Consider the following 72,089-nt stretch of genomic DNA (forward strand, 5'->3'; position numbering starts at 1 on the left):
ACTGCAAGGTCTAAAGTACCTAAATATCATTCTTTTGATATTAGTCTTCTGATCATGCAGATTTGGTAAACGTTGCCATATCTCTTGTGTCACCAAGGCAGGGGGTTAAGTATTTGGCTGAAAACCCCAAGGTCAGGGGTCTAAACCCATCTGCTTAGGTACTGCTCACTCTACGGTCCTACCACTTGTCTTTCAGTTTGTCATACATGGTGGCTTCTGAGCTGCTGTGATGCTAGAACCTATGTCGTTGGTTTTCCAAATATCAGCCGGGGCACCCCAGATTTACAGGTTTCAGCAGGGTTTCAAGACTATGAAGAATGAGTCAGCTATGTACTTCAGAAAAGCCTTCTGGATAGCATTGAAACATTGTCGATTATTGACAATCTAATGAGTAGAAGCAGAACACTGTTAGAGATAATGCCAGAATACAAGCTTGCCAGATCAGAAGGCACTCAAACTGACTGAGGCGCTGCCGTCTCACAGTAGAGTTCACTGTCATGGCACCGATGGAGTAAAGCCTCTGGGAGTACAGCCTTCAGGAGCCCTCCTCTGCTGAGGGGGCACAAGTCAAAATAAGAAGAAGCAGCTGCAAATGTCAGTTAATAAGTGGAACTTGAAGTGTCCAAAGTATAAATCTAGGAAAATTGGGAATCATTGAAAATGAAGTGGAACACACACAAAAAGACTGAAGTGCCAGTGAGCTGAAATTGATTGGCAATGGTCACTTTGAATCAGAAAATCATATGGTCTATTATGCTGACAAAACAAATAAATATTGGAAACCATACAAAATGGAAAATAGAAATTCAAAAGATGAAAACTAATGTCTCAGATACAGATAATACATTACAGGGCAGAATAGTGAGCCTGAAAACACAGCTTTCAAAAGAGAAAGATGAGGTGTCTGCTCCCGTAAGAAGTGATTGTCTCCGTAGCTCCTGCACCCGTTCTACTTTGTTGTGTGGATTACTATGAATTGAGTCTTTAAGAGTGAGTTTGGTTTTGGTTTGCTTGTAACAAATAGGAGTTAACTCCAAAAAGTTGTTGAAAAAAAATGGAGTTAAAGAAAAAAAAATTTCGACCATAAACTTGACTTCTATGAATCTGGTAGATATTTTTGCCTTAAACAATCATAAAATATGTACACGTTTAGAACAATGACCATTTACATAGTGCCTGTCATGGATTGAATTGTGTGCCCCCCAAAATTGGGCTGTAAATACCAATCCTTATAACTATGAAGATATTCATATTTTGGAACAGAATATTCTTTGATTTGTTAATAATCCATGTCGATGTAGGATTGTTTTAAACCAATTATTTTGGAGGTATAAAAGAGCAGATAAACCCCAGGGCAGAGCAAGCACAAATGGGGCAAAATCAATGCCACTTGAAAATCTCCAAAGAATGCCGAGAATAACACTAAAGAAGCTTAAATGAAAATTTTCTCCAAGCAGAGAGCTTTTCCACGTAAAAATTCTAGCCTCCTACATTGTTGAACAAGGGAAACCAAAGAAAAAGAGATGAATTTGAACTATGATGTTTACAAAGAAGATTGAAAGTACCATGGACTGCCAAAAGAACCCATCTATCTTAGAAGAAGTTCATCAAGAATGCTTCTTAGAGACAAGGATGGTGAGACTGATCCCACATACTTTGGACATGTTGTCAGGAGAGACCAGTCTCTGGATAAGGACATCATGCTTCCTTGAATAGAGGGATAGAGAAAAGGGGAAGGCCTTCAGCAAGAAGGACCAATATAGTGGTTGCAACAATGGCTCAAACATAAGAATAATTAGGAAGATGGCACAGGACTTAGGGGGCATTTTGTTGATTTGTACACAGGGCTTCAGGAGTCCGGACGGACTTGATGGCATCTGACAACAACCACCTCTGAGAGAATAAATTTCTTTTGTTAAAACCATCTGTTTGTGGTATGTGCTAGTGACAAAGGACAGTCATTAAGACATGAATCTTTGCAGGTTTGCTACTCTGAGCCAAATACTAGCAATTGACTAACACAGTGGAAAATACTATTATTGAATTTCAAACTTGAGTTAGACTTCAAAGATCTCTTGGTGAGAGTTTCTTAGTTTATTAGTGAAGAAACTGAGACTCTAAGAGGTTTAGTGATTTGTAGAAAGTCGGCCATTTTCAACCTAGATTTATATGACAGGAGATTAACCCAAGAAGCATAACCACGCTAAATATAGTTCAGTTTTTGAAATATAGTAGAAGAAAGTGTTCAGAAACTCCTCATGAGCAAGAAAAGGGTGCTTCAGAGTTTAGAAAAGTGGTTCTGCGGGGCTGGGGTGTTAGGCTCTGCTTTGTAAACCTCTTCCAAATAATTTCTCAGTATTGTTAGTAAACTCAAATTCTATAGATCTTTGTACGTAACCCGAGGCTTCTGGCTTAAATTGCCAAGTTTCTCTGAATTCTCTTTAAAATCCATGCACCCAATCACAAATATCACTTTGGATGAATCTATTTCTGTGCCCCCTCCCCAAATTTTATGACACATTTACTGTGAAGGAAGATGGACACTGCCCCCAGTACTTCCGAATGTGTCTTGGTGGATGGTCTTTTATGATCCTGACTGTTGCTGGAAAACCACACTAGATCAATGTGGTAAAGTCAACCAACCGACCAACCAACGACCAATCACCCAACCGACCGACCAACCGACCAACCACCCAACTGACTGACCAACCAACCAACCAACCAACCAACCTCCCACCCACCCAACCAACCAACCACCCGACCGACCGACTGACCGACCAACCGACCACCCACACAACCAACCACCCAACCAACCAATCGACCAACCAACCAACCAACCTCCCAAGTGACCGACCAACTGACCCACTGACCGATGGACAGACAGATGGACCGATGGACCGACTGATTGACCGACCAACCAACCAACCCCCCAATCAACCAACCATCTATCCCCAAGCTAAAGAGGAAACAGTGGAAGTTTACGAGGGCTCCGGTTATCTCTGTTGGCGGTGAGTCTTCCCACGCCTTAAGTATTTCTTGAACATCTATGTTACAGGTGTAGAAGTAGATAAAAACAAACTCTGCTCTCAAGGAGTATATTAAATTTGTATTGCTCCTGTAGCAAATCGGGACACATTTAGTAGCTTAAAACAACACAAATTCCTTCTCTTGTTGCTTTGGAAGTAGGAACATATAAATGAATCTGCAGGGATGGTTCCTTCTGGATCCTCTAGGGAAGAATCCATTTCCTTATCTTGTTAGCATCTAGAAGCTGCCTATATTCCTTGGCCCATGGTCTTTACCTCCACCTTCAAAGCCAGCAGTGTTATATCTTGATACCTCTGCTTCTGTCTTCACATCTTCTCTCTCGTAGGAGGACCTTTGTGATTACAGAGTTCACTCAAATGGTCCAGGATACTATTTTGTCAAGATGCTTAGATCATCAACTTACATCTACAAATCTTTTTAAAAAAACCTTTCATTGTGTATGGTAATATAGTCACAGGTTTGGAAGGTTTAGTATGGGTATTTAGGGGGCATTATTTAATCTGTAATAAGGTGTTTACATTATTGCAAGAATCTCTTTTTATATTAAAAAAACAAACAAAAAACCTTTATTGCTCTTGATAGAATGCAGTACCACTGTAAAGAATATAGTTAGATTTGTCTATGTTTAGCCACCAATATGCATTTATAAAAGAAGTGCTTAAAGTAGTAGTATTGGAAAAAAGAGACATTTGAGAAAAATATCTGTACCATTTTGATGTATTTTAATTATTGCCCACTTTCATTACACAGATAATGAACAGTCTATTTTAGCAAACTAAAATCAGATTTTCTACTGTCAGTACATTAGTAATCAACTATTGAGGGGCAGAAAATTCTTCAAACTTATTTTGTAAAAGATAAGAATCATTTTTATAGAATAAAATCCAAGTTCCTGAGCATGACTTAGATACAATTTTATGATATTCTATTTAGCCTTGTCTCCTTTAACTTTCTTCCTTAACACTTCAGCTGCACAATTATGACTTATGTTCATCACCCCTTATGTTAGTCTGGGTTGACTAGAGAAACAAATCCAGGGAGACTCATATGTGTATAAAAAAAAGCTTTATATAAAAAAGTAAATGTATATTAAGAAAACAACCCAGCCCAGTCCAGATCCAGTATTTGTCCATATATCCATTACTAGTCTATAAATTCTTCTTCAGACTCACACAGCACATGTAATGACGCTGAATACAGGAAGAAGGATTACAGGCCAGTGAATAGAAAGTCTTATGGATCCAGTGGTGATAGAAGTAGCTCAATTCTGGCATGGGTCTCCACATGGCTTCTCCAGCTCCAGGGCTCTGGTTCCATCAGGGGTCTCCATGTGGCTTGTCAGCAGGAACACAAGCAGAGAAAATGTGTCTGCCCTCCAGTGAGCTATTTATCTCCTTTGAGCCTCCAAATGAGGTCATGACGCTGCAACCTGATTGACAGGCTAGACTCCACCCCTTTGCAAGTTGACAGGAGATCATGTAACTGTCACACCTCTCCTTCTAGATCATACCTGTCCTTGTTCATCCCTGTGCTTTTCTCACATCTTGAGAAACTCTTTTCCGCCCACATTTCTGTTCCTCACAATCCTGTTGCGGCATTACGTCATTTGAGAAATGGTGCTCCTCGTGGTTACTGCCAAAGACCTGGCATGACCCTACCAGGGACTTTTCACACAAAATTAAAAGAATTAAAACAGTTGCTGTCCGTTTAATTCTGACTCGTAGCTGTGGCCATGGAATGATTTATTTGTGTGTTTCCTGTCTTGTTCCATGAAGAGGGCTCTATCCTTCACTTTTCTAGCTCCATCACTTAGCACAGGACCTGGCACATTAGGGGCTTAGAAAATGTTCAGTGGATGCACGAGATTCAGCGAGACCGTTGATTCATTGAGTAACTGTGAGCAAAGCAAGGCGGAAAGGGAAATTGAAAGAGTTTTTATCTTGCATAGTTAAGAAAATTTGGTAAAGCAGGCCCTATTTCTCAGCTGCGCCTGGAGGAGGAAGAGCAGCCAGGGGAAAGACAGATGAGATATTCAGGACTCACAGGCTGTGATGAGAATGAGCCAGAGGCACTGAGACTTCTGGCAGCTCCTCGCAGTGGGGGTGCTTTTGAAGTGAGCCTGCTTTGATCCCTGCTGTGCAGCTGTGGTCCAGGATGTTCTGGAATGAAGAAAAGGCGACTTACTGTTTCCTGTTCCTGGGATACAGGGTGTGTTCGAGAAGATGCACATGGGGAGGGGCTTGATTTTTCCCTTGGCAAAATGGAAGCATCTCACAAGTGAGAGCCGAAGCAGAAGAAACAAAGGTGTAGAGAGGAGGCACTACAATACACAGGAGAAACAAGATGAAAGACAAGACCAAGTCCAAAAGTATTGTTACAAAATCATAAACATATTATTAAATTAAAACATCAAACATGGGAAACTATTGATTCTCAACCTATCTTCCACCTCGCTCTGTATTCTCAGGGGGCAGCATTTCCATCTCGCTAGCCCTTCGCCCACAAAATTCTTTGCTGTTCAGTTTGCACACCACTCCCAAACAACTGGATTGACGTTTTCAATGGACTTGAATTGCATTATTAAAGATTTGAGTGTGAGAAACAAAAAGATATCTAATGGGAAGAGATATCTAATGGGAAGAGATATCTAATGGGAAGAGATGTCTAATGGGAAGAGATATCTAATGGGAAGAGATATCTAATGGGCTGGGCGATGGATGGGGTAAGAATTCCCAGTGTAACTCTCGTAGGACAGCACTCAAAGATGTGCTGTGATGGGAAACAAACAAACAAACAAACAAACAAACAAACTCCAGCACAACTTTCCAGGCCTTTTCCACAACAATACAGTTTTCAATTTTATTAAAATTTTTTCATCACAAGCCCTCTTGATTGTCGTATGGCCTCTGACTCAATCTATTAAGAAGACCTGTTAGGTTTCTGGAGTGGGATCCACCTCTGTTCTTTGCTTCTCATGCTGGAAAAATTCAGCCCAAGCACATTTTATAATCCACGTGAGTTTTTATGAAGGTCAGGACAGGTTTCAGGTTTTACAGTCTCAAAGAGTACACACTATTTCTGGAAGGCATATGAAGCCACGCAGAAGCCTGCAGTGGGATTCACAACTGGGCATGAAGAACTACCTGAAAAGAACACCCACACGTGGAGAACTGGGCGGTGGGGGGTGGTGGCCCTAGGAGGCCAGAAGCCCAAGAACCCTAGAGGCTAAGAGAATGGGGGCCCAGAGACTAAGAGCATATGGGCCAAGAGGTTGTGGCCCTGACTGGGCCTGGAGCAAGCATGCATGCACCTGTGCGGGGGAGGAAGACCCTCAACCTCACCTATCGCTGACCAGGAGCAGGGTAAAGGAGAGAAATTGGCTTTCCCACAACTGGCTGTTAACACCTCTGGCTGGGGAGGCATTATTGATGGTATTGGTTGAAGTTATTGGCCTAGTTAGGCCCACCTGGGTAATATCATGAGCCTGGGCCTAGTTTGGGTACCCAGGTAGGTGTGCCTCCCACATGGCTGAAGGCTTGTGTATGAGCATGCTCAGTCTGTGATCTTCCCATACGTGTCCAATGATTGCCTGATTCCTTTCTAATCTTCTCTATGGGGCCTCCTTTATGGGGGCCTTCCCCACCCCAAGTTAGCTACCTACAGACCCTTTAAAATCCCCAGAAAACTGTCATATAACCTTAGTTGGCCTTTCTGTCTTAAGTGCAACCAGCCCAGTAGATCCCTTCAGAAACTACTTTAATATATATGTATATATTTTTCATTTATTTCATACATATTCATTCCATAGTTCAATCACATCAAGCAGTATTGTACAGTAGCTACCACAATCAGCTTCCAAACATTCTATTTCTTCTCGAACTCCTTGATATCGTCTCCCTTTTACCCTTCACCCTCATCCTACTACTACCACCACTGTACCCCAGCCACTACCCCCCCACAAATCCCTTATGCTACTTGCTATCTCTACAGGTTCATCGTTCCAGGGTTTCATATTCCAAAAAACATATAACACAACTTCAAGAGGGTGACCCCCTAATGACATAACACATCTGAGATAAACCGTAATATGAATAGGCAACAAACCAACAAAAAAAATTTCAGAAAATGTTGAAAACCCAGATCAGGTCCAGTGTGCATCAAAGCAGGGGGAACAACTGACAAGGTTGTAACTGTTCAAGTCAGGTTTGTCCCTTTGATCTTCTATCCTCATCTCTCCAATGCACTCTCCTCCCACCCCTCCATTATGGATAGAGGGGCTTCACTGGAGGCTGATTTCCTATGTAGTTCCCACAAATGTATCCCGGGCTCCCACTGCCCTCCACGGCCTTCTGCAAACCAGATTCTCACACTTCAGTTTTTGATACTAATCCCTCCTTCAACTTTGAATTATAGGATTTACTATCCTTTGGTAAAGCACACTGATGATTGTGTGCTTCTTCCATGTGGACTTAGTTGACATCTCACTGCTTGCTTGGAGTCCCTAAGAACCCAGAGGCTATTTTATCTGATAGCCGGGCACCATCTGATTTCTGGACCACATTTTGCTACAGCACCCATGTCTTCAGTGTTTTTCCTGAGTTTGTTTTAAGGCACTCTGGCAACGAAGCTAAGTGTCTTACTGAGAGCATTTACTGGCAGCCATCCCTTCATCGTCACGTAGAGGCATGTTTGAATGCATTTTAACTGGGACAAACCTGCACAGGTACGATGGGGGCCCTGGTAGAAAAGTGCAGCAACACACAGCAAAGGTGTTGATATTCACAGTAGCAAAGGAACACAGTTTCATGTGTGGAGGGAATCTGTCTGAGTCTTAAGTAATATGTGGGCACATGACATGGACATTTCAAAGGTCTTTTCATTGAAGAACAGAGCAACAGAGGCTGAGAGATCCTGGCTGTGAAAAAGGCGAGACGGAAACACACTGCTATCACTCCCTGTACCCTCCCTTGGGGCATTTTAATTTTAGCCACATGAATTTGTTCAAGTTAAGTCACCTTTACAAATTGTATCTGAGTTGTAGGTTCACTTATTTTCAGAAGTTTTTTTAAATTAAAGTTTTCATTTTAGAGCGTTTTCTAAATTCGAGCTGCCGTCCATTTGACTATCTTTAAGACTGCTAGTGTAAATGCACTGCTACTTTGGCAGAAAGAAAGGAGAAGATTTTGAACTCTTCAAAGAGCAAGTCTGGACAGTTAGTATTAGAAGGAACCCCAAGCAGGATGATGCCACGCTATTAAGGAGATTGTAGACAAACAACTTGGGCTGAATATGAGCAAATAAGTATGGGACTTAATTCCATAAGGAACAAGTTTGTAGCTCATTGTGTATTTTAAGATGAATTGTCCTGGGATTTAGGAATCTAAGCCAAGGCTCTAAGTCTCTTTGTAAAAGACCTAAATCCTAATCTTTAGTGCATCCAAGGAAAGAAACAAACCTTGTTTTTTCAGTCATCCCTAGAACATTCCTGCGTCATGGTCACTCAATAAATTTTTTTGAGTGCCCTCCAACCCGAGGGCTCACCTTCAGTGTCTAAGTCCGAGAATGTTCTCCTGCTAGTCATTAATTTTTCAGTGACCTATCCTTCAGCAGTAGACAGCCTCTTCTTTCTTGTGAGTCTGTTCTTAGTCTGGCAGCCTCACTGAAATCTCTTTCTCACGGGTAACCCTGCTGGTATTTGCAATATCACTGATATAGCTTCTGGACATTACAGCAACAAGCAAGTCACCACAGCATGACAAACTGACAGATAATTGGGGAGACAAGCAATTGTTTTTATTGTTAGGTCCCATAGAGTTGGTTCAGACCCATAGCGACCCCATGCACAGCAGAACGCAACACGGCCCTCGTCTCAGTTGTTCCTGGGCCTGTGTCCATCATTGCAGTCACTGTGTCCATCCGTCTCCTTGAGGACCTTCTTCTTTTTCACTGCCCCTCCACTGTACCCAGCAAGATGTTCTTCTCCAGGGACTGGTCTCTTCAGAAAACATTTCCAAACTATGTAAGATGAAGCATGTACGATGAAGCATGTAAGATGAAGTGTAGCCATCGTGCCTCGAAGGACCATGCTGGTCACACTTCTTCCAAGACAGACCGATTTGTCTTTAGCAGTCTGTGGCACTGTCAGTATTTGTCTCCAGTACAATTCAAGTGCACTGTTGATTCTTTGGTCCTCCTTATTCAGTGTCCCACTTTCAAATGCACATAAGGCCCTGGAGAATACCATGGCTTGGGTCAGACCTACGTTGGTCCTCAAAGTAACATCCTGACTTTTCAATAGTCTAAATAGGTCTTGTGCAACAGATTTACCTAATGCAATATAGCATTTGATCGCTTGACTGTTGCTTTCATGAGCCTTGAATATGAAACCAAGCAAGATGAAAACCCTGCCAATTTCAAACTTTCCCCCATTTATCATGATGTTACCTATTGTAAGGGACAGTTATAAGGATTTTGATTTTCTTGGCTACACATGATCTTCATCAGCAATGCTTCCATGCCTCCTCATTTTCAACAAGCAAGGTTGTCTCATCTGGATATCATAGGTAGTTAGTAAGTCTTCCTCCAATCCTGATTTAGCTTTCCTTTTCATTTAATCCAGTTTTTCTGACACATAGCTTTCCTGATTTAAAACAATGCAATATTCACTTGTTCTGTTCCAACAACTTCCTCTTGATCCATGTGCAGGTTTTGCATAAGTCTAATGAAGTATTTTGGAATTCTCCTTGTTCTCAAAGGTATCCATACTTTGTTAGTATCCGCTGAGTTGAATGCTTTGGCATTGTCAATGAAACACAGGTAAATATCTTTCTGTTATTTATTGTGTTCAGCCAAGATCTGTCTGATAACCAGCAATGATGTCCTTTGTATCACATCCTCTTCTGAATCCGGCCTCAACCTCTAGCAGTCCTGTCGGTGCACTACTGCAATCATTGTTGAATGCTCTTCCGAACAATAGACAGGTCTCTAAGGCATGCAGTAACTTTAAGGAGGCATGCATTCCTAAGAACAACCAGCCATTTGAAATCAGTAAGTATTTTCTCTAGAATAAAGTTCAGAAAACAGAAAGTGATAGGAGAGACAGAGGAATGGAAACAGGGGGAAAGTGGGTTGAATGATGTTACACTCTTTGGATTGCAATCAAGGGCATGAAACTAAATGAGTCTGAATTGTTGAATGGAAAAGGGATGTGTTCCATAAATGTTCTTGTAAATCACAATAAAAGTTAAAAACAACCATATAAAATGTTCATCAATGGAGAGAACTAGACAAGAATCACACTTTTCCAGAGTGACAATCAGCCTTCAATATAGAAAGATCTGTATGATGCATGTCTATACATTGTTTCTAACCCTCACAATTGCTCCCCAAGGTACATATAGCATAATGGTAATAGTATTATCCTTATTTTATTTATGGGGAGGTAGTCTCTAAAAGGTGGTCTAATTTACCCAAGTAGCTAGGTTCTCCAGAGAAGAAAAACCAGGGGCATTTTTTTTTAACAATTTATTGGGGCTGATACAATTCTTTTCACAGTTCATACATATACATACATCAATTGTATAAAGCACATCTGTACAGTCTTTGCCCTAATCATTTTTTTCTCTTTTCTTCTTTTACATTTTATTAGGGACTCAAACAACTCTTACCACAATCCATACATATACATACATCAATTGTATAAAGCACATCCATACATTCCCTGCCCCAATCATTCTCAAGGCATTTGCTCTCCACTTAAGCCCCTTGCATCAGGTCCTCTTTTTTTTTCCTCCCCCTCCCTCCCCTTTCCCCCCTCCCTCATATGCCCTTGGTAATTTATACCTCGTTATTTTGTCATATCTTGCCCTATCCGGGGTCTCCCTTCCCCCCTTCTCTGCTGTCCCTCTCCCAGGGAAGAGGTCACATGTGGCTCCTTGTAATCAGTTCCCCCTTTCCAACCCACTCACCCTCCACTCTCCCAGCATCGTCCCTCACGCCCTTGGTCCTGAAGGTATCATCCACCCTGGATTTCCTGTACCTCCAGCCCTCATATGTACCAGTGTACAGCCTCTGTCCTATCCAGCCCTGCAAGGTAGAATTCGGATCATGGTAGTTGGGGGGAGGAAGCATCCAGGATCTGGGGGAAAGCTGTGTTCTTCATCGATACTACCTCACACCCTAATTAACCCATCTCCTCTCCTAAGCCCCTCTATGAGGGGATCTCCATTGGCCGACACTTGGGCCTTGGGTCTCCACTCTGCACTTCCCCCTTCATTTAATATAATATATATATATATATACACATACATATATACATATACACATATATACACATACATACACACACTTATATCTTTTTTTTTGCATGATGCCTTATATCTGGTCCCTTGGGCACCTCGTGATCGCACTGGCCGGTGTGCTTCTTCCATGTGGGCTTATTTGCTTCTGAGTGAGATGGCCGCTTGCTCACCTTCAAGCCTTTAAGACCCCAGACACTATCTCTTTTGATAGCCGGGCACCATCAGCTTTCTTCACCACATTTGCTTGTGCACCCATTTGTCTTCAGCGATCCTATCATGGAGGTGTGCAGTCAATGATATGATTTTTTGTTCTTTGATGCCTGGTAACTGATCCCTTTGGGACCACTCGATCACACAGGCTGGTGTGTTCTTCCATGTGGACTTTGTTGCTTCTGAGCTAGATGGCCGCTTGTTTATCTTCAAGCCTTTAAGACCCCAGTCACTATCTCTTTTGATAGCCGGGCACCATCAGCTTTCTTCACCACATTTACTTGTTCACCCACTTTGGCTCCAGCCGTTGTGTCGGGAGAGTGAGCATCATAGAGTTCCAATTTAATAAAAGAAGGTATTCATGCATAGAGGGAGTGTTTGAGTAGAGGCCCAAGGTCCTTCCGCCACCTTAATACTTGACCTATAAATATCGACACAAAGATCTATTTCCCCAACCTCCTATATATATTTGCATGTACATGTCTTTGTCTAGACCTCCATGAATGCCCTTTGACTCCTAGCTCTTTCCTCCATCTCCCTTGACTTTCCTCCTGCCCTACTACCATGCTTCATCGCCACCTGGGCTAGAGTATACCTCTTCTCTAAGCAACCTTACCCTTGATCATTTCCCACCAGGACCAGGGGCATTTTATAGACATATGCAGATCCTGAACATGGCTCACACAGGTGTGGTAGTTTTGCCATAGCATTGGCACAGGGAAGACAAACTTGTCTATCCAGAAGGAGCATCTATTCTAGTAAAAACAAAACGCTGTTCTTTCCATGATGGAGGTGATCTGATGTTATTAACCTGCCCCATGTTGCTGGTTGCTCTCCACTTCACAGAACAAAAAGGTTGCATAGCTAATAAATGGCAGGACAGTGACTCAAACACAAACGGGATTACGAAACCTGTGCTCTCACTCATGCCACACTATCTCCAACAAGGTACATATTTTGAAAAATGTGTTCCTCATATGTCCATGTTCATGATAGCAAATTTGGGAATTATAAAAACGGCTGAGGGAAAAAAATCAACCATGAGACCACCATTGTTCTATAAACAAATTGTCATATTTCTTTCTGAGGAGCCAAAATACTGACTAGTTTTGTGAAAATGATTATCGCCAGGAGGACAGAAAGCAGTTATGCATGAGGATCAAAAAGTATAATCTTTAGACTGGATCATATATGAAAACAAATAAGCAAAGTGAAGACAAAGTGCCTCACACCTGGACCAATAAGTAACGTCATGACAAATGAAGAAAAGAATGAAATTGTCAAGGATTTCGTTCCACTCGGATCTATAATGATGAAGATGGAAGCAGCAGTCAGGAAATCAACACAACGACTGCACCAGGCAAATCTGCTGCAAACGTGCTGCTCACAGTGTTACAAAGCAACGATTTGACTTTGAAGACTAAGGTGCCCAGACCCAAGCCGTGGTATTTTCATTGCCTCATATAAAACTGGATTGATTCCTTTACATCATGGTGTTGATTAAGAATACAGAAAATCAGCAACTCTTTCTTGGAAAATACATAGTGTGAATGCTCCTGAAAAGAGAGGATGGTGAAACTTCACTCCCTACAATTTGGAGAAAGACATCACGTTTGGTGGAGGATTAGTAAAAAAGATGGAAGTCTTTAAGAAGATGGATTGACACAGAGGCTGCAACGATCGGCTCAAACAATGGCACAGGGTGAGGGTGGCGCAGGGTCGGGCGGTGCTCTGTGGTTGCACTTGGGGTCACGATGATGTGACCGCAGCTAACAATCCCTGTTTCCCTGTGCTGTGCAGACAGTCAAGTCGTTGATGACTAGCCTAAAGGTTGGGGCTCCCCTTCACCCAGAGGCACCTTAGAAGACGCCTTGGGATCTGCCTTTAGAAGGTCACAGCCTTTACATCCCTGTAGAGCATTTCTTTTTCTTCCTTAAAAATCATTTTATTGGGGGCTCGTTCAACTCCTATCACAATCCATACAGACATACATCGTGTCAAGCACAGTTGTACATTTGTTGCCATGATCATTCTCAAAACATTTGCTCTCCACTTAAGCCCCTGGCGTCAACTCCTCATTTTCCCCCTCTGTAGAGCATTTCTGCGCAGCATATATGAGACCAATGGTTAGAGGGCAACGAAGCGCAAACATTGGAAGTAGTGTAAATGAACAAGATAGTTGGGAGCCTCCAGAAGCTCAAAGGAAACAGGCACATACATCTATTACCCTAACAATATGGCAAGCTCCGTGAAACAGATGAAGGGTCTTTTGGGTTCACAGTTAGAAGCACTACTTTGTAGAGGAAAGGATATTTTAGACAAATACTAGAGAATGAGTTTCATTTAGCTAGGTGAAGGTGGGAGTGATTAATGTCTATTGCTGTGGTATAAGTGTAATAACACAATATCCCAAACCAAACTCACTGCCATCAAATCAGAAGTGACTCATTGCGATCCTATAAGACAGAAGAGACCTGCCCCTTTAGGCTTCAGAGACTGTAACGATAGAAGTAGGACACCACATCTTTGTCCCCTGGAGAGGCTGGTAGTTTGGACCTTGAGGTTAGTAGTAGTCCACTGCAGAATCACTATCCTCTGTGGGTGTCTGATAACACAATCGAGGTTAGAAAAAATGAATTCAGAAGTTTGGATGCAACGTGTGAAAAAAAAAAAAACTCAAAACTATTCCCTACCAGTTATTCTAATCTATATCTTTCAGACAATACAGCTCAATCTGGACTTTATGGATCGTTATAATACAAAAAAGAACATAATAAGTCTTCAATGTTTTCTTCCATAAGTAAATCTTGTCTGAGTTTACTACTGATCCAGGTAATTGCACTTATGTTAGTTTTCCACATAGACAGTAATCACCCATAGGCCAAAAATGTTGCAAAATGCTTTGTGAAATGTCTGTAAATGGATATCATTTTCTACTACAAAACCACAGATCTAAAAGAGAAAATTCTAGCTAAGCCTCTGCTTCCTGAGAGAATTGGATTGTAGACATTTTATCTTACTCTTATCAATTTTGAGAAAATTGGATATAGATTCTTTTGAGAATATGTTTTATGATTTCAGAGCAAGTTTCTCCCAAATCTGAATTGCTCGCTTAAACCATCTCCTCTCTCTATTCTATTTAGAAGCAAAGCTTTGAATAACTTTTCATTTGCTCGGTAATGTAAAGGTGCTTTCATAGCTTCTCCTTTTCTAGCTTTTTAAAAACAACTTTTCATTTGTTTGGGAAATTAAGAGCTCTGTGGAAGCAGTGGTAAAGTGCTTAGCTGCTTGGCTGTTAACGGAATGTCAGTGTTTGGGATCCACAAGCCATTCTGGAGGCGAAAGATGAGCAGTCTGCTTCCTAAAGATTGATGGCCTTGGAAACTCTATGGAGGTAGTTGTTCGAGCCTCGGTCCTGTAAGGTCACTATACGTTGGAAAAGAACCAATGGCAAGGGGGGGGGGTGTATTTCTTTCTCCTGGGGGCTTATTAAAAAAAAGCAACAAGTACATGATAAAAGTTAAAATAGCATCAATGACATGCACATTAAAAGCAAAGAATACATATAAAAATCAAAAGCCAAACCTTTTGCCATCAAATAAATTCCCCGTTGTGGCACTCCCATGTGTTGCAGAGGTAGAAATAGGCCGTTAGTTTTCCTCGTGCTGTCTCCTGGTAAGCGAGGACTTTCCTCCTGGTGCCCTCAGTAAGGTGTGGCTCTCTGCTCCTGGAGAGATGTACAGCCTCTGAAACCTCCCATAAGATTGCAAAGAGCCAGAGTGGATGCAATGGCATGGCTTTAATCTTTCCAGAACTCGATGACCAGAGCTTTCTGCCACGTCATTGTTAGGTGATTTTGAAGCATCCATCTTTAGATGTTCTAATGCAGTGGTGCTCAACCTGTGGGTGATGACCCCTTTGGGGGTTGAATGATCCTTTCACAGGGGTCACCTAAGACCATTGGAAGACACACATTTCTAGTAGCCTTAGGAACCGAGATATCGCTCCTCTATGGTCTCCAGCTGGTGCGGCCACACGCAGATTCGCCCACATACGAGTACCTGGCATGAAGACTGTTATCGATGCTACACCATGCTTCAAGACAAAATTTCATTTATTTGTCATTAGAAATAAATAGTTCACAACATAGAATTACATATTGTTTTGTGATTCATCACTATGCTTTAATTATGTTCAATTTGTAACAATGAAAATACATCCTGCGTGGCAGATATTTATATGACGATTCATGAATATACATTCATGAATCATGATCATGTATGAATTCATGTAAATTCATGCATCTGTTATGATGATTCATAAAAGATTCATAATTTTGCTAAATTACATTTATAAAGTAGCAATGAGAATAATTTTGTGGTTGGGGTGTCCACAACATGAGAAACTGTATTAAGGTGTTGCGGCATTAGGAAGGTTGAGAACCACTGCTCTAGAGAGTTAGAAGCATTCATCTGGGTTTAAATGTAAACATTAACGGGAGAAGTCATGCAGCATGACAGTCTCTTCAAAACTCCAGTGTCACTGAGAAGGATATTTCACAACTCTCAGATGCATTGAGTATGCAGACAACAAATGGCCTTGACTTTTTTTATTTATTACATATCATCTGCAAATAACGATAGTTTCACCTCTTCCTTCCCCAGACGAATATCTTTGGTGTCTTTTCTATGCCTTATGCTGTTAGCTAAAACTTCCAGCACGACATTAATAAGAGTGGGGAAGAGCGGCATCCTTGTCTGGTCCCCCTTTTCAGTGGGATTGTGTTAGTCTTTTCTCCATTGATTACCATATTGGCTGTTGGTTTTTCATAGTTTGTATTGTCTTGAGAAATTTTCCTTCCACTCACCAGAGTACTGAGTACGTTGGCTGTTGGTTTTTCGTATATAGTTTGTATTGTCTTGATAAATTTTCCTTCCACTCCTTTGTAGTACTGTGTAATTATCCTTTTGATTCATTAGGGCCTGTTGTAATGTCCCCTCTGTCATCCTTTATTCTTGCTATTGAAATTTGTTCCCTCATTTCTTTGGTTAGGTTTGCCAGTGGTCTGTCGATTTTGTTTATCCTTTCAAAGAACCAACTTTTAGCAGCATTAATTTTTTCCATGGTTCTCTTATTTTCCCTCTCCTGAATCTCAGCCCCGACTTTTATAATTTATTTTGTTATTACTAGGCTTGTCCTCTGCTCTAGTTGCTGTAAATTTTGTGCGAGCACAACAATCATGAGTCATTCTTCCTTTCTCAGGTGTGCATGTATTGCGATGAAACTTCCACTGATAACTGCTTTGCTGTGTCTCATAAGTTTTGGTACATTGTGTTCTCATTCTAGTTGGTTTCTAGGAATTTCCTAATTTCATCTTTGATCTGTACTAGCATGTACTCCTGTTGCAGGAGAGAGTTATTCATCCTCCAATTGTTTGCTCTTGTTTTCTTTGTCTTCCTTTTGTTGATTTCCAGCCTTATGGTACAGTGGTCAGGGAGAAAGGCCTGTATGATATTAATGTGCTTAAATATATGTAGATTTGCCTTATGCCACCAGCATGTGGTCTGTCTTTGAATATATGCTATGCAAGCTTGAAAAGAATGTGAATTTATTTGTATTTGATGAAAAGCTCTTCAAATATCTATCAGGTCAAATTGCCTAATTGTAGTGTTTCGATCTCTAGCCTCCTTTTGAGTTTCTTTCCCTGTGATCTATCTTTCTCAGAGAGCAGTGTACTGAAGTCACCCACTATAATTGTTGAGGCTGTGGTTTCTTTTTTCATCTCTTGGAGTGTTTGGATGACGTATTCAGCAGGTCTCTCATTTGGGGAATATATGTTAACAATGCTTAGTGGTTCTTTGTCTACCATTCCCTTGAGCATTATACAGTGTCCCTCCTTAATTCTTTTTCATGTTTGCACTTTGAGGTCACTTTTATCTGAGATTAGGATTGCAACCCCTGCTTCCTTTGAATTGCTGTTTGCTTGAGATGCCTTTCTCCAGACTTTGATTCTCAGCCTACTTTTGTCTGTAGCATTGTGATGTGTCTCCTGTAGGCAGCAGATTGATGGGTGTGTTTTCTAAGCCAGTCTGCTAGCCTCAGTCTTTTAATGCCTGAATTCAGGCCATTGACATTCAGGGTTATTATCTCCATCTGCAGTCTCTGTGATGTCATCTTATACCTTATGTGTTGGGCGTTTCCCTACTTTCCTTTCTCGTTAGTAGTGTGTGTGTGTGTGTGTGTGTGTGTGTGTGTGTGTGTGTGTGTGTGATTCTTGACTTTTTTCCATCCTTAAGCTAATGCTATCTTGTTGCTCTCTGGGTGAGGTTGTTCTGTGTGGCAGTCTCTTATTTATGCTTGGTGAGTATTGTTCTTCTGCCCATACTGGGTCAGAAAGGATCTTTTGTAGGGCTGGGTTTCTTTTAATATATTCTTTGAGTTTTTCCTTGTCTGGGAAAACTCTTCTTCATCTATCTTGATCGATAATTTGGCTGGGGGAGTTTGCGGTGTTTTCCTTCAATTTTTGGAGTATGTTACTCCACTCTTTCCTCTTATCCATAGTTTCTGCTGATAGGTCTGAGCAAATTCTTATTTGGGAATCTTTCTATGTACCTCTTTATTTTTCCCTAGCTGCTCTCATGATTTCCTCCTTATCCTCAAAGTTGGATAGTTTAACTATTATATGTCTCAGTGACTTTTTCTTGGGATACAGTCTAGCCGGTGTTCTTTCAGCGTCCTGAATGGTTGCCTGGTTTTCATTCAGTAAGCTAGGGAAGTTTTCTTACAAGAATTCGCTCACTATTGTTGCAGATGACTTCTTTGTTGTGTCTTCCTCCGGTAATCCAATAATTCTAATGTTGTTCCTCTTCATAGCATCAGACATAGCTCTTAGGTTTTCTTCAACTTCTCTGATGATCTTATTAGATTTTTGTTCACATTTGTTAAAATCTGCTTGGCTGTCCTCCAAGTCACTAGTGCAGTTCTCTGCTTCCTCCAGTGGATTCTCAAGGTCTGTGTATCTGCAACTGGTTTTTGTTATTTCCTCCCTAAATTCTAGTGTTTCCCTTTGGTGTATGGACTTTATCTCCTCAATCATTTCATCCTTTTTCTTTATTGTTTCCCTCATATCCTGTATGTCTCCAAGCAGCATTCTGAAATTTTTTTCTCTGTGGCAGCTCAATGTCTGTTTCTTCTACACATGTTGTTATTTTCAGGACATCTTCTGCCATTGCCTTTTGTTTCTCCTGTTTTTTTGTTTTGTTTTGAGGTCGTTGGGGTTGATGGTTTTTTGCACTGTGTTGTTTTAGACGAGCAGGTGCTATTTTCCAGGGAGTCGAAAAGCACTGTCTCTCTTTGGGAGACTTATAGGAATGCTTTTTCGAACTGACTACAGCTAATTTCACTATGGAATTAACCTACCACTTTATCCTCCTGTGGCTTCCCTCTCAGGGGAGTGGCCCAGAAGGCTGGTGGGTTGTCTTCTTTGGTGTTGCTTAGGTTGAGCAGAGGTTCCTGCAGCAGCTTGGAACGTTGACGAGTGTTGGCGGAGCTGCCTTAGGCCTTATGAGGCACTAAGGTAGGGAGGAGGAAGTTCCCTCAGTCATGTGGGACAACAGAGGAAATATAAGAGCTCTCCCAGGCACGCAGTCAGGATTCCCTGGTAAGAAGTTGGGTGGAGTATCCCCTGGTGGAAGTTGGCAGGGCTTTTCCCAGCCTTGGGCTAGCTGAACAGGCTGGAGCTCACCTAGCTGTGTGTGGGGCAGGCATAAATGCTGTAGGCTAGGGGAGTGATCTGGAGGTCAGCAGTGGAGTGTGAGAGAACATAAACGAGATAAAGAGGAGAAAATAATTAAAAAGTAAGCCCCCTGAGACTGTGCAGCAATAGAGAGGACAGAAAACCAAAGTAACACTGTAGCTGAGCCCCAATCCCTGCCCTAGTGGAGCAGCAAGGGTTTATTCCCTGCCTGGAGGCAGGTGGTGCCAAGCTGGGGCTGTGTTGAGAAAAAGCCCCTACCCAGCCAATTGAGACTGTTGGAGGAGGGGAGATAGAAAAAAGAGAGGGAAAGAAAAGTAACAAAGTAGATGAGCCCCGATCCCAGCCTCTGGGGTTGCAAGGGTTTAGTCCCTGCCCCGAGGCAGGCGGCAACAAGCTGTGGCTGTGTTGAGATTAAGCGCCCACATGGGCTCCAAATGTTCCTGGCTCTGGCCAAGACAGTGGCGGGGCTAAGATCAAGCCCTAGCCGGCCTCCACTGTGGTATGTCAAAAGCCCCCAACCCCTGAAAACCTTGTGCGTCTGTGCCTACTTATCTTTATGATGCTCCTCCTGCAATCCAGCAGTGTTGAATTTTCCTCTAACAACTCTCCTGGGCTGATTTTGGCAGAGTCCCTCTGGTATGTGTTACTCAGTCGCCATCTTTCCAGAAGTCGCGAACTCAATTCTTCATCATTCCAATATCCATGATCATTCTACATCTATTCTAACCCAAATACCTGTTGCTGTTGACTCAATTCCAAGTCACACATGACCCTCTAGGACAGTGTAGAACTTCTTTGCCCTGGGCTTTCCAAATTGTGTATTTTTGTTGGGCCAGAATACCAATGAAACAAATCCAGCAACACTTATATTCATATGAGATTTATATCTAGAAATAATTTTATATCAAGATGGCATCCAAACCTAGTCCAACTCAAGCCCAGGAATCCAATTCTAGTCCATTAGTCCCTTTTCAGGCTCATGCAGCTGCAGGCTAATGCTGTGGACAAGTGAAGCAGGAAGCAGTGGGATTGGAGGTGGGGATCACAAAGCAGTGGATGCCAAGTGTGTGGATCCAGGATTAATGAAAACACAGCAGGGCACCGACTGCACCCAACGTCGGGTGGCCCCTGAGGGCAAAGTCCCAGACAGGCAAGGGAATGGGGCAGACAGAAGGAAGTTCCTAGCTTCTTCTTTTTAGAAGGCCCCATCCCCCAAGGAGGCAGCATCAGGATTGACAGGTTGGATTCCACCCCTCCATTTTCAAACATCTTCAAGTTGACATAAAATCTAACTGCCACAATCTTTATGGAATCAGACCACTTCCACCTTCTCCCACGGAGTAGTGGGTTCAGATTGTCAGCCTTACGGTACTCAAGTTAATCTCTGAGTGCTTCTTCGCTGCATCCACAGGGCTCCTTTAATCATTCTGGATTCTCTAAATTATGTTTACTCCTTTGATTATAAATACGAATACAACTGTTGATTCAAGAAATCTCACCAATTCAAGAACCCATATTACTTGTTTTCAGTTTGAGATTAATATTACATTGTATTTGACATTATAAGGTCATAAATATTCTGTAGAGTCAAATCTTTTATACAAGAAACTCACAAATAAAGAGTCGCCTCAGAGCAGGCCTGCAGATGGTACTGCCGACTATGATTACCCCACTTCTCAGTCCCCAACAGCTTTCTTAAAAGAACAATCATTCTTCATAACATGAATTTCAAAAGTTCCATTCCAACGAATGCTTGAGTAATTTACAAGTTGTATCATTCCCTCTTAGTCATGGGTTATGTTTAAATTTCATTTCCAATTTAGCCAACACTTATGACAATACTTTCTTTAATTGTTGCTCTAACCCAGCCTCGGGTGGAAATAAGTCTGATATGCAGTGGTGGATGGAACACATGAATATCAACTGAGCTTAGGACAGAGAAAGAGATTTGGATCATTTGCTTGGGAGTTGGGTCCTTCCTGACTAACCAGAGCTCTTCAGAGGTAGGGTACTAACTGAGATCTACAGACTGATGGATGTAGTCTTTAGAATTTCCAAGTTGTAAATCAGAATGCTAAGGAAAACTTAAATACACCAAAGTCTGAGATATAATACAGAATAATAAGGCAGATCTTATATTACCACATTTTTAGCTTTATTGCATACATTTTTAACTCTTGTGAATGTTTATAAAAGCAGACCAGCATTTTTACCACCAACAATTCATACCCATTTTGCAATTCCCCGCAAAGTAATTTATCCCACATTCGCTGTTCTCGGTTTTTATTCCTCCTTCCTTCCTAACCCTTCTGAACTTCTCTCTGGGGTAAATACTGCCTCTTTAATCTCAAATGGTTGATTGTTCTAAAGCGTGTGCACTTTGCTAGTGTCATTTTTTGCCTTATGACCTGTTGAATGTTTGGCTGAAAATTGTACCAAGTGGGTGAGTTCATTTCCAGAATTAACGGGTGATTAAGGGCCATAGTCTCAGGACTTCCATCTCTTCCCCCCACCCCCCATGAACCCTCGAAAATTTATAAATTATTTTTTCGTGTCTTACTCTGCCTGACCATTGTCTCCCTCTACCCACTTTTCAATTAGTAAGCCTGGTCTTTTATGAATTTGAGTTTGCTCTACATTTTTCTCCCACTCTATCCAGGACCTTCAAATGTGAGCTCTTAATGAGTAGTTGGTGATGGTAGCCACACACATCTAGTTCTTCTAGTCTCAGGGTCATGGAGAATTTGGTTGATGTGGTCCTTTAGTTCATTGAATTACCACAATTGTATCCATAGATCTTCCATGTTCTTTCCTTCAGACAGGGAGAAACCAATAGGTTCAATCTTAGATGGCCATTAATCAGTTTTTAAGATCCCAGTTGTTACTCACCAAAGTAAGATATACAACATTTTCATTGTGAACTGTGCGATTCCACTTAATCTTGGTGTCCCTCAATACTATGGCTCCGAACCCCCAGGATTGGCCCCTACTTGTCTCAAGATGTTTGGTTATGTCTAAAGAATTTTTCACAAATTGTCCTTTGTATGCTCCACCTCACTCATGACTATTCTTACAGAAAATACCATGTACACATGCATCCTGTAAAACCTGTGTATATTTGTGAGTAGATGTCCATTTCTCCTTCCATATCCATTCAGCCGATGTGTCTACGCATGCATGCATCTGCCCAAAAGGAAACAGTTCTGGTCATGCCTATTCTCATAATTGTTGTTTGAGTCCATTGCTGTTGAGGGCCTTGCTTTTCATTGTATTAGGGTTCAGCTCTCTCTACACCCTCATTATTTATTGTTTTCTTTTCTTCTTCTTTTTAAAAAACTCATTAAGGAGACCTGGTAGTATAAAGATTTCGAGTTGGGTTGGTAATCACAAAGTCAGTAGTTCACAACCAGCAGCCACTTCGCCTGGAGAAAGACTAGGCTTTCTACTTCCATAAAGAAAGCACAGGGGTAGTTTTATCCTGTTCTATAGGATTGCTATGAGTTGGGAATGATTTGATGGCAGTGAAAAAAAAAATCACTGCTTAAGTGAAATGAGATCTTTATTGTTGTTTTGATATAGATCTAACACTGAAGGAGAACATTTCTTCATGTTTGTTTCCCTTGTGATGTGTCCATTTATATTCTCTGCCCATCTAAAATAGGAGCCCTAATGGCGTAGTGGTTTCCCATTGGGTTGCTAACTGCAAGGTCAGCAGTTTGAAACCACTTCCCACTCTGAAGGAGAGAGATGGGGCTTTCAACTCATGTACTCTATCCTGCCCTTCGAGGTTGCTGTGTGTTGGAATTGACTTGATAGCAGTGAGTTTGGAGGGTTTTTTTGTGTGTGTGCTGATTTTGACATATGGTTATTTGTGTTTTTCTTGTAGAGGTGTTGACCTCTTCTGTAATTTCTAGATATTTGTTTCTTGTCTGGAATGTGATTGCCAAAAAGTTTTCCCAGTCTGTAGTTTCTCTTGTTATCTTTGGTGAAATCCTTTAATATTCATAAGGATTTCAGGAGGTCCCAGGCAACTAGTCTGTCTTCTGCTGTCTGTGTGTTGTCCATTATGGTGGACAGTATATTTATGCCATATATTAGGGTCTTTATCTCTATTTTCCCCCCACTGATGATCTTTATAATTTCAGGCTACATCTATCTCTTTGAGCAATGGTAGGTTCATTTTTGTACATTATAAAATTTAAAAGAAAGTTATTGTTCTATGCCTGGTCAATCAAAAAGAATATCGAGAGCTATTATCTCTTTTAATCTCCAGACTAAAGGTCTGTGGAGAATGAATATTCCAAGATTTTCATAGTTTGTATTTGGATGGCAAGAGTGTCTGTCATTGAGTCGATTCTGACTGATAGTTACCTTCCATGATAAGTTAGAACTGTGCGTTTGGGTGTTTCCAAGACTGTAACTCTTTTTGGCGTAGAAAACCTCATCTTTCTCCAAGGAACAGCTTGTGGTTTTGAACTTATAACCCTGTGGTTAGCAGTCCAAAGTGTAATCACTACACCACAGTATAAGTGATTTAAAATTTCTTTCCTTTTCAGATTATTTGATAGACATATTTTAAATAGGAAAAATTAAGTTAAAATTTTAAACTATAAAAACTACCCTCTCTATTTACTCACACACACACATCATCCTAGTGTTTTAAATGCTAAAGACCCCTGGAGATTCAGGTTTAGCCATGGTATTTCAATTGCATCATATCCATGAAAAAGGTGCTCAATGAATAAAGAAGAACGAGGAAAAATGATGTCTTTGCGAATTAGGTTGTTGTTGATGAATTTTGAATATATCATGGACTACCAGAATAAACATATTTGTCAAGGGAATAGTGCACCTGGAATGGCCCTTAGAAGTGAGAATTGTGAGACATCTTATGTACTTTGGTGACGCTCTCAGGAGGACATGATCCCTGGAGAAGGACACCATATTGGTCAATTAGAGGATCTGAGAAACAAGGAAGGTCCTCAATGAGATGGGTTGACGTGGTGGATGCAACAATGGGCTCACACACAGCAAGTATTGTGAAGGTGACACAGTGCTTCATGCTGTTGTACGTGGGGGTACTCACTGGCACCAAGAAACAAGGACTTTTTGTAGTGAACAATGAATCTTCTGAAGAGATCTTTATTTAAGCATAATCATGAATTCTTTAAAAAATCATTTGATTAGGGGCTCATACAACCCTTATCACAATCCATACATACATCAATGGTGTAAAGCACATTTGTACATTTATTGTCCTCATCATTCTCAAAACATTTGCTCTCCACTTAAGCCCTTGGTATCAGCTCACTTTTCCCCTCCCTCCCCATTGCCCCCTCCTTAATGAACCTTTGATAATTTATAAACTATTTTGTCATATCTTGCACTGTCCAATATCTCCCTTCACCCACTTTTCTGTTGTCCGTCCCCCAAGGAGGAGGTTATATGTAGACCTTGTATTCGATTACCCCTTTCCAACCTACCCTCTCTCCACCCTCCCAGTATCGCCACTCACACCACTTGTCTTGAAGCGATCATCTACCCTGGATTCCCTGTGTTTCCAGTTCCTATCTGTACCAGTGTACATCCTCTGGTCTAGCTAGATTTGTAAGCTAGAATTGGAATCATGATATTCGGGGGTGCGGGGCAGCATTTAGGAGCTAGAGGAAGTTGTAATGTTTCATCGTTGCTACATCGCACTGACTGGCTCATCACCTCCCCGAGACCCTTCTGTAAGGGGATGTCCAGTGGCCTGCAAATGGACTTTGGGTCTCCACTCCACCCTCATTCACAAAATGATTCCGTTGTTCTGATGATGCCTGATCCCTTTAACACCTCGTGATCGCACAGGCTGGTGGCTTCTTCCATGTGGGTTTTGTTGCTTCTGAACTAGATGGCCGCTGTTTTACCTACAAGCCACTAAGACCCCAGATGCTATATCTTTTGATACCTTGGCGCCATCAGCTTTCTTCGCCACATTTGCTTATGCATCCTTTTGTCTTGTTCACTCTAAAGATCGTATCAGGGAGGCGAGCACACAATATGATTTTTTGTTCTTTGATGCCTGATAACTGAGCTCTTCGGCACCTCGTGATCACACAGGCTGGTGTGCTTCTTCCATGTGGGCTTTGTTGCTTCTGAACTAGGTGGCCGCTTGTTTATCTTCAAGCCCCCAGATGCTATATCTTTTGTTAGCTGGACACCATCAGTTTTCTTCAATTTTGCTTATGCACCCATTTGTCTTCAGTGATCGTGTTGGAAAGGTGAGCATCACAGAATTCTGGGTTATTAGAACAAAGTGTTCTTGCATTGAGGGAGTAATTGAGTAGAAGTCTAATGTCCATCTGCTACCTTAATAGTTAACATATAAGTACATAGATCTATTTCCCAATTGTCATATATTTACATATGTACATGCCTGTATTTAGACCTCTATAAATGTCCTTTGCCTCCTAGTTCTTTCGTCTATTTCCTTTTAATTTCCTCTTGTCCCACTATCATGTTCGGCCTTCATTCAGGTTTCAGTAATTCCTCGCTGCTCATTGCCCTTGATAAACCCCACTACACATGCCACACCCTTCTCTCCATCAATTTTAGGTCACTACTTCCCTTGTCCCTGGTTGGTTCGCACCCACCTTCCCCTCCCCAAATTTTTCTTTAGCGTGAACAAGTCAACAATGTTTTCCTTCAAGCATTCAGTATTCCCTTATTATATATTTCGAGATGTTTTTAAGGAGAGTGTAAACAGCCAATTGTTCACTTATTTTTAGTTCTGATAAAATAAAATTAATTAAATGCTCCAGCTTTTGTTCTTCATTTTATTTAGAACTGTCGATTTCTGTAATTTTGTTTCAATTTAGAGTTTAATAATAAACCTAGGTGTTCTTCATTTCTCTTTTGAAAATTCAGCAGCAATGACAGACCTACTCGTTACCATCAAAATCAAAGGATGACATGCCATGATACAAAATTCTAGATATTAACTTCTCTAAAACCAAGGTCAAAGACATATATTGTTATTACAAAATGTATTGTATGACGGCTGAGATTTGATAGCAAAGGAGTTTTAATTAGCAGAGATATGCTTTATCTCAATATAAAATGGAGTGTGAGATATGATACTGTAATGTTGGGCATTTGTTTAAGCCCATTGGATTTTATAACACTAGAGTGAAACTTAACACAATCATGGGCGTTAACAATGTATTACTTTGGTTGTTTCATCAATTGTAAAAAAGCATGCCATGTGACTATAAGATATTAATAGAAATAGTATGCAGGAGGAGACAGGGTTTATGGGAACTTAGTAATTTCTACACATTATCCCCCTGTAAGCTTAAAATTGCACTAAAGAAAGTCTATTTTAAAAATTAAGTGTGGACTTGCATAATTCTAGACTTTGTTGCTTCTTTTGATTATTGCAACAGCTTGTTTTTTGGTTGTTGTGAGGCGCCACTAAATGTTTTTACTCAGTGACCCTCTGTACAACAGAAAGAAAGCACTGCACGGCCTTTCACCATCCTCATAATTATATTAGAACTATGCTTGTACTTGGCTAATACAATAGTATTCACATTTTACTGATGATAAAACTGAGTTTAGGGGCAGAGATAGGTTGTTAATGGGAAATCTTATACTTTCCAATACCCAATCCTGCATATCTATCTGAACAGTAGGGAGAGTGGATCATTATAGAATGTCAATTAGGTGAACTTCTTGGAGGGTGGTCAGACAACCTTTAATCTGGTGGAAACTGGACTGTCTATAAGTGTACTGGTCTATTTCAGTTTTTCTCACTCCACGGTTAAGCATTCAGTACCACTACCACCCCGATACTCTGATTGGTTTTATTTCCTGAGAAAGTAAAACTTCCTATGTGCAACCAGCATCAAATCTGCCAATTAACAGAACTATATTTGGGTTAGGGATTCTAGAATGGCTTCCAGGTGCTAGTTTAAGGCAAATCCTCCATTATACACTAGATCCAATGTTTCCAGAGTATAGGATATTGCTTCTGAAGAGATCTACTTTTTCCCTTATGATTAACTCTTCTCTTTGTTCTAGATCAAAGTTATTCAAATAGTAAAATGTATAACCATAATTTTTGTTATATCACTAAAACAGACACCTAGATATAATTTTCAGTTAATGTCTCCCCAAAGCAATTGAGATGTCTAATGCTAGCTATCAGATCTTATTTTTATAGACAGCTCACTTATTATAGTCACTGTAGTAAGCACTTCACAAATGTTCTCCTAGTTAATCTCACAATGTTTCCATGCTATTCATAAGGTTTTCAGTGGCCATTTCCTCTCAAGTGGGCAGCCGATTCCTTCTTCATAGTCTGGTCTAAGTCTGGAAGCTCCACTGAAACCTCTTCATTTTGTTGGCATTTGAAATACCAGACATAGCTTCCAGCATCCCAGCAACAAACAAGCCATCAACACAACCAGGAAAGGTGTTGTGTCAGGCTTGTATCCTCTCGCCCTACTTATTCAAATCACCAGAGAAGCTAGATTGTATGAAGAATTTGGCATCAGGATGGGAGGAAGGCTTATTAATGACCAGTGATATGCAGATGACACAACTTTACTCGCTGAAAGAGAAGATTGGGGGAACTTCCTGATGCAGCCTTCATTAAGGATTACAACTCAATGTAAGGAAGACCCAGATCCTTACAACCGAACCAGTAAGTAACATCATGATAAAAGGAGAAAAGATTAAAATTGTTAAGGATTTCATCTTGCTTGGAACCACAATCAGTGCTCATGGAAGCAGCAGTAGTGTTCAAATATACTGTACAAAACGTTTTAGTGTGTTGAAAGCAAGAATATCATATTGAAGACTAAGTGCGCCTGGCCCAAACCATGGTATTTCATTTGCCTCCTATGCATGTAAAAGTTGGACATTGGCTAAGAAGGCTTAAAAACTGATGCATTTGAATTGAGGCCTGGAGAAGAACATTGAAAGTACGATGGACTGCTACAAGGACAAACCCATCTGTCTTGGAAGAATGTTCCTTAGAGGCAAGCACGGCGAGACTTTGTCTCCTATACTTTGGACATGTTGTCAGGAGGGACCAGTCCCTGGGGAAGGACAGCATGTGAGACGGATTAACACACTCACTGCAACAATGGGCTCAGAGGCAGGCCTGCGCAGTGTTCCATCTCCGGCGCATGCACAGGCTCACTATGGGCTGGAACTGACTCTATGGCACCTGACAATGTCCCGGTTAATCCTCACAACAGCTTTAAAATAGATGACCTTCATTTTAAAGATAAAGAAAATTAAGGCGTAGAGATTAGGAACCTGCCCAAGGTAACAGTTGGTAAATAGTAGAGTAAAATTCAAACTGACTTCAATTTGAATTTTTAAAGTGATATGCTAAGGATTATGTAATGTTAATTGCATGCACACTAATGCAGGTAAGGTTTAATGCATTTTATAATATTTATATATTTAATGCAATTTAATAATATAAAAGTTACAAAACCCACAAAACTTTCTCATTTGCAACATATTCACATTATCACATATCTTATAAAAGAAAAATTTAAGCTTACAAATAAGTTGAAGATAAAAACTTATCTAGTCCACAAGTTTTATGGTTCAGTCATTTGAGTTAAAAATTTGGTTATCCTGCTTTATGCAAACATTTAATAAAACTAATGTTAAATGGAATATAATAATTTATACATCAATGGAATTACATTGAGAAATCAGAAGTCACTGAACATTCAGTATCTACTAGTACTACAACCGAAATATTACGTATTTCTTTATACTTGAGTAACAATGAAAGAAACTCTGCTTCATGTTTGGAGAAGAAATTTGGAAAACCTTGCAATAAGGATGAGAAGCATTTATATTTGACCTTTACTTTCAATGAAAAGTAAAGCTGGTGTCTCCACATTCATATAAATATTCATGAAAGGTGTTCCTAGCACTGTTTTTTGGACATAGCAATTGCCTGTGGAGTTTTCAAGAAAACCAAAATCAAGGCCACGTACAAATAATCAAACCTACTGCCACGGAGTAGAGCTGCCTCAGGGGTCCCCAAGGCTGGAAATCTTTACAGAAGCAGATGGTCTTAGCTTCTATTCAAGAGTAGCTGGTGGGTTTACCGACTGACTGGCCTCTTGGTTAGCAGTGAAGCTACTTTACCCACTGAGTCACTACGGCTCCTTTAATGGCCCTTTAAAATACAGATTTAATTGGTATAAGGTAGGCCTTGCACATGTGGAATATTTTAAAACTACCTACATGATTCTAATGTGAAGAAAAGCTTGCAATGGACTATCTTAGGGTACAGCTTGCTTTGTTTGTAGTGGATTAATAGCTATTTGAAAGGGTGGAGAGTTCCTTTCAGTTGAAAATTAATACTGAAAAGTGATATTCTATTTTCCCAGATCTGGAGCGATGACAAGCATAATTCCCAAACCAATTGACCATCAAGTTTAGTGCAACACAAAGAGAGCCTATGAGGCAGAGTAAAGCTCCCCCTGTGCATTGCTGAGGCTGTAAATCTGGATGGGAGCTAAAAGCCTCATTTTTGGGTTTTGAACTACTGACCTTGCAGTTAGCGGTCACATGTGTAATCCACTACACCTCCAGAGATCCTGACAGTAAAAAAAAAAACCAAACACCATCCTCACTGCCAGTGAGTCGATACAAACTCATATCAACCCTATAGGACAGGGTAGAATTGCCCATATGAATTCCCGAGGAGGTAACTCTTTATCACAGTACAAAGTCTTGTTTTTCTCCGACAGAGTGGCTGGTGGTTTTGAATTGCTGACCTTGTGTTTAGCAGCCCAAAGAGTACCCACGTTGCTACCAGTCACTACGTAAGTACCCTTTGAATGAACACACGAGTACCTTATCATTCTTTTATTACAGTTTATCTTTAGTAGGCACATGAGCATAAGAATTCAAAAGATTTTTTTGGAAAAGAAAATGATTGAATCAATTGGGATAAATGCTTACGACAAAACATAATCTTACACATAGTGTGTGTGTGGACATGTTATATATTTATGAGGGGATTTCAAAAAGTTTATGAAAATAATTTCATTATCTTTTCATTTCATTTCTCCATAAACCTTTCAAAGCCCCTTTTAGGAACTCATACATGCATAGTTTAAAAATACATACATACACATATATATAAATAGACCAAAACCAGAAAAATATACAAAAGACTGCAAGTTGAGCAGTTGAGAATTGTCTTCAATTATTTTTCACATTCTTATACTAAGAAACAAAATAATCTTAAGTTACTAGCATTTTAGCTAATTATGCATAAGCACACGTTCAGATAGGTTTTCTTTTAAAAACAGAATTATAGCTGAATCTTAAACACAAGTCAATTTTCAAAATTCAAGTAAATAAAGTCCTTATATACTTCATAATTTTTCCATAGTTCTATTAAAAACATTGTTTCTGGTTAAAATATTTGGATCACTTTTTTCTCTTCTTTGCTTAGTTGAGATTCAGTATTTTGTTAGAAATCTCACATTGAAAATGCATTTATGAAGCTATTTTGACATCTCGACATTGTATTTAGGAAAGCTTTATTAATAATAGACATCCTTTTTAGTATAAAGTTTTCAGATATGGCTTCATTTATCAAAATTTCTGAAGTATATAATTTTTTAGTCAGTATCTTAGACTACGAAACTTTGGTTTTCTTAAAATCAGCATTGGTTGCTTGATTGTAGGTTTGTCACCAAAAAGTGCTGCTTCACTCTCTGTGGTAGGAAATCTTTTCTGGTATATCAAAGGGTATTCCTTCTGAAACTTAAATTGGAGTTGAGAAATTAGAGGAGGTTTAACACTACATCTCACTGGCTGATGGCAGTCCTCGACATTTTATCATACATTCGTTCCCTTTACAAAGAGGCATTCGCGGGAGCAGTCTGCTTTCTACTTTGTCCCAATCACCCTGCTTTTATTACATGTGAATTCTGTACAACCCGAAATCTCAGTGCTGGCATTCTTGGATTTGTTCTGCTGAATCATGCCTACCCTGCCTCCTCCGACCCACTGATCTGTTTCCTTCTCATTTATAAAGCCTACAAAGGTCAGAGTATGTAAGTCACGCAAAGATACTTAGTAGACATCAAATCTTGTAACTGCCCTGCTAGAGGAACTCAAGCATAATTATCGGAGACAAAAGTAAGTAGTAAAGGAGAGTATATACTTTAAAATGATACATTGATTCTATAATCAATAGCATAGTAAGAATTGATGGATAAAATGATTTGAGAATTAGCTTATCCTCTTACCTGTTTTAGTTTTTTTCTCTTCTCCTTTAGAGGCAAACTATTGTTTTTAATAATATTCTCTAAAAGTTCTGCAATTGCAGCTTGAGAGGTAGAAATTTTTTGTTCATCAAACTCTTCAGCACTTATTTGCTTACAGTATGAGTAAGTTGGCAAAGGAGCAATCAGCCCATCTCCAGGGATTTTTATCTGTAATAGACACAATGACACATGGTACAAAGTCACCAATTCTGCTCCTGCTCATATCTGGTGCTACTAGGGTGGAATTAACACCTGTTATTTTACTACCAACGAGATGGTCAGCACATGAGGGAAATGGTGCATTTAGCAGTATGGAGTAATGATCAATCAGTAGGATCTAAATGCTAGTTCCACAACATACTAGTTAGCTTTGTAGCCTTCAAGAAACTAGCTTTTCTGATTTGTTTCTTCAACTGTAAACTGGGAAAGCACGAGCTAATGTAAAATAAAGTACTGTGTATACACGTGCATAAGTCGAGTTTTTCAGCATGTTTTTAATTCGGTTTTGGTGGTAAAATTAGGTGTCTCGGCTGATATTCGAGTCAGCTTATACTTGAGTATATACAGTACTTGGCACATACTAAGCATTGACTTAATTAAGTAAATTATAACTATTAATCTTGTGTTTCATTCTTTTCACTATAAAATCATAATCTAAGTAATATTTTAATTGATTTTGAAACATGAACGTTCCGACTCAGTGAAAGTTTTTTCATTTATTGCTTTGGAGGTCCAGGGGAAAGGAAGTGTAGGTGGTTCCTGGAATGGTACGTTAGGAAACATGACCGCAGGTGTGGGTCAGCCGCCAATGGAATAGAACAGATTCTACTGTTTTTGGCTAGTTAGCACTCCTTCTCTCCGTTTAGAGCAGCTTCTTTCCAGTCTATTCCCACTCCCCTCACTTTCTTTGAAGAGTGAATTCTCCTCTACTGCCAACCAGAGTATGCACACGCTGCCTACTACATTCCATTCACTCTCAACTACCCAAGGATGAGCATTTAACTCAGATGGGCCAGAGTCCACACCTAGGACTTTCACAATGACAGGTCAAAGGGTGGTTTTCACTCAAGGGTCTTTTAAAGCCACATACCCTACCATAGGAAAGAGGAATTTGCAAACACAAAACCCAAAGGAAAAAATGACAGAAACAGACAAGATGGAATTTGACTACATTTCTGACTTTTAAAAGGCTGAGCTGATTAAGTCCTCTTTATTTAGGGGAATTTAAAATGAGTTTCTAGGTGCAATTGGCTAATGCAGAGAATCAATAATACCTACCTGACCCTTTCTTAAGTAGTCAAGGTGTTTCTCCACTGCAGTATGTAAGTAAGAGGGTACTTGAAGAATTTCCTGATGATGATCCATTAAGAACGAAACTAATCTTGCAGCAAGAAGCTCATCAAGATCGACTTCTTCTGCACAGCACAGCACACAACGAGAAAATGTCTGTATCATCTAGAAACATGGAAACCTATTGCTTTATATACAGAAACATTAAGTTTCATCAGTAGATCAGTAATTTCAGGTAGCATGTTAAAGCCCTGAGATAAAGTGATAAGCAGTTTAAACTGAGGCCAATAATTTATTACAGTTAGGTAAGAATGTCTGCAATGCTTCAGTCCCCTTTTTTCTTAGTATAATTCCCAAAAGATTAAACAAAGCCTTAGGCTTTTCTTTAATTTTGTCACTATTTTATCAGTCTGTACCAGATGTCCCATTAATTCCTTATAGATATAAGTTGTTAAATTTGAAGATTACTGCAGAACAATGGGTTATGCTTACTCTCACACAGAAAATGACATTGAATATACAATATATAGAACTCATCAGCAGTTGCAAAATTGGTATCATTTATCTTTTCAAAGGCAGAAAATTAGATTTGAATGTTTATTCCATAAGTTTTTAAATGCAGTACAGAACATATACATTGTTTAATGCCATCTTGAGGAATCTTCAAATTCTGGATAATTTTTTCCCCTCAATACTGGTTTATATTCATTTAATGCAATACAAACTCACATACATTTGTACTAAAATAATTAGAAAATTAGACATTTATTTTAAGCATTGTGTGCATAGTAAGTGATTATACATACTTACTGAACTATTTTTGGTTTTACTACTACGCATTAGGCTTTTTTTTTTTGTCTCTGTATAAGAATCAGACCTAAGTTATTTTTTCCCGGTATGTTAGCACTGGGGAACTCATCTACTCTCCTAACTTCACCTACTACCTCTAGCTGTTTTGATTGGACCTTTTTATGAAGGTTCAAGTCTCACCCTAATGATACTAAGACATGTATATTACTGAGAAAATTTGTCTGGAGCCAAAATTTCCACAGTGTCCACACATTCCCACCGAACAGACTAGCACAAGGCAACAGAACGTGGTCTGGCAGACTGGCTCAATCACTGTGAAATAACAGAGGATAAGCGAACAGCAAAGTCAAAGCTAGCTATGAAGCCCAGAACATGGAAGTGCAACAGACTGGGCACAAATGATTAATGAAATTGCAGAGATTTTCTAATCTAAGAATCAGAGAATTCAAGTCAAAGACACTACTGGACTAAATCTCAACCGCCGCCCCCAAACCTTCACTGCCATCACGTCAACTCTCAGGGACTTTACGGGCTGATTAGAAGGGCCTCTGGGTTTCAGAGGCTGTAAATCTCATGGAAGCAGCAAGCTTCATCTTTCTTCAGAGGAGCAGCTGGGGAAGTTCACACTGTCTGTCCACCTGACGTCAACAGTCTAACGTGCAACCCAATACACCAAGGCTCTTTCCCACCACCATCGGACTTCGAAATGACGCTTCTATTTTGGGTTTATGAGCTTGTAAGGCTTCTATGAATTAGAATTGGTTCAACAGTGGGTTTGTTCTTTTGGGTGCTTTCCTTCAGAAATGAACTTACCAGTGATCTTGTACCCATTGCCTCATGGAGTCTGGGCATATCAACATTTTGACTCATACGCGAAATCATACGCATTAAAAGTTGAAGCTTTCTACGATTCGGTGGGGGGAGTAACAAGCAACACAACTGTAGAGCATCGATGGCGACTCTCTCTAAATGAGGCTGCAGCAAACCTAGAGGGTAAAGTTACCCCAAAAAGGAAGAGGACAATATCACCAAGGCCTTTAACTCATGCTAGCATAGAGAGAAGGTGAAATAAAGTTAAATAAGGAGAGCAAAATCACATGTTCGTATTTTCTTTTGATGACTATTTCTACAAACTACTGTTCTACAAATGAAACCATGATTTTCTCCAGAACCTATTTCCAAGTGTCAGAATTGGCTCCTTTACTTATTATAAAGAGTGATTCAAAATAAGTGAAACCAAAGGAAAAGATAGTAAGTGCTTTAGGTAACTAGAATAAATCTTAGTCATGCCATGAAAAAAGTCTTTTAGAATAAGAGACCTTTGATTCTACCGGGGGAAAAAATTAAAGCAATTCATTGAAGAAAAATTAGGAAAGCAAAAGATAGGATTAGTAAACACTAAAAGTTAACATTACATGCATTGAAGGCATCAACCTTACTTTGTGTGCCAGCCAACACAGAAGGTGGAGAAAGAGAATTTTCTGAAAGTTCTATTGTGCTTTTGCAGAGTCTTTTACTGAATGTGGCAGGTTCTCCAGGCTGGCTTTCCGTCGCTGTTTGTGCACTTGTGCTGCCTTGTCCAATTTGATTGATATGATCTGGTCTAACGGTAATTTCAGCCACTGGTGTATTGATACAACTATTCTTTCTTGTATAACTTCTTAAAAGCAAACTCTGAGATCTACAAAGCTGTTTTGGCTTGAAGTTCCCATTACATAACTCCTCTTGGTCTTGAACAGTCAAAGTAGAGGTTCTCTTAAAACCAACAGAGAGTGGCTTTTGATAACTCTCCGTTGAATGAAGACTTAAGGGCTGAGGCTCTATAAATGGTTTATTGTTTTGTTTATCTGAATGCACAACAGATTGGTGGAAGACAGTGGAGACATCTTTACTGGAGCTGTATCGCACATCTACAATTCCTTCCACAGAATAGCACCTCGATTTGATGTTAAAAGATTGAGCATGCATACTACTCAAGCCTATTAAATTGTGACAGCTTCCTCCCATTATGTTAGCACTGGCTCTTCTGTTTCTTAAATTAACTGGTTGCATTTTCTTAGCACATCTTTCTTTACATCCTTGACCACTTATTGTCACTTTTTCTGTAGAAACGGATTCATCCTTGTTTTTGTCTTTATGAAGCAGACTGAGAAGAAGGCATTCAGTTGATTTGAAGGAATTCAAACTAGGTAAGTGAAGGGCTTGTGAAGACAGTGGATCATCTTTCATTTTAGGTATCCCATGGGGTCTATGTGAAACTGTGATGTAGCCACAAACAACTACCAGGAAATGAAACAAAAATTAAGATGCAACCGTATGACAGTGGACAAAAATAAAACAAAACAATAGTAAAGTGAAAAATAAGCATCACTATGGTACTTATCGCACATTGTTAGTAAAGTACAAATAGCAGTTTAATTCAGAAGCCACTTAAATTTTTAAGACACATGCAACAAACATTCAGTTACAAGCGTGCGCATCTGATTAGAGGTTTTCCCACTTGATATGATATAAATAACTGTAAAAATGCTTTCAACAAACACTTAGCAATACTTATACAGAACCCAAGGGGAGAATACGTTTAGTACTGTGTTCCTAATCAGACACTTTTTGACCTAGTTTCTATTCAGCCCTTGATAGGCCGAAGCCATGTGTGACAGACGCCTTGGACTTTAGACTCTGTCCTTTCAAGGCTCACAACATCCTTCCTAAGCCACACACACCAGAAGGACTCCACTAAACGAACTGGCTTTACCTCAAACTCACCTGCAGCAAATTTAAGGAAATGATTATCCCTTGGACTCAAGGCTGAAAATGCCCTGGGGTGAGAAGAAACTGATGACTGCTACGCCAACATTATGGAATTGCTGGTCACTGCACTTTGGTTTGGATCTCTTGCTTTGAAGATGCCCAGTGGATGGTGTCCGTCAACTACCACATAGTTACTATTTTAATGACCTCTTCTTGCTTTATTATGACATTTATTAATCTGGGAGGCAAGGATCTATCTTTGGGAATGAGTGTGGAAATTTTTGCCCTATCCCCAACCCCCATTGTTTATGTAAATCGTATCCAGTCATTTAAGAGTTTAATCTGTACATGCCAATAATTCATGTATTGTGGTGTGGGGGAAATTTCTTTCTCCAACAATTCAATGTATTGGACTAATAAAATGCATAGAGAAAACTCTGCTCTCAGTTTATAAGAATTAGATACCTTTTCATTCTAACTGCAATATTATGATTGAAAAATAATTCAGTCATCTTCATATTTCCTCATACTTTTAGACATTTTTAATTATAGAAAGCTTGAAAACTTTAATAAAATAGTAAGTAAAACTCTATACATACCCAAAATATTCACAAATAATTCATAAAATTCAAAGGTAAGTAGAGGTTCAGGGAGATTGAGAAAATAATCTGCAATTGTTCTGAATACATCTCGTTCAAATCCAACATAAGTTGGGTTATTCACATCATTACTTCTTGGCCCTAAGAAGTAGAAGGCAAAAAACATAGGCAGTCTATATATAGACACACACACACACACCAAAGCATAACCAAACCCACAATTATAGGATTGATTCTGAAACCACAGGGAAGAATGGAACTGTTCAATAGGGTTTCCAAGGCTATAAACTCTCTGAAGGCAGACTACGTCATTCTTGTCCCGCAAAGTATCTGGTAGGTTCAAATGGACCTTTCAGTAATAATTAACCCATTATACCACCAAGGTGCACTCTCTCTCTCACACACGATAATTTATAATATTTTAAGTATACTTATAAAAAAACATACAACTTTTCTTTCATGGAAGAACTGACCTTTTAAAACAAATTCTGACACAATCAGAAATTTGAGAGTCATGCATATCTCATTCTTTCTTATTCTCTTTTCACTGGAAATTATTGTAACCAATTTCTAGCATATTATTTTAGTATTGATATATTTGAAAAATTATAACTAAAGCAAAATTTTAAAACATGTTCATACTCTGAAAGTTTTAGAAGTCTCCTTCATAAGCCTTAATTGCAATCTTTTCTTAAAGCAAAGACTATCTGATAATGTAAACAATTCTCTAATTTTTCTCTTGACAAGAGATACTGTCTGACATGAAGCATACTCTCAATCATTTAAAATAATAGCTGTACACTGTTTATTCAAGATTTAAAATTACTGTGAAAATTATGTCAACTCTCAATATAGATCTCATCTTTTTTCATTTGAGAAAACCGAGGCAGAATAACTTGTCCAAAATCAAATATCCCACGGCAGACCAAGGCTAGAATTAGAACTTGGAACAGGTGTGAAGCAAGAACAAGACACAGGACCTTAAATTCCAACAACCTTTGAAATGTGTGCAATGGGCCACATATCAGGATCACCCATGATGTGTGTATTCCTTTATCATATCAGACCCTACGGAGATGATGATAGGAATTTCTATTTTTTAATGTGCAGAAAACTAACCCTTATTGTTTTTTTCACAGAGGTATATGTGCATTGGAGATGAGGGAGGAGTTTGGGGATCTTATACTGCTGATTGCTTCATCTATCTCAGAAGATTACTGTGGAGATTAAATAGAAGTAACAATCTTAATACTGACTAAATGAAACCCTGCCATCAAGTCCATTCTAACTCATCGCCACCCTTTCAGATGGGGGTTTCCAAGGCTACAAATCTTTAGGAGAACACACTGTCTGGTGGGTTTGAACCACTGATTTTTCCATTGACCCAACAATACTTAGCCCTTGTACCACCAGGACTTATTCGCTTAATAATGTCAGAGGACAAAACTGTGATAGATATCACATCCCAATAGAAGTTTATTTTCTCACAATTTAGGAACCAAATATTAACATGTCAGGAGGGTCAATTCCCTCTAGATCAGTTGTTCTCAACCTTCCTAATGCCGATACCCTTTAATACAGTTCCTCATATTGTGGTGACCCCCCAACCATATTATTTTCGTTGCTACTTCAGGACTGAAATTTTGCTACTGTCATGTATTGGGCGACCCCCGTGAAAGGGTTGTTGGACCATCAAAGGGGTCGTGCCCCACAGGTTGAGAACCACTGCTCTAGATGCTCTGCAAGAGAATGCCTTTTCCAGCATTCCTTCATTGGGAGCCTTATCACGCCTGTCTCTCCGGTGGCCACAGGGTTTCTCTTCTTCAATTTTTCTCTTATCAAGACACTTGCCATTGGATTTAGAATCCACTAGGATAAGAAGTCCAGGTGGTACAGTGGGTCACATTGTAGGTTGCTAACCACAAAGTCAATGATTCAAAAAAAAAACCCACCAATCACTTCACAGGAAAAAGATGAGGCTATCAGCTCCCACAACGGTTGACAGTCTCAGAGACCGACAGGGCCAAGTCTACTCTGTCGTTTAGTTCGCCATGTGCCAGCAGTGAATCCATGGGAGCGGATTAGGATAATACAGGATGATCTCTTCTAAAGATCCTCCACTTGATCATATTTTCAAAGGCTCTTTTCACATTCACAGAACATGGGCCTGCATTTTGGGGCTAAGTTGCCACTGAACCCACTATAAATACCAAGTACATAGCAAGCACCATAAAATAATTTGTAAAAAAAATAGATAATCATGCCACAAGAAAGAAAACCAATTTCTTGGAAGTGTTAGGAAGCCTCAGGCCCCATAAAGTCTTTCCTGGGGGTGTCTTATGACAGACATTCAGACTTGCAATATCACCACCATAAACCAAAACCACAGAACTGTTACACACCTTAAAATGACTACACAAATGACTCTAAATAAGTCCAGTCCAATTGTAATCATTTCCTCCAAACTATTATAAGGCACAAATAAGTTTAAATTACATATACTGTGAGGTGGTTTTACAGATAACTTTATCTTGGATTAAACATGGGCACAATTATTTTTACATATCTTTTTTGTTTTTGTGGTTGAATTATTCCATATTTTACTTTGCTTAATGGTGATAGGGACCTATAAACTTCATTATTATTTTTATTATGATTATATATTATGAGGGCGCACCTCCCAAAAAACCTGGAATTCTTTCGAAGCTATGTAGTTAATTTTTTAAAACAGAACAACCTTATCACTTTAAAAGTAGTCTCCATTACACTTAGTATATTTGTCAAATCTGCTATTCCATTCGTGGAAACATTTTTCAAACTCATCTCTTTGGATGGCTGATAGCATCTCCCTCGTTTTTTCACCTCTTCCATGTTGTCAAATCACTGTCCTTTCATGTCCCTCTGCATTCACAGAAATAAAAAGAAGTTGCACGAATAGAAGATGCATGGGGCAAGAGAGGTATGCTGGTTTTTTTTGCCAAAAGCTGGCACACTTGAGATGGCTACATGAGCAGGTGCTTTGTTGTGGTGGCAAAACCAGTCCCCTATCTGGCACAAATCAGGCCTTTGTAGTCACAAACTGTTATGCAATCTTTTCAAAACCTAGAAATAGAAAGCTTGAATAGTCTGATCTGGAGGAATGAACTCCAAATGTGTTCATTGGCCATTTTCGTCAGTTCTGGAAGGTGATGGACGTCTAGGACAAGGTGTATCATCAATCAACATTTCACCTTTTTTGAAGTGAGAAAACCACTCATACTCACTAGTTTTCCCCATAGTACTGTCCTTATAAGCTGTGTTCAATACCACAACAGTTTCTGCGACATTTTTCCCAAGCAGGAAACAAAATTTCACAGCCGCATGCTGTTCTTTTAAATTAGTCATCACAAAAAAACAAGGTTCTAGAAAAATTGCTTTTACAGAAAAATTTATTGTGCCCAGCGAGAACCTTTCAAGAAGATGCCACTGGATGAACTCCCTTAGAGTGACTACTGAAGACTAGCCTCGCGGGCACAATGCGTACTGTGAAAGCCCTGCTCCGCCCAGTGCTCTTCCGGTTTTTTGTGGGCACCCTTTGTAGGTGGGGAATAAAATTTTTTACATTGAAATCTAATAAATAAGGTCTTTGGTACCATCGGTATAAGACTGATTGGGAAGAGAGGAAGATAAAAATTCCTAGTGCAAGTACATAAGAGAAATCCCTGTAAGTATACTTACCTGTGTTGCTAACAGGAATTCAAGGCATGAAAGGGATGGGTGGGTAGATAGATCATATGTTAAAAAATAAATAAGCAAATGATTGTTAAAAACTTTAAGTTTGTTATTAAAACTGTTAACATGAATTGATAAAATGTTTCTGTAAAATTTTTTATTGCAATTTATTGGGTTTTTTTTGCCATATTGATACCTAGTGGACAATAGGTGACAAATACTGAATATTAGTAAAACTCTGTTATACTTTTTAAAACTACTAACTTTATAAGACTGCGAAAAAAAGATTTCAAACTAAAATTAAAAACATATACCATTATACTATAGAGTTACTATGCATCAGCATCGATGCAAGGGCAACAAGTTTTTACCTCTGTGAATCAATAAAACAAAACAAAAAAAAATAAAGTAATTAAGGTTTTAATTAACCCTTAACCCAGGGTATTAAACTACAAAATCAATTATCACTGATCATTGTAGAAAAGTCTCATCAATGAAATGCTAAATCATGATTTGTTGATTAGTGACGTCACTTTTTCATAAATATAAGATCCTCATTATGAATATTTAGGAACTCTGAAAAAGTAAAGAAGCATGTTATAAAGCACCTGAATATTAAAATCATTTACAGTGTCAAGGGGACTGAGATGCGCTTTCTGGGTCTTCATTTCTGGATTAGCCATTTCCACTTATGGTCTACTTTACTTCGGATATGCCATTTGGATTCTCTGGGCTTCACTGAGGCAACTGGAATAGATTATACCTTAAAAATCCTTTAAGATCCTTGAGTCAAGGATTTCATGATTTGTGTCGCCTGAGCTATACATGATTGGCTTGCATTATTAAATTTCCTTGACATAGAAAATGTCAAGGAGTATATAACACATTCTACACATAAAGAAATATGACTAGTTCTATTAGACTTTCCTTTAGACAGTAAGAGTAATGATAGTTTAGCCTTATCAGGACTTCTTAACTCACTTTAAAATGTACCTTGTTGAAATTAAATATTATCAACATAAAACATTTATTTAACTTACAATTTGCTAGGCACTTCATAGCAGATAATACCCAGTGAGGGAGGTCATCTATAGCAAAAGGAAAAAAGACATTTTAAAGCAAATAAGTTGCTCTATTAACATATTTTAAATCTTTTACAGTTTTTATCATTGTAAATCATAAAAACACACACACCCATCAGGGCTTAACCCATCAACCACCCCCTAGGAGAGAAGACCTGATACTGTGCATTAATGAGCTTGAAGCTTTGGACACCCTCTGGGGCAGCTCTAATCTGTTCTATGGGGCTCTCTCCCAGTTGGAATAAACTTGATGGTGTGTAACAACATGTAATACAAGGGGTACAAAGTATTGTTATATTTAATAGGACATAGAATTAAGTCAATATAAATATATCTTTAACAATTTGTAGAGTTCTAATGCTCGACTCTTCTCATAATATGTAAAACAACTAGCTACCTCAAATCCAGGACTAATTTAGAAGGCAGTTTCCAAATAAACACCTTCTCTTCAACTGTTTCTTTTCTGTTGATAACTATGCTTTTTGAATATTATTCATTTGAGTAAAACCTGTGAACTATTTTCAATATCAGGTACATGGGGAGCTAGCCATTTATGACTGACTACTAGCCTAAACATTGGCGGTTCAATCACCCCCCCCCCCCCCCCCACGACTGTAGGAAGACCTAGCAATCTGCTTCTGTAAAGATCTTCGACAAGAAACCCTTATGGAGCAGTCCTACTAAGTAACACATGGGGTCACCAGGCATCAAAACGGACTCAGCACTGTGTCTGGCTTTGGTTCCATTCCATGATGAGGCTTGTACAGTCTTTCAATGGACAGTGACTGAAATGTGCTGCATAAAACTCTAGCAATTCTGACACAAGTGCAACACACGTGTTTGACTTTTATGGTTAGAAAGGGTACAAAACTTAGATGAGAATATATTCTATTAAGGATGCTGTTCTAGATAATAAAAACCGATCCAAAGCCACATTCAGATGCACCCTAAATTCATCAGAACTCAGCAGGTTTGATGTATATTTTGTTCCCATAATTAAAAATCTCAAAGATCTTGCCCACAGAAACTCAAGGTCATGCATGCCAGTTAATGCTATGAGAAAGATAAGTCAACTTTTAAAAATAACATTCTCTGTTACTATTTTTACCATCTAGGTTTCCTAATGTACGTGACTTGAATTTTTTTCCTGATTTTCTTGTATTATATCTGAAATCAAAACACTAGGCAAATATGAAACAAAACACTGACTCCATAGAGAAGTGCCCCCACAAGATTTCTGAGGTGGCGATCTTCATGAAAGCAGATTGTCTGTCATATCTTTCTCTCAGAGTAGCTGGTTTTATATCAATGCTCCTCTACGGAGTCCAGTCTGCACCCCAATGTGTAGCTACAACTTTAAGTCAAACTAAAAGCAAACCCCTCGTGTGCTTTAACCACTGCACCATCGCACCCGGTTTCCCACATAACAGAACACAAGTCAGTGCCCCTTACAACCTAGTGCTAGATCCTGAACTTGTTATTGAAGTTTTATGCATATATTTTGACCCTAGCAAATTTGAATTTAACTATTCATGCAGACTCCGAGAAAGCGCAAACTATTCAGTTCCTGGCACCCTGACGGTCTTCACTAAAATAATATGGCTTATTATACTTGTGTGCCTTTTGAATGTCTGGCATCTTTTTTAAAAAAATGTGTGAATCACCCAGAGCTAAAATATTTCTTTTAATAGCATGAATAACATTCACTTAAAATGTTCCCCTGTGTTGATTTAACAATAGCCTCCTGAGCTTCTCCAATTAAAGAATCCAACTTACAACTTTCTACCCTTACTATATCTACAACCTTTGTTAGCAAGTTTGAAAAGACTGATTTATTTTGTTATGCATGTTTCATTATACCAACCTGATTTGTCTTGTAATATGACTACTCCATGTTTACTTGTATTGGTCATGTTATACATGATATATTGAGGAAGTACTTGTCTTGGATTTATGACTTCTTCTAGGGATGATACACCTAAAATAGTTTGTAGGCTAAATGAAAGAAGAAAAGAAAAACAATTTTTCCCCACAAAATAAGTTGTGTGGAACACAAATGTTTAATTGTACGACTGGTGCACAAGCAAATAAAGGCATCAAATGTTTTCCTTTTATTTGAACAAAACCTCTAAGACTGATATTTACTATCTATTTTAAATTATATTACTAGCAATGATCTATGGAGTCCAGTATGTACCCAACTGTACAAACTACAATTCTGGTTCAAACAAAAAGCAAATCCTATGTAAATATTCTATTTCTATTATTCTAGAGCTTTAGCAAGAACATTTAAGAAACATTATGTATATGAAATTCTATATCTTAAGGATTAATCTGATTTTTCTTATGTGCCCATTTTGATGAAAATGTTACTCTAACAACCTCAGCACCCCAGGAACTTGGTTATAGCTTACTAGATCAGTAGAATATATCTCCAAGCTTCTTCTACATCTTCCTGTCTTATTTCTCTGTTATCAACTGTGTTTTCTTGATCTTCATTCATTATTTCATACATCATTTTCTCTGTATTTTCCTAAAAAAAAAAAAGAAGAAAAAAAGAGTTACTTGGTTTAATCTGTTATATATAAATTATGGAATTATTGAACAGACACTGTCTGCCGTATTTAGAAATTCTATTAAAATCACTCCATTGTGGGAATTATGCAAGGCAAGGGTCACAAGAAGACTCATGTTGAATATGGTAATGGGGTTTTATGTTTGGTAGCTGTCTCCCTATCCTGCACGTCAATTTAAACCAAAACTTATTTAAAACATAAATAATGCCTCAAGTATGCCGCGTTACCATTTTTATCACCAATTCTTTGTCTTCCAAACATATCTTCAAAAAAATTAAAATAGAAAGTGAGAGATTTTAGTACTGGCTTTAAATAGTTTTTAAAATTTTTCTTTTAAAAAATTAAAATTTTACTGATGCTTAGTATTATTATTAATAAATTATACTTAGGTTGGTGACTAGTAAGACTGTTTTACCTGAGAGGAATGTAATCCATGCTTTTTAGGAGTTCTATGCGATAAATTTCGTAATTTGAAAATATTATCCTTGGAAAAGTTCTCTATGCTGTTTTTTCTCAGTTCTGGATGCCTTCTTGGAAGAGTTTTAAGTGGAGAAGTTGCAGGAAATCTAGTTTAGAAATAACATGCAATTAATTAATGTGAGATCAGAAACAAATTTTTGGAGCCATTTAAAAAACACAGAAACAACCTGATTTATCCTACCAATGAATGGAGATGCTACAACATACATCAATTTTCCAATTAAATCTTTCTCAATGTGTAATATTTTCCTGCTTTCTTTAATATAATGCACATACTTTAATTCTGTTCCTAAAACTTTGTTATTAGGCACTGTCAAGCTGAACTTGACTCATCATGAGCCTATGTGGCAGAGCAGGACTGCTCCCTAGGGTTCCCGGGCTTTCCTAGCTGCGGAAGCTCACTGTCATGTCTTTCTTCTGTTGCCATTTCCAGGCTTCACTCTATGTTGCTCCCATGGATTATAGTGTTCTTTCCTCCCTTTGTTTTATAATAAAATATTCCAAAGACACAAAAGTAGGGAGAATGCAATTTAACATCCACATATGAACCCAGAAGCTAGTGTAATTGTAATTTTGTCACAGACTTTCTGTTTTAAAATGAACCTTTATAGATCATTGTTCCCTAGTATTCTTTGCTTATTCCATTCATCCCTTCCCTTCCTAAGGCAAATCAATAATCTATAGTTAGTATATTTCCTTCTTGTTCATGTTTTTACACTTTTAGCACACGTAAGCAAGCTACGGCTTAATGCTTACTTAGTTCACATTTTGGTATCATTTATCAGACATTGCATTTGTACATAGGCTTTAATGCCCTTATACGCTCTGTTGCACCCCTAACATCATAAACTATTTTCATACATTTTCCCTTAAGAGATTTAGTTTTTGTATTTAGGTATTTAATCCATGTACAACTTATTTTTGTGGCCAATACCAAAATGTAAATTTATTCTTTTGCTCATAAATACCTAATTGAACAAACACATAAATTGTAGGATTTTTCTTTAGCCCTTGATTTGTGGGATCCTATCAGTCTCATACTAACTTCCCCTGTATGTGTACGTTTGTTTTTTTCCCTAATATTTAATTGTTTAAGTTTAACTGAAGCCCACCTATCAGGAGTGGCAATTCTTCTGGCTCCAGTTATTTAAAATTGCATTGGACCTTTACATTTCCAAATACATTTTAGAATCTGCTTGTCAAAATCTATAAGAAATTATATATTAGGGATTTAAATGAAAATGCAACAAATTTATGAATTAATTTGGGAATGATCACATTATCTTATTCATGAACAATTTTTCCTCACTGATAACTTGCACATACTGGGTGATTTTATTTCTAGGTACTTTGTAGCTTTATTACTAATCTCAAATATGAGGGTCAGAGACCAGTTGATGAGTTTTTACAGAAATCCAGGTAAGACAGACTAATGATTAAAAAAATAGAAAAGAACATTCCTAATAGTAAGAGAGATGGACTACAATAGAAAGAGATTAGAGAACTAATTAGAATTAAGTAGTATGATTTGAACATTATATTGTTAAAAGGGAAAAGGGGAAAAGAAAAACCCAGCAAATACAGGAAAGAGAGTCCCATTTCCTTATACATGGATAGAGGAAGCTATAATTTAGGTTAGAGGAAGCGAGTAATTTTAATTATGCTATGTTTGAAGTGCCAAGCAAGTAGGCATTTACTAAATGGTTCTAAAGCTCAGGAGAGACATTTGGGTCGGAAATATGGAAGTCATAGGTATAGTCGATGAAGACGGGACATGAGCTTGCCCATGGTCAAGGGTAAAGCCGGACAAGTTCTGGAGCTTGAGGACCAATAAAGCTTACAGAGTGAGCATCAGCCAGGGAGCCCACAGAGATGACGGAGGAAAGCTTTGTGCAGGTTATACGGAGCAGACGATTATTTCAGTCACTCAGCAGCTTGCTTAAATGACAAAAGTGACATAAATCACTTCTGACACACAGGCAGGAATCAATTCCTAAAGCATTTCAATGGAAAAGTACCTATGCTGTAGAGAGCAAACAAACAAAAGATGAACATGAGAACCCAAAGACCTAGTTTAAAGGGTTATGTAACAAGGACTAGCCAATGTGTGAGAGAGAAAGTAAGTACACTGGCCCGAGGGCGTGAGTCTGCAATGCTTCATAGAGCATGATGGGCCAGGGGGGAAAGTATAAATGGACTAGTCTGACAAATGTGCTCAGTATTTCAACGTGAGGACTTTAGAAGGAGCATGATTTGTTGAAGCATGGCCTCAGTTTCCTCATTCATAAAAAGAGGCTAATATTTAAGCCCAATTGACTAGTCTAGAGATTAAATAAGAAAATACCTAAATCACCAAGCAAGCTTTCTGGTAGATGCTAACTGCTTAATAAACACTTTCTAGACTATCTTAAATTATATTACCTTTCATGTTGCCTAAGAGCACCCCAAAACAAACTACTATTGTGTTGATTCCAACTGACAATGACTCGATTTGGGGTTTCCAATGCTTTGAGATCTATAAATTTGTCTCTGTAAATCTAGAATCCATAAAACTAACATTATTAATCAATCCTTGAAATGTGATAGGACTTTCAATATCATAGACTGCTAATATCGCACTCTTTCCACCCAACTCCCTATTTTGTTATGTGTATTATTTCACATTGAACAGATTGAGTTTTAGAGTAATAAACTTTAAGCTCACTAATTTTTCTAAATGGTTTTAAATAGATTAGGAACAGTAACACCTTTAAAGGAAAACACTACTTCTGAAAAAGCAGAGTAAAATAAAATACTACTGTTAAGTACTTCATTTAACAGTCATATTTTCTGATTAGTACCTGAATAGTTGATTGTTGTCATCAAGGTTTTCTGATCCCCATCTGCCTTTGATATCTTCAATGACATGATTCTTAAGAAATTTTCTCAGCAGTTGGATAGTCTGTTGCCTTGTAACTTCAGGACCAAAATTGCTATTATTTCTTAATAGGTCATAAAGCCAATCCACTGCTTCACAAGCTGTGAAACAATTACCATGTTTTTTAAAGTGTTGCCTATGTTTTCTTAGAGGCATTCCTGCCCGAAAAGATGTCTTAACTTCATTCCACTGCAGAACAAGAGAAGGGGGAGGGGGATAAACATTAACAAATCAAATCTCTTAATGACTGCCAATAAATTAGACAAAGAAGTCTTTCATTGCATCTAATTAGTATAAAAGAGCAGCTGATACCAAGGGATGAAGTAGAAAGCAAAGCTCTGAGAATGATGAGGGCAACAAGTGTACAAATTTGCTTGACACAATGGATGTATATATTGATTGTGATAAGGGTTGCAAGAGCCCCCAATAAAATGATTTAAAAAAACACGAAGTTATTAATCTTATTTGTGCTACATAAAATTTTATATTGAATTTTATGAATTCAAATACTGATTTGATTAATTCTAATGCTATTACCATATTTTTCTGTAATAGTTTTTACTACAAACATTCCATAGGATGGTCAACTTACTTTAGAAGTTTAGGAGGAAGGCAGGAGAACTGCCATGCACCTACTTCTAGATCCTCAGGAGGAAAAGCATGTGTCCCTGTGGATGTTTTTAATTAAGGCCTCATGGCAACCCTGTGTGTGCCTCAGAACGTGCTCCATGTGCTTATGAAGGGCAGATTTTCCCGACGTTGATCATCAGGCTTTTCTTTAGAGGAGCCTCGGGGTAAACTTGAACCTCTAATCTTAAAGTTAGAACCAATCAGTGATGGTGGCACTGTGCTTCCTATTTATTATGTCACAGTATTTCTATGAGTAACTACTAGAATTTCTGATTTTATACATAAGAAAAACAAGGCATAGAGAAATCCAGGAATCTGGCCAAGATCACACAGCTAAGTGTTGAAGTCAGGCCATCAGACAGGTTTGATTGACTCAAGAACCTGTACTCTCAACTATTATGCTGGCTAAATAAAACTTCAGCAGGCAATCGCTTTATTGGCAAAAAACCTTAATATTAAAACAAGTCATGTATTTATTTATTTATAGCACTTATGTGAGGATTACTGTTCTGGATTCAAATTCACCTAGAGGCTCCGAAGAAAAATAAGTAAACTGCAAGTGTATTACATATTTATTGACATTTTGACATACCTACATTGAAAAAGATACCAATTGTTTTCAACTTGTCATCAAATCAGCCAAATTTGTTTGTGACAGTTCTAACAGTGAACTATGGAATTAATGGTGCTAAAAAATAAACACATCCGTTTTTAAATTGAATAAATCCTACTTGGTCAAAGAATCTGATTTGTGAACCCTAGATATAAAAACTGCTAGCTTTACTACCACGTGCAACCTACGTGAGCAGACAACCAGGGACGCCGAATCATTCGAAAGAGGATGCAGCCTCAGAGGTGGAGGAAGGCTTATGAACACCCTCTATCGTCACGGCAAGGACGCAAACCTTGCTGGCTGAGAGGGAGAAGGATTGGAAGCGCTTCCTGAGGAAGATCAAGGATGGTTTACCACGCAATGTGAAGCAGACCAAAGTCCTCACAACTGGACCAATAGGTGACAAACGTCATGTAAATGAAGCACAAAGATGGAAGCTGGCCCGGGTTTTGTCCTGCCTCAATCTACAGTCACTGCTAATGGAAGCAGTCACCACGAGATCAAACGATCCACTACATTGGGTAAATTTTCTGCAAAAGATTGCTGTATAGTATTGAGAAGCAAGGTTACCTTGAGGACTAAGTTGTACCTGACTCAAGCCCTGGTATTTTTATTTGCCTCATATGCATGTGGAAGTTGGACACTGACTAAGGGAGACCAAAGAAGAATCAATGTGCATGAATTTTGGTGCCGGTGAAGATTAGTGAATAGTTCCATGGGCTGCCAAAAGGACAATCAAATTTGTCTTAGAAGAAGTATGGCCACAATGCTTCTTGGAGGCAAGAATGGCGAGACTCCCTTTCATACTTTGAACATGCTGTTAAGTGAAACTAGTCCCTAGAGAAGGAAGGACACCATGGTTGGTAAAGTGGAGGGACAGCACAAAAGAGGAAGGCCCTGAAGGAGATGGATGGGCTCAGTGGCTGCATCGATGGGCTCACATGAGAACAATTGGGAGGATGGCCCAGACCACAAAGCAGTGCTTCATTCTGTTGTGCAGAGAGTTGCTACAGGTTAGAACAGAAGTGATAGCACCTAGCAGTAACAAAGGCAACAGCAACAACATCTATCCCAGTGTCACAAGACGAAATTTAAGGGGCAAAAAGACAGTTATTGTTACTTGCTGATGAGTAAATTCCAACTCATGACGACCTGATAGGTTTCTCAGGATTATGACCTTTCAGAATATTGCCGGTCTATCTTCTGGGGAAGGAGGCCTGGTGTAGTAGTGGTTACATGTTGGGCTGTGATCTGCATGGTCAGCAGTTTGCAACCACCAGCAGCTCCAAGGGAGACAGACGGGGCTTTCTATTCCTGTAAGCAGTCTTAGAACCCATGGGGTGGGGGTGGGGTGTACTGTGAGTCAGCTGTGGCTCAATGGCAGTGTGTCTGGTTTTTGGTGCTCTGGAACCTGAGGGCGCTTTCAAACTGCCAACCTTCTGAATAGCAGTCCAGTGCTAAACTGTACCACTCAATAACACTCCCAATACAGTAAATGTTCTTTTCATATTTCTTTTAAAAACATATAGTGAGCTGCTTACTACTGGCCTGGGGACATAGAAGTAAAAAATGGCATGTAATATAAACCCAAAGCAAATTCACTGCCATCTAGCCAATTCTGTCTCACAGGGACCTCATAGGGCAGAGTCAAACCACCTCTGTGGGTTTCCAAGGCAGTAAATCTTTACAGGAGCAAAAAGTGTCAACTTTCTCCTGGGGAGCTCAGGGGGTTTCGAACTGCTGACTTGTGATTAGCAACTCAAGTTGTAACTCACTGTGCTCTCAGGGGCATGCAGTATAGTATAGTTTGTTTAAGAGTGAGCTTAAGAGTCAAGCTGCTAGAATTTGTTACTAGGCTATAGCTCTATTGCTTATTGCTTAATATGACCTTTTGGGCAAGTTGTTTTTCTTCCTGTCTCAGTTTCCTTATTCATAAAATGGGGATAACAGTATTTACCTAACTGATTTGGTGTAAGGATAAAACTAACATACTTACTAGTAACGACTCAGTAAATGCTTTCCTCCAATTTGTCTACTTTTATCCAATGTAATCAATTTGTAAACTATAGTGACCAGATAGATTCATGTGTCTTCCAGTCCTAGATTCTATCACTTATAGGGATTAACACAATCAATATCTTATTGAGCAGCAGACTCCTTGGAGAGAGCATTCTACCAGGAAGATCAGAATTCTCCCAGGCCTGCCACTTAGCCTTTATGCAACTTCAGGGGAGACACATAAGTTTTGTGAGCTGCAGTTTCCATACTGGTAAAATAGGGCTAAAGTACATGCCCATGGCGAGGACACAGAGATGCAGTATGTTAGTGCTTCGTACCACTACAATATACCGTGTTATTGAAATCAAACCATTACAACTAGGTAGAACAGACTAGAACTGGCTTCTAATGATATAAAAAAGGTACAGTCTTTTAGAGAAACTGACTGCCACAACTGTCCCTCAGGGAGCCTCTGAAGGGTGGGAACCACCAATCCTTGGGTCTCCAGCAGAGTGTTTAACAATTGCACCTCCGGGGCTTCTTTAAATGCGTACAACACTGGATAGCTATACACAACCAACCACTACCAGTGGCTACTGATGAAAATCGAACTCACAGCCAGGGAGTAGATCCCACTCAGTGACCCTGCATTTTCCCAGGCTCTCACTCCTGATGGAAATAGAAAGCCTCATCTTTCTTCCCTGAGTGGCTGGCTGCTGGTGGTTATTTATTTATTTTTTTGGTAGCGATCACTTTATTGGGGGCTCTTATAACAATCCATATACCAATTATATCAAGCATAGTTGTACATATGTTGCCATCATTATTTTCTAAACATTTACTTCCTATTTGAGGCCATGGTATCAGTACTTTTCCCCCTCCCTCTCCCCTTGATAAATTATAAATTATTATTTTCATATATTACACGCTGTCTCCCTTCCCCCGTATTTTTTGTTGTTTCTCACCACCCTCGGCACTCCCCCCCACCCCACCCCCAAGGGCCGATGATTAAGTGTCCATCATTGCAATCAGTATCCCTTCTCCCCTCTTATCCTCATCTTCCCCTTCCCCTCCTGGTATTGCTGCTCCCATTTCTGTTACTGAGGGGTTAAGCTGAACTGGATCTAGGGCTGTGTGCTGAGCTCTTATCTGTACCAGTGTACAAGCTCCGGTTTAGCCCCAAGTGAAAGGCACGACTAGGGGCATGATCGTGGGGGGAGGGTGGGGGTGAGGAAGCCTCAAGGAACTAGAGGAATCTTGGGTATTTCATGGGAGCTATACTGAGCTTAGTTGACTTATCCCTTCCTTGTGACCCTCCTGTGAGGGGATGCCCCTGCTGGTGGTTTTGAAATGCTGACCCTGTGGCTGGCAGCCAATGTGGAATCCACTGTGCCACCATAGCTCCGTAGTGACACTCCAAAAAACACTCTCGCTGCCACTGAGTTGATGCTGATTCACAGCGACCCTACAGGGCAGGGTAGAACTGTAACTGCTTACAGGAGTAGAAAGCCACGTCTTTCTCCCCCCAGAGCCCTGGAGGTTTCGAACCCCACCAGGGCTCCTGATAAAGACTGGTAGATACTTCCAACTAAACGCGCCAGGCCCAGCAAAATGATGCCGTCACATTAGCCCCCAAAGTGGTTCTCAAACTTCCTAATGCCCTGACCCTTTCATACAGTTCCTCATGTTGGGGTGCCCCCCCCACCATAACATTATCTTCGTTGCTACTTCATCACTGTCATTTTGTTACTGTTATGGATCGGCGACCCCTGTGAAAGGGTCGTTCGACCCCCATTTGACCCTACAAAGTTTGGGGACTCATTCGGATCCACTGGCTGATCCTGGCGGGGTAAAGGCGTGGGGAGCGGGGACAATCCAGCAATCCCTGGGGTCCCCGGAGAGGGCGCAGCTCAGCCTCTTCCTGGCTGTCCCCAAGGGCCTTAGCTGGCAGGGAACCCTGGTGGGGCGGTGGTTCAGCGCGCGGCAGCTAGCTGCAAAGTCAGCAGTTCGAACCCACCCGTCACTCGCGGGAGTAAGGACGCAGTCAGCTCCAGTATAGGGGCCGCGTCAGCCCACGTTATGGGGCGGCTCTCCCGCATCCTCCCAGGTCGCTAGCAGTGGGAACGGATTCTCTGCGCGGGTTTTTCTTTTTCATCGAACCACGGGGCTTCTGGATCTGGCCCTCCGACCAGGCGACATTTACAAACGGCCCCTGCCCGGCTGGCAGATCTCGCCGTCCGGCGGCGACTTACCAACTTGGTGGCCCGGTAAGGTCCGGGAGGCACACCCGGATTCTCCATTCTGCCCACGGGACCCAGAGCCCGTCAGGGTCCCGGGCCGTCCTCGGCTCGCCGCCCGGAGGTGCACACGCACGGCCGTTGGCCCCGCCGCGGGTTTGAAACGCCGAAGGCGCCGCGGATTGGCCGGGCCGCCGGGTCACGTGACTCCGCCCCGCCCCGGAGTCGGCGCGGGGGCGGCGGTCGGCGTGGGCCCAGCGCGGCGTGGGGCCGGAGCGGGACGTAGGCTGAGGGGGTTCCGCTCGGGCCGGCGTGGCGCGGCGAGTGAGCGGCTGGCGGCTGGCGGCGGCGGGCCCGTGGGGGGCACGGACTTGGCCTTCCCCCGGCTCCGCTTCTCCCCCTGGTGGTCGCTGGCGGGGCGGAGGTAGGGTCCCGGGCGCGGAAGGAGCTTTCAGTTGCACACAGCCTAGTGTGGAGCAAACAGCAGCCACCACCGCCTCTCCCCACCAGGCTGTACAGGATTCCCCGCGGGCTCGCACGGAAAGCCAAGCACCTCGGCAGCGTCCCTTTCCTCGGGTAATGAACGGGTGCCTTTGCTTCTAAAGGCTCCATGGAGGTGCTGCTGTGTGCTCCCTGGGTAAAATGTAGCTTCCCCAAGATGCAACGGGGGCTTTTGAACATTTTTGATTTAGGACTGAGAATAAGAATTTGATTTTGATTGTTTTCCCCTCAGTTTCTAACGCTGTTCATTGTGAAGTGCCCCAAACTGACCCTCTTTTTGAGCTTGTTGATGCTTTTCAAGTGTGCATTTATTTTTTTTAGCGTTCTCTTATCCAAATATCAATAATAAAAATGTGCCCCAGTAAAGGCAGGCAAATCCACATGATTATGTTCAGATAATCATTTTTTGCACTTTTTCAAACATTCATTTCCAAATCTGATATCTTGGAATACACAGACTGCTGCTGTAGTTCAGCTTCAGAGTTGACCTTTATTGTAGATCATTTCTTTTCAAAATAGCATAGTTCCTCATTTGGGGAAGTACTCCTTTTGCTCTAATTTATATTGAGTCGTCACTTCTTTTCCTCTTTTTTTTTTTTTTTTAGCTTCTACTTATATGACTTCCCTGCATGTCTAAGAATGAACTTTTGACCCAACTGAGCTCTAGTGTTTTGTTTTCTAAGGTTGGTGCCTCAAGCAGAGTCAGAGCCTTTCTAGAATTTGTAAACTGGCTTGAGGAGGGAAAGCCCGATCTTTCTCATAACCCATCTTAGAAGCTGTTATCCAAAAGCCTGTGTTGGTTGTAGTTTCAGGTGGTTGGAAAATCCTGGTCAGGTAAAATGTAGTGATTAGTTACATAATCTCGTGTCAATTTGGGATTTGAGAAAATTAGGAATGAAGGGGTGGGGGTCCAGTCTGTCAATTGGATCATAGCCAATGAGGCCTCTGTTTGGACATGGCCTTCTGAGAATTCTGGGAACTCCTGGATTTCCTCCTGCAGGCGGCAGCCACCTCTCTCTCTCTGCTCACTTCCTTGAAGACTCTCTACTGACAAAACTCAAGGCTCACTCACTCCCTGGGAGATGCTCTACTGACCAGACAGATAGCACTGGGCTGATAGACCCGGTGCCCTGGGAGCTGGGGAAGCCACATGGACCTACCCTGATGCAGCCGAACTCTGGACTCGGAGAATTTATGAATTTGTTTCTCTAGTTTACCAGACTAACACAGATAGCAGATGAGAAAGAGCAAAGAACAAAAGTGGTAGCTTTAAGCTTTCTGAGGATAGCAGCACTCCTGGAGCTTAGATTGGTTACATGCTCCAGTGAGTGTATGTGTTTGTATATGTCTATGAAGGGGTGTATGTGTACTAAAAGGAGCCTTGGGTCAGCAGTTTGTAACCACCAGCTACTTCAAGAGAGAAAGACGGGATTTCTACTCCCAAGAAGAGTTACAGTCTTGGAAACTCACAGTGGCAGGTCTTCCCTGTCCTATAGGGTTGCTACTGGTCAGCATTGAATTGAAAGCACTGTATTTGTTTTTTTTGTTTTATAGATAAGAATTACAAAATAATAGATTTTTTTGCTAGGACATTTTCTAAGCCCCTTGTGTGTGTGTCTGTGTATGCAGATATATGTGTGTATATATGTATTTACACAGGCCGTTTATTAAGGTTTTGCTACTTACATAAAAGATGACCATAATAGAAGTTTTTCATGGTCCTCAGGATGATTACTATTTAGCTCACTGACAAGGTTTAATGTCATTACAGTACTTCACTGGCTAGAACAGAACAACAGCAAGAATAATGTAGAGAATGGCAGGGCCATAGAAACATAGGATATTTCTAGTAAAGCTGACTCAAATACTTTCTCAAATACATCCTGCTTTGCCTGAAGGTGCACAGTCACACAGATGTACACACATGTACCTTTACATTCAAATGTATTTGCTCTTAAGATTAGATGGCAAACAGATAAGATGAGATTGGCTCTTGAGATTACATAACAAAGTGTACTATCTAATTCTATGTGCTTGAATATCGTAGAGCAGGTATCTCTCTGGTTAGTAAGGGAGATGTGTGAGTATATATGCATATATCTTTGTCCATAGTTACCTCCCTTTATTTTTATGTGAACTTTATATATATACAAAAGCTCAGTGCTTACTTCCCTGATTGTTTTCTTTAGGCATCTCCAATAAACCTTTATCTGTAATGATGGATTTGTGTCCTCTCTGACAGAGAGGAATGAGTGCTTCCGGTGCTTTGTCAGCTTGTTGAAACAATTGGCATTCTGTATAGTCCCGGAGCCTTGTGTTTTTGCTAATGCTTTCAGTGAGCTTGAACACCTTTCTTCAGCACCACTGGTTTTTGCTACATATGCTACCTCCTCACAGGGTGGATGTCGACGAACTCCTTTTGGTACAGTCATTTTGTGTATTTTCTGTCTTCTCTGGACCTCTTCCCACATCACTCAATATTTTCCCCATAGAATCTTCAATAGTTCAACTTGAGGCTTGCATTTTCTCTTGACAGCTTTCCGTTTAAGATATGCTGAGAATGTGCTTCCTTTTTGGTTTTCTTACTCTAGTTTTTGCACATCTCATTGTAATATTTAACTTTGCCTTCTCCAATTGCTCTGAGACATTTTCTGTTCTCATTGGCTTCATTTCTTCCATTTGCTCCCGCTAGTCTCTTCTGACATCCATGCTAATCTTTTCATTTATTCCCGCCTTTTTAATGAACAGTTGCTTTTTCAATGATAATGTTCTTGTTGCCCTCCCACAACTCATCAAGTCTTCTGTCATTGGTGTTCAGTGCAGCAAATCTGTTCTTGAGCTGTTCTCAAAATTCAGTTGGGACAGATTCAAGATTGTATTTTGGCTCTCATGGACTTTGTTTCAATTTCTTCACTTCAACCTGAATTTATATCGATGGTCCATTTCACAGTCTTCTGGCCTGATTTTAGCTGTTGCTATTGAGCTTCCTCATGTCTCCTCCCACAGATGGAGTCAATTGAATTTCTGCGCATTCCGTCTGAGGCAGTGCGCGTGCAGAGCAGCTGGTGGTGTGGGATTTCTGACCGTGCACTTAGCAGCCAATGTGTACTGCACTGTGCCACTAGCGCTGCTTTCAGAAGTTCTGGTGACTCTTTGGGGTGAACTTGATGGGAAATCTTGGTAGATTTCTCAAAGGATACAAGACAATTATGAGGCATGTTGTGAAGAAATTTTAGGAAAATTTCTTACACTGGTGAAAAAATAACCAAGAATAGTTTGACACTGAATCTCTCCTCCTTTGATCATGACAATGTATCTGCTCATTCTTAATGGGCAACAGGACTGTCCTATGAGAATTTCACCTGGAAACCATACTCCATTCACCCTACAACTCGGATCTTGTCCCTTCAGATTTATTGTTGTTTCAAAACTCAAAGAACTTTTAAAAGAAGCAAAATTCGAGTCTCTCAAATGTGGGGTCCAGCCCTCACTGAGGGTCATATGGAGCGATTATACAATTTAAGGGAATAAATAAAAAGCCAGATGAAAGGTTTAGGGTGCTCACCTCTTCCACGGAGTCAGGAGCAAGAGAGAAAGAGGGACAGACAGAGAAAGAGAGAGAACATATTCTTCGACAGGTATATATAGTCTTTAGGGTTAGCCAGCCCCATTAATCACAGTCAATCGCATGAGTAACAAGATGGGCAGTGTCTTAACCCGAGATGTCCCTGAACTCTTTGGGGAAGAAACCTAATACTAGTACTGCAGGCAGGCAGAAGGGAGTTGTCTGTCCCTTGAGTGGGGAAAACAATAGAAGCATGTCTGCTTCTGTAGATAGGGCTGCTGGCTGCATAGTGATCAGCCATGGCTTGTAAGAGGTGTCATTAAGGTGGCACTATTGTGGGGATGGTTTTTAATTAGAGGCTGTAACTGGGCCTCATCTCCATCTCACAAATTTGAAGGCCTCCCAGGCTTAATTATCAGCATAGAGAATTTGTCCACATGCACTCTCTTCCTGGTCATCAATTTCCCACACTTAAGGATGCCCAAGCTGCCTGTCTGGTGGGTTAGAAAGCATAATGTATAGAATTCCATGGGGAATAGTTAGAGAAATGTGTGAACATAGATGGAGGAACAGTTTCACATTTTGATGTGTTTTCTTAATAAGGGGTTCAGTGATTTTGTAGCATTATTTTGACTTCCATACTCTTATTAAATTTATCATATGAAACTTCAGTGAAGTATTTTTCCACAGGACTCAACAGTTATAGCTGTTTTGCTAGTTTGTTCTTTGTCTTTTTCCTGATTGACCTTAACTGTGTTACAATTTTATGGCTGAGCCACCACATCATCCCAAGCATCTATCTAGGAAGTGGGTGACGGAAGTGGCGGACTCATTCTTGCTTGGAGTCTGATAAGAAGGGATTTTGCTCCTAGATTTCATCAGGGGTTCACAATGTTCTTTTCACAATGATTGATAGCAACTCCGTTTACCAGGGCATTTCTAGATAGGCTTTCTGAAGTTTTCAAATCCACATAGACTTTCCGAGGATTGCTTGTAACTGTGTGCTGCCCTTCCTTGAGGAGCTTCCCAGACAGTGGAGGGCCAAATTCTCGTTAGGATTATTACAGATCAAATTATGTAGCCCCCTCCCCACCAAATAAAAGGGAAAGTCCTCACCCTTGCACCTGCAAATAGGACCTGTGTTTGAAAATAGGGTTTACTCTTGTTATGTTTAATGACATAATACATCAGTCTGGTGGGCTCTAAACTTAATCACTTCTGAGTGATGTCTTAGAACAGAGAAGAAGAAAAGACGGAGACACAGGGAGAAGATAGATACTGTGTCACAACAGAGACATATGTGTCCACAGGGAGAAGATAGATACTGTGTCACAACAGAGACATATGTGTCTACAAGCTCACTCTTGCCAAGGATGGCCAACAGCAACTAGAAGCAGAAGCAGTAAGAGACGTTCTTTTTCTAGAGCTGAAACACTGATTTGACATTCCAGCCTCCAGAGTGAGAAAATAAATTGTGGTTCCCTATAGCTAGCTACTTGGAATATTTTTGTTAGAGAAACACTAAGTAACTAAGAGAGAAACCCATGACTTTTCACTATTAATGGGGAGTTTTAGCTCATCTATCAACACCTATCTAGTCTAAAACAGGTGAAAGAAATGAAGCCATAGTCTCAGGTGCCTATCAGAATTTCTTGAGAGGATTGGAGCCTGGGTGAAGGGCAGGATGACATGGGATGATATATAATGTGGGATATGTGTATGTTGTTAGGTACTGTCAAATTGATTCAAACTCCTGAAAATCCCATCTGTGCCATTCCCTAGGGTTTCCAAGGCTGTCACCTTTCACAAGCAGATTGCCAGACCTGTCCTATGAGGCACCTCTGCATGGATTTGAACTGACAACCTTTTGTGCATTCCAAGAACTTCTTACAGGATTTCTATTCAAGAAAGAAACATTTGAAATTAAAAAAGATTAACAAGGATTCAATGAGCTGATTTCTTATTTTTCTTTTTGCATTCAACTTTATGTTAGCCTGTCTCCAAGATGCCCCCAATCATTCTTGAATCGTATACCCTGGTTGCATCCTCTTATAAACAATATAGGTCTGACCTCTAATAATGAGTAGGATATTGCTGACACGTGATTATAAAGGAAATGATTTCTTCTGCCTTCTTATTATTGGATCTCTTGCTTGAGAGAAGGAGGTTGCTATATCATAAGAACGTCTAGGCAGTCTTTTAGAGAGGCCATGCAGTGCAGTGGATTACTTAACATGACTCTTTAAACCATAGTAGTTTATGGCTCCCATATAATAATTGAGTGGGACTGTGCATAGGAAGGGAGGCCTAGTGGCATGATTATAATGCTTTGGGCTGAAGTCTACAAGGTAAGAAGTTTGAAACTACCAGCTACTCAGAGGGAGAAGGATAGGGCTTTCTAGTCTCTTCAACAGTTACAGTCTTGGAGCAGTTACAGTCCCAGGAGCAGTTCTATCCTGTTTTATAGAATCATTATGTGTTGTCACAGACTCAGTGGCAGTGAGATGCATAAGGAGAACACACTCTGCATATTTTAAAACCTAAAGAACTAAAGAAAAATATCCAGGCTTCAAGGTGCCATCTTGAAAGATTCTGTGGGCAAATATTGAAAGCATCAAAAGAAGACGGAAAGAACACAGTCACCATACCAAAAAGAGCTCGTCGATGTTCAGTCATTTTAGAGGGTAGCATATGAGCCAGAACGAATGGGACTGAAGGAAGAAGTTCGAGTTACACTGAAAGCATTAGCTAAAATCAAGGCTCAAGGAATGGATGGAATTTCAATTGCAAGCTTTCAACAAACAGATGAAGCACACCCTTGCCTATGCCAGGAAAGTCAGAAAACTGCTACTGGACCACCTTACTGTAAGAGATCCATATTTGTGCCAAAGAAAGGTGCCCCAACAGGGTGCTGGAAATATAGAATATCATTAATGTGACGTGCAAGTAAACTTTTGCTGAAAACTGTCTAACAAGAGTTACACCAATACATTGACAGGGAGCTACCAGAAATGCAGGCTTGATTCCAAAGAGGATGTCATTGCCAATGTCAGATTGCAATGATTGAAAGCACCTCCCAGAAAAAAATTGTTTACTTGAGTTTTATTTATTATTCAAAGGTATTCAAGTGTGTGGATCATAACATTATGGATAACCTTGAGAAGAATGGGAATACTGAAACTACATTGGATTGAAACCACGCAATGATACCTAATAAGAACAACAATAAACCTTTGCTCAAGTGGAACTTGTACATGATTCAAGAGGCAGTGGTGGGAGCAGAACAAGGGAGCACTGCCTGGGGTAAAATCAGGAAAGGTGTGCATCAGGGTTGTATCCTCTCACCATACTTATTCAATCTGTGTGCTGAGCAAATCATCTGAAAAGCTGGGCTATATGAAGAAGAACGCAGCATCAGGATTGGAGGAAGGATTTTTAACAGCTTGCAACATGCAGATGACACAACCTTGCTTGCTGAAAATGAAGAGGACTTGAAGCCCTTGCTGATGAAAATGAAAGACTGCAGCCTTCAGAATGGATGACAACTCATTGTAAAGAAGACCAAAATCCTCACAACTGGATAAATAGGTAAAAATCATAATAAATGGAGAAAAATTTGAAGTTGTCAAAGATTTTTTTTTGCTTAGGTCCACAGTCAGTGATTATGGAAGCAATAGTTGAGAGATCAAATGGGGGTTGGGGGTTGGGGTGGGAGAGATCAAAGGGTGTGTTGCATTGGGTAAATCTGTGGCCCAGACCTCTTTAAAATGTTGAAAAGCAGAATGTTACTTTGAGGACTAAGGTGAGCCTGACCCAAGCCGTGGTATTTTCAGTGATGTCATATGTGTGTGAAAGATGGGCATTGATTAAAGAAGACAGAACAAAAATCAATGCATTTTTCACTATGGTTTTGGCTAAGAATATAGAAAGTTCCAGGGATTGTCAAAAGAACAAACAGTTATGTCTTGGGAGATGTATAGAATATTCCTGAAAGGCCAGGATGGTGAGACTTTGTCCCATGTACTTTGGATAGGTAGTCTGGAGAGACTCATCCCTAAAGATGGATATCACACTTGGTGAAGTAAAGAGTCAGCGAAATAGGGAAAGCCTTGACAAGATGGGTTGACACAGTGACTGAAGCAATGGGCTCAAACATGGGGACATTTTTTGAGGATAGTATAGGATCCGGTGGTGTTTTGTTCTATTTTACATAGGTTTGCTATGTGTTGGAACTGACTGTAGGACACCTAAAATTAGCAACATGCAAATTATGTTCTTGCAGCCCATCAATGGGATTTGACAACATTGCTAATAATGTAAATAAGGTACATAACATCTTCATTGAGGTTGGACCATGAAAATAAATTACTTGGAACTCTAAAAAGGGAATTGGTCAGTTTTGCCATTGTACTACGCTTCAAAGAGTCAATCCCAGAGCAGAAAGGGGGCCTCACTATCACCCATTAGCATAGCTAGGAGGAGAGTTTGTCCAGTGGGTATGATATGCCTGCACTTAGAACCCAGGATCTCAGACCTAGGATCCAGAGAGCTCTATGTAGCAAGAGACAGTGTGGACTTCTTGGACATGAAACAAGGTGGCTACAGTGGGGTTTCCAACTATGGAGCAAGAGCACTGAGTGCCTTTGGACCAAGACTTACAGGCAAAACAAGAGGCCACTTAATGGTAGAGTAGCAAGCTTTGTAGTACTTGTTCAGTTAAAAAGGAAATATCCTGATCATTCTTGATCTTGCATTATAACATGTGCTTTCTTTCGTAATACATATCACGACTGTATTGCTGTGAGTTCTGGTGACAATTGCAATGAATTTTCGAATGCAAGGGAGAAATAGTGGATCTCTGTAAAGGACAGCTGGAGCTAGAATTAATAAAAAAGTTGGACAGTAGAAGTATGTTTGGCCTCATTGGGATCAGTCGTGTGCTATTGGTCTCGGATCCTCCTTCTCTCTTACAGAGTTAGAGGAGGTCAGAAGCCACCTCCCGTGCCATTTTTATAGTGGCACTCATTTTTACACCTTCTCTCAATAACATCGATTTGGGTTTTCTCAGTAACTAGCATTGACTTATAAAGCAGGGCTTTGACCTAGTTTATTCCAGTTTTATCCCTAGTTAACAATTTGCGTTTTTACCTCTTGATGTAATGAATCAGAATCTACATTTTAACAGGATCTATGTGAATTATCTGGGCATGAATGCAAATCCTCAGCAGCGAGAGAAAACCCCAGAATGAATCCATTCAAAGAAGCTCTACGCGCTAAATACCGAGGCCATTCTACTCTACAAAGTTGCTGTCAGTAGGTGCTGACTCAATGGCGGTGCATTTGATTTTTCAGTGAGCCACCTTGAGCGCAGATCCTCTAGCCTTAGTGAAGTCTCTAGTTAAGGAGCCTTGAGCAGCATCTTGACTGCAACCTTATGAGCATCCCTGAACTAGAATCAGGAGCCTTGGTGGCATCGTACATTGTACAAATTGGATGTTGACCATTTGGACCCAATAGCTCCATGGGAGGAGGAAGAGGATGCTTGGAAATGCACAGGGAAGTTCTACTGTGGCCATCTGGTTTCGGCTCAGACTAGACTAGATGTCTGTAAGTTTGATGTTGGAGCAGAGCGAAGCCACACCTGTATTCCTGATTTACAGACACTGAGATAGCAAATCTTTATTGCTTTTTACTGTTAAGTTCAGGGATACAAAGCAATAGATAACTGACACAAAGAGTCTCTCTGTTCTTAGGGAACCAACAGATCATGTGTTTTTAATACTAAGTTCATTGGAATGGAAGAAAAATACTTTTCTTGGCGATCTTATTCAGAAATCATGGCTTATTTGTAGTTGCTTGTGGAAGATCTGGAAATGCCTATAATAAAGGGAATTCTGATTTTGGAGCTCTGATATTCATTCATTTAAAAATTATTTTATTGGGGGTTGTAACAGCTCTCATAACAATCCATACATCAATTGTATCAAGCATATTTCTACATATGTTGCCATCATTGTTTTCTAAACATTTGCTTTCTGTTTGAGCCCTTGGTATCAGCTCCTCTTTCTCCCTCCCATCCCCCCTTTCATCCTCTTGCTCCCTCGATAAATTATAAATTATTATTGTTTTCATATCTTACACTGACTTCTGTCTCCCTTCACCCATGTTGCGGTTGTTTACCCCACAGGGGGTTGGGGGGGGATGTGTTGATCATTGCAATAGTTCCCCCTTGCTCCCCTTCTCCCGCACCTTCCCCCATCCTCCTGGTTTTGCTGCTCCCGTTTTGTTCACGAGGGGTTTATCTGAACTGAAATCCCTTGGATTGTGAGCTATTTTCTGTACCAATGTACATGTTCCGGTCTAGCCCGAAGTGAAAGGCAGGACCAGGGTCATGACCCTTGGAAGGTGAGGAAGACTCAAGGATCCAGAGGAATATTGTGTTTCATCGGAGCTATACCACACCCTGGTTGACGCATCCCTTCCTTGGGACCTTTCTGTGAGGGGATGTGCCATTGTCTACAGATGGCTTTGGGTCTCTGCTCTAGACCCCCTTGTTCTCAACAATATATTTGTTTATTTTGAGTCTTCTGATGCTTATTACTGGATCCCATTGACACCTCATGATCACACAGGCTGGTGTGCTTCTTCCACCTGGGCTTGTTGCTTCCCAGCTAGATGGATGCTTGTTTAACTTTAAGCCTTTATGACCCCAGATGCTCTATCTTTTGATAGCTGGGCACCAATCAGTTTTCTTCACCACCTTTGTTTATGCACCCCTTTTGTCTTCACCAATTGAGATAGTTAATGTTTATTGTACTAACATGGCCAAATGAACACATGTGGGATGAACTGAAGGGCAGAGAAATAAATGGCTCAGTGAGCCTCACTTCTTTTGTCTCTTGCTCTTTGATCATCAGACTAGTGTGCGACTGCCTTGCTTGTTTTGTGCCTCAATTTACAAGCTACGCTACCTGTGGGATACCTGTGGACTGTGTCACTGTAATTTGAGGTTCCTTTAAGAACTGCTTCGCCACACCACTTGAATCTACATCTCGAGCTGGGGACTGTCAGACCCTGTCATCTGGCTGACTGTTGGTGACCTGCCTTGCTGTTGACTGTTTGTGCCCAGATAGCCTGAATTACTCTACAGAGGACTACCCGGTGGCCCTCAAGACTTGAACTGCCAGTGTCTCACAACTGTCTCACGGGAGTGAGTTGCACTGAGCCATTTGTACTGCTTTATAATTTAATTAACTGTTTATTTCTTATGCTATATATCTATATATAAAATTATTAGTGTTCTGGTTTTGTTCTCTAGAGAACTCTTTCTAACTCACCAATCATGCCAGAGGGTAACCATCAAAGAATGCCAGGTTGTTAGAACAAAGTGTTTTTGCATTGAGGGAGTGCTTGATCAGAGGCCCAAAGTTTGTCTACTACCTCAATGTATTGCCATGTAAATATATGTACATAGGCCAATACCTCTATTTTTATGAATTAATTTATTTACATATGTACATACCTGTGTTTACACCTCTATCCAGAGCTCCTTCCTCCTGCCCCACTATCATGCTCACACTTAATCCCTCTTCCTACTTCCTCTCAGCTAGACTGCTGTTGCTCCAACACCACCATTGCTCTCCTCATTGTTGATTTTAATTTCTTAGTTGTTCCCCTGCCAACGGCATTGTTTGCTCACTGCTCCCTTCCCCAGCCTCCTCTAGGATGCTTCGAGAGGCCAAACTTCCTCCACCCCCTTTGGTGGCCTTCAGGCCCAGGTGTAGAAGACTAACCATTATAGATAACTTTGAACACTGGTGCCTAGCTCCGGACCTGCAGACAACAATGGTGAAGTGGAAAATTCCCCAGCTACTCCCTCCACCTAAACCGGGGCTATAAAACTCTCCACCTCTCACCTGGACAGTGTGACTTTGTGGGGCCCCAAGGGGGCCCGTGAACCTCATGCAGGAGCTCAGGATGTGCCCTCCCTTTCTCTGCTCTCCCCTTCCTGCCTGGGCGGCGCACTTTCTCTGGTCCTGATTTAGGGGTCTGTGAATTTCACCTGGGAGCTCCGAAATAAACCTCTGAAACTATTTTCTATCTTTACCTTCTTCCTTTCCTTCTGTCACCAAATCAATGTCAAGGTGTTGTGCGCTGTGGTTGGGTTACACTCACACTCCCAATTCTGTGGAGACAAGCAATACTGTCCCCCTGGGTAGGTTAGTGCCCTGCTTCCCCAGTGCAATCGTCTCCCTCTTTTTTTTCACACCCCTTTCCACCTTCCCACCTTCCCCTTCTTTGTCTTGGAATGACATGTACATCCTTGGGTTTGGCCTGTCCCCCACCCAACTGCCTGCACCTCAGTCCATATAGTGTGAGATAAGTGGCTTTTCTTCTATACCTACTGTGCTGATTATTCTTACCACAGTGGACTCATGTTGTACTTGTCCTTTTGAGATTGGATAACTTCACTTAGCATAATTTCTTCCAACTCTTCCCATGAGACCATGTGCTTCCTGAGGTCATCAGTGCTTTTTAGACCACCTTTAGACAGCAGCCTCAGGGAATTACTGCTCGCTGTGAGTCTCAGATTTTGGGCACATGAAGTGGTGGCAGAACCCATCCTGCTGGACCTGGCCAGGGGTTAGCGAAGCCCATGGGCAGACACAGTGAACTTAAGTGTGTCTGTGAGTTCTCAAATTACTTTTTGGGTGAAAATTTCAGGGGGAGGTCTGAACCAGACCCTACTATACTGAATCAAGTTTTATCACCCAGCTTCCCAATATTGGCCTCCTAACCTCTTATTTTTCTGGCATAAAAACAGGAATGTTGGGTGGGATCTAGATACCATCTTGACTCCCTCCTCCCATCATTCTTTCAACCAATGCTTTTGCACATCTGGTTCCCAGGCACTGTAGATAAGTCTTCTCATACGGAGTTCATCCCCTATTTGACCTGGCCTATGTACATGAAGACAGTCAAATAAATTTAAGAATAAAATATTAGGTATCATTGGTTCTAGTGCAGATAATTTAAACAAGTCTGTTGTATGAGATTAGGGGTTGAATTTTTCTACTAAATGTAAGGTACACTCCTACAAATTTTTATGTAAGGAAGGAGCCATAATTTACTTACATTAAAAAATTTGCTGAGACAGCCTGGGTTATGGAATTAGGGAGACGAGTTATGGCATCTTTGAACGATTCTAGACCTTTGGGGCATTATTCGTTGAAAAGGGAGAAGTGCAGCCAGAATGTTTCTCAGAAGTAAGGGTGGTCAGATGTTCTTTCATGTACTGTCGACATGTTATGTGCGACTTCTCTCTGGAGAAGAACATCATACTTTTAAAAGTAGAAAGTCAATGAAACGGAGGAAGATCTTAAATGAGATGGGTTGACACAATGACCGCATCAATGGACTGAAGCATACCATTTATTGAGAGTATGGCGCTGGATTAGACAGTGTTTCCTTCTACACATAAAGTCATTATGAGTTGGGACTGATTTGATGGGACCTGGTAACAAGAGCAACAGAGAGATTGATGTGTTTTGGACTAGAGTTTATGGGTTATTGATTAAATGTGGGAGTAGAGAGAGGAATCATGGTGGTGGATGACATGCTAAGGTCGGGTTGACTAGAGAAACAAATCCAGTGATATATATGTGTAAGGAAGAGTTTTATATCAAAGAATAATTATATATCAAGGAAACAGCCCGGCCAATTCCAACTCAAGTCCATCAGCTTGGTACTATTTCATAAGTCCCTCTTCAGACTCATGCAGTTACAGGAATGATGAAGAATGCAGGAAGATCAGGTTGGTGGGGGCAGAGTCTTGTGGATCCAATAGCAGTGGCAGGGCTCTGGCAGCAATCAGGGTCAGCCATCAGGAAGGTGAAAGCAGAGAGGCAGGGAGATTCCCAGCCCTCCTTATTAGAAGGCCACACCCACAGGGAGGCACCATCAGGCTGTGACCTGTGTGACAGGCTAAACTCCACCACTACACTTTCATGTCTCTTCAAGTTGACATGAAATCGTCTAACTACCACATATGACTATGTGTTTTATTATTATTAATTGAATTAATAGTAGTAGAGTTTATTCTGATGAAGAAAATCAGGGGAAGAACAAGTTTCAGAATTCAGATGAGATCAATATTTCTGTCTTGGAGATGTTATGGAATGTCTAAGAGAAATTCAAGTATAGGTGTCAACTATGCAAATGTGTACTTACTTTGTGAGCTTTACAGAGAGGTCAGAATTACAGAATGAAATTTAGGATTTGTGTGTGTGTGTGTGTGTGTGTATAAATTAAGAGTTAAGAAGCGTAGCTTGAAAAGAGAATGGAGCTAGTCACTGGGCCACTCCTGAAGCAGAGGAAGAGGAGAAAGCAAAGAAACGGAAAGTAACAACTATTGAAATAAGAGGCAAAGGAAATACCCTGTGTGTTAAAGAATTCAGGAGAAGAAAATGTTCCTAGAAAAAGGAATGATCCATTCTGTCAAGTGACTGAGTGGCTGAGCACAGCAAAAGCAGAGATGTGCATCTTGGAATGAACAATGTGGAGATCATCTTTACCTTGATGAGAGCAGTCTTAGTTTAGTGAAAAAAGGAAATGAAGCCTAATTGAAATGGTTGTACACGTGGGAGAAAATTTTCCGTGAAAGGGAGTTGAGAAATATGAACATAATTGGAGTTGGATATGAAGGTAAGAGGTTAATTACTTTTGTTTGATCTGGTTTCCAATATTTTCTGTGAGGGTTTTTTTTTGTTTCATATTGGAATTTATCTCAGATGTATTTTTCATTGTGGGTAGCCTTTGTGATTTTGTTACGTGTTTTTCTGGGTTTTGGTATATGAAACCCAGGCAGGGTTGGTGATCCTATACAGACAACCATTAGAATAAGTGGGGTACGGTGGAGGAGAGGGGGTAAAGGGAAGCTGATATCAAGGAATTTAAGAAGGGAAAAAATGTTTGAAGCTGATTGTGGTAACAATTGTATACTATTATTTGATGTGATTAAACTATGGGGTGGTATGATGACTGGATTAATTCCTAATAAAATGGTTTATAAAAAATAAAATAATTTTTACAAATGTAAAAATTTCAAAAGGTTACTTACATGTGTATTTTGTCTTATGGTGAAAATATACATGGGTAAGTCAAATATGATTGTTAGTAGGGATCACATATGCCTGGATTTATTCCATACAACATGTTCAAACTGACTTTGCATCAGTAGATGGCTGCAGGCACGTTCTCTCAGTAACACACTCATCGGAATCTAGTTAGGAAATTCTGTAGGAACTTCAGTGAAAAAAGGTCCAGTTAAAACAGTGGCTTCCAAGAAGATCTGCAGGGCCAGTTAGATTCAAGGCAAAAGAGGAAGGAATGGAAAATTATTTTGGGGGCTCCAAAGGGGTAAGCTGTACAGATTTTCTCTAACACAGGAAAGTTACAGGAGCTTATTGGAAAAACATTTGTAAGAAAAATGGACAAGGTATTGGAGAGCAAATGCTAGGAAAGTAGCACTAAGGCATTTTCCCCATCAAGATAGTGCACGTGCTCATTCATAAGGGGAGCAAGGACTGTCCTATGGGAGTTTTATTGGGCAACCTTACCCCAGTTATCCTACAGCCTCGATCTTACCTCTTCAGATTTGTTTTTCTCAAAATTCAAAGAACTTTGAAAGGAACACAACATTTTGGAATTCCTTGTGCATGCGGAAACTATCATTTTGATGTAGTGTAAATAAAAAAAATACACATCTCCCCACCCCCCGCCCCCGCCCCAATGCATTAAAGAGATGGAAATGCTGTCTTTAGAAGTTCATAGATCTAGATGGAGGGTGTGTCAAGAAACGATAGCTTCACATTTGGATATTTTAGTTTAATAAAAATGCCTATGATTTTGTAGCAATCATTTTTTACATACTCTCATATATAGAACCTAATGTTTGCCAATTTAACATTTTCTGTATGTTTAGTTTTTCATATATAGGAGACTAGACTATGAAAGTTCTTCAGAATAATGAAAGTCAAGCAAATAATTGATAATGCCAGAGAATGAGAATAATTGTAGGGGTAAATTTCATGAGAAACTGCTAGAGAATGGGATAAAAATGGGGAATGGACAGCTTTTGGAAGTAGCAAATACTTCTTTGGTTTTAAGAAAGTAACTAGGAGCTTTTCCCATATAATCCAGGGAGCGTGAGAATGGAGCAAGTATCAGAAAAAACTGCCATCCAAACTCCTACCTTATACAATTAATTGAAGGGATTGATCTCTCATACAGAGTTTTAATAGGCCAGTCAGTCATTAGCCAAGTAATTTTTGACCACCCCCCCCAAAGGGGTATTACTCCAATTGGCACAATGATAAAATGTCTTTCTCTAGAATATTGAAATATACTTGGGAAATGGTCATGCAAACAGGCAACTGAAAGATAATAATTGCAATAATAACAATATAAGTACTGTGAGTGTATAGGAGAGCGAAGGACCCACATCTGCTCAGGGAGACAGGAAAGGCTTCTTCATTGCTAAAGCTTAATAGAAATTAGGACAGGAGGAATTGCAATTGAGCCAGGTAGTAACAATTGTCAGCTGTGATAATCAAAAGAGCAATGTTGATAAATGATGATACTTCACTTTTGTATGTTAGGAACAATAAGAAAAGTTGGAAATGAATTATCCTCCAATTATTTTTCATGTGGTGTATGTGAATACTTTCATAAAATTACATATTAGATATTTGGTGGCCTGTCCATTTAAAAGTACCTCTTTATACAGGTGATCCTTGAGTTATAAAAGTCAGATTTACAGACAATTCATACTTGCCCTTTAATGCTATGTAAATTGACCCAAATTTTTCACAGTCACGTTCACTTGCTGAAGATGAAACCTTTAAACATTGGAAAGTCTTTAATCTTTTTCTTGTAGGAATCAAAAGTAAGTTAGATATTCAGGCATTGAGTCAATTCGGACACTCATAGTTACTATATAGCACAGTGTAGAACCGCATCATAGTTTCCAAGACTAAATCTTAATGGAACCCGTCTCATTTTTCTTCCTAAGAATGGCTGGTGGGTTTGAACTGCTGAACTTTGGTTAGTAGCTAAATACTTTAACCCTGTGTTTCCAGGGCTCTTTTCTTGCACTAACCGAAACAAAAATCACTGCCATTGAGTCGATGTGAACTCATAGAGACCTTATTGTTCCAAGACTATAACTCTTTAGGGGCGTAGAAAGCCCCGTCTTTCTCCTGTAGAGCAGTAGGTGGTTTTGAACTGTTGACTTTGCAGTTAGTAACAAACTAGTGACAATTACACCACCAGGGCTTGTTGCTAAAACAAACTGAAAAACAAACAAAATCACTATCAGTTGGCTCTGACTCACAGTGACCCTGTAGATCTGTTCTTGTGGGGTGCCCAGACTACAATTCTTTAGGGGAATAGTAAGCCTCATCTTTTTCCCACTGGAAGTGGCTGGTGGTTTTGAACTGTTGAACTTGCAGTTAATAGCTCAATGCAAACACTTCACCAATGTACACATTTTCTGATAGACACCGTTTTGAAAAGATCTCATTTATAGCCTGAGGACTGCCTGTACTGATACAGACTTAATGCTCCTAAACCATAACAGATTGAGAAATCTTCAGAGCTAAGGAATTAAAAACTACTAAGGCTTGAGGAGTTGATTGAATACCAATTGAAAGTTTTCAAAAGGCTGATGAAGCACTGGAAGGATTTACTTACCTATGCAAGGAAGTTTGGAAGACAGCTATTTGGCCAACTGGCTGGAAGAGATTCATATTTGCATCCATTCCAAAGAAAGGTGACCCTTTGGAACTGATTGTGATAGCAATTGTACAATACTGCTTGACGTGATTGAACTTTGGAACAATATGATACATATATTAATTCCCAATTAAAAATAAAAAGAAAGTTGGCCCAATAAAATGCTTAAATATAGAACAATATTCATACCACATACAAGTAAAATGTTGCTGAAGATCATCCAACAATAGTTGCAGCAGTCCATTGACAGGAAGCTGCCAGATTTTCAGTCCAGATTCAGAAGGGCATCGGGAACAAGGGTGGTCATGGTTGTTGTCAGCTGGATCTTGGCTAAAAGCAGAGAATATCAGAAAGATGTTTACTTGTGTTTTATTGACTATGCAAAGGGATTCTGACTGTCTCGTTCACAACAAACTATGGATAACCTTGAAAAGCATGGGAATTCCAGAACACTTCTGTGCTCACATGAAACCTGTCCATGGAAAAAGAGGTAGCGATCTAACAGACAAGGTAACATTGCACGATCTAGAATCAGGAAAGGTGTCAGCAAGGCTTGTATCCTTTAGCCAAATTTATTCAACCAGTATTCTGAGCTTCCCAGCAGAGACGCTGCATTACATGAAGAATGAGGAATCAGGATTGGACGAAGGCTTATTAACAACTTGGAAAATGCTGAATGAGGAGGACTTGAAGCACTTGTAAATGAAGATCAAGAGTTGTAACCACCAGTGTGGATTACAACCCAGTGTGAAGAGCAAAATCCTTACAACCGAATCAGTAAAATCATGATAAATGGAGAAAAGATTAAAATTGTCAAAGATTTTGTCTTGCTTGGATCTACAATCAATGCTCATGGAAACAGCAGGCAGGAGATCAAAAGACGCATTGCACTGGGTAAATCTTCTACCCAACTCCT

The 72,089-nt window shown here is 40.1% G+C and overlaps 1 protein-coding gene across 3 annotated transcripts; it reads right to left on the reverse strand.

The window, feature by feature from the left end:
• Window positions 1-28,789: 28,789 nt before the first annotated feature.
• Window positions 28,790-53,798, reverse strand: DEPDC1 (DEP domain containing 1). Of its 3 annotated transcripts, XM_075557287.1 has the most exons (12): window positions 53,329-53,590; window positions 47,759-48,024; window positions 44,854-45,004; window positions 44,277-44,395; window positions 43,727-43,857; window positions 41,821-41,868; window positions 37,070-37,210; window positions 35,159-35,998; window positions 34,533-34,705; window positions 32,898-33,074; window positions 31,602-31,787; window positions 28,796-31,113 (listed from the first exon to the last, which is right to left on the reverse strand). In XM_075557287.1, the coding sequence occupies exons 1-12, from the start codon at window positions 53,374-53,376 to the stop codon at window positions 30,973-30,975; spliced, it is 2,421 nt and encodes an 806-aa protein (XP_075413402.1). In that variant the 5' UTR covers window positions 53,377-53,590; the 3' UTR covers window positions 28,796-30,972. The 3 variants fall into 3 exon arrangements, with proteins under 3 accessions (XP_075413403.1, XP_075413402.1, XP_075413404.1); XM_075557288.1 differs by lacking the exon at window positions 47,759-48,024 and having other exon boundaries at window positions 28,790-31,113; window positions 53,329-53,798; XM_075557289.1 differs by lacking the exon at window positions 35,159-35,998 and having other exon boundaries at window positions 28,804-31,113; window positions 53,329-53,534.
• Between the last annotated feature and the right edge of the window lie 18,291 nt (window positions 53,799-72,089).

The sequence above is a fragment of the Tenrec ecaudatus genome, chromosome 1 (assembly GCF_050624435.1).
Source record: "Tenrec ecaudatus isolate mTenEca1 chromosome 1, mTenEca1.hap1, whole genome shotgun sequence".
In the NCBI taxonomy this organism is placed as follows: Eukaryota; Metazoa; Chordata; class Mammalia; order Afrosoricida; family Tenrecidae; genus Tenrec; species Tenrec ecaudatus.

Coding starts and splice junctions, on each gene's coding strand:
- DEPDC1 (XM_075557287.1), bottom strand. CDS start 53,376: ATGGAGAATCCGGGTGTGCCTCCCGGACCTTACCGGGCCACCAAGTTG. Junction 34,706..35,158: donor TGTGTTGGCTGGCACACAAA/GTAAGGTTGATG, acceptor TTTACCCTCTAG/GTTTGCTGCAGCCTCATTTA. Junction 33,075..34,532: donor CAATGGGTACAAGATCACTG/GTAAGTTCATTT, acceptor CCATGTTTCTAG/ATGATACAGACATTTTCTCG.